We start from the raw sequence: 60,968 nt of genomic DNA, 5'->3' as shown, positions 1-60,968 counted from the left end.
GTGCAGTGTCATTTAGCTGCTCAACCAGCAGAAGTTTAGGCACCTAAAAGGTTAGGGGTGCAGCCGAGCAGTGGTTTTGTAAGCATCAATAGTGTCTAACAGCTGTTAGAGGTATCACATTGCAAAGACTTTCCCATGTGTTTCAACCAAACACCACTGGTTTCTGTGTTCTGATAGGATATTAGAGCAGAAGATTTTTTTTTTTCACCCCCGTAGTGTACAATGAATAGTCTATACAATTTACTAAGCAAAGCTGACATAGAAAACAAGGTTTATGCACCAATCAAGATGTCACTTTTATTAACTGGATTATCCATTTCTGTCATACACCATGAATGTTTATACAATGAGGAAAGCCAAACACTGCTGGAAGCAACCGACAAGATCAGCCGATATTTCTGTACCCTCTTAACACACACATTCTTTCTTGGTGAGAAGTTATTTAATTCTGTTCTATTTTATTTTTACTGCTACTCTTAAAATTCTGTGTCAAGATTGTCACATCTTAAATACAGATAAAGTTGCCAAGGTACATTTATATATACACACAGAAAAATACAAGACTAATTGTTTTTCCACAATATTTAATTTATATGCTACCATAACTATATGCAACTTTTAAAGACAGGTTAAGGGGTACAAGAAACTGTTTACTTGTTCTAAATAGTTTGGTCCAATATTATTTTAATGTAGTGGTTATTCTCTCCCTTCCTTTTACATGACAACATAATATAACATACAACACATGCACAATCATTCACCTATGAACAAATGGATAAAAGGACAACACTCAGACTAACTTTTGTACACCCGGAAGTTCAACCAACCATACACAACTAAGGCTATAATACAGCTATGCAGCATAAATGGTCAACACTGCTGATCTAAAGTGAGCACCATATATACATCTGTATATAAAAACATTGGAAACAAAATACACCTGGGGTTAGTTAAAAGGTGCCATTCCAAGGCTGTACATAGTATCAGGAAAGTATTTACAATATGTGGAAAAAAAAGCTGCAATAGTTTATTGCCAATGCCCTTTATAAATTTTTTCCTACTTTTAATATAGATGTTGTGCTCACTGTCTGTGAACTACACATCTTATTTCTGGCCCTTTATAAGATACCTGCTCAAAAATATCAAGCAAATGTGTTCTATGGCTTCACCCACACATCTCTTCTTGTAGCTTTCAAATTTATAAACATCACACTGACTGAACTGCAACCGTAGCTTAAAAATGAAAAGTTCCATAAAGTAAAATGTTTATCACTTGTTTTGTTTAGGGAGCAGAATATATAATCCCTAGCTAGGTTAGACAGTAAAACTATACTGTGCAATGCAGATTGTCCTAATAAATTGTATTATACTAATTTAAAAAGCCAGTGTTAACTACAGAAATTATGACCAAATGTAATGCAGTTCTTTGGTGCTCTACTCACTCTACGGTGTACATGAAATGCATTGTATTTGACCATTTTGTAAATGTTACAATATGCTAAACAGTGTAAACGCCTCTCAGACATTCAATATCTGGGTGGGGTGCTGCTACATAATAACACCAATTTTTATTAGCATTGCTTTGAAGACCCAGTGCACAGCATGAAAAAATAAAACATTCTTGCCCTTCCCAAAATTAGGAATCTGCAATATATTTTATTCTAGATAAAATTCCACAAAAGTTAGTTCCTCTGGTCAAAAGTAACCTTTTGTATAGAAATATTCTAAAGCATGAATTTGCCATTATTTCAATGGCAATGGGGAAACAAAATGGAAAAGCTAATAGCTTTAAATAATGAGGAAAGGATATTTTCTTATGTGCCAATTTTTAGTTTTTGTAAATATTGGACTTGATTTTAATATAAAACAAGGGTATTGAGGGAAACAGAACAGAGTAAATAAAAGAGACAACACAACATATTAAGTCCTGACAAGAGCCAAAAAGTCCAATGATGAGGAAAATTTTTATCTGACAATAATACTGATCAATTTAAATTTGTATCCAATTATCTCAACATTTTCCATTCTTTATTGCATTTTGAGATCTAAGGGTCACACTTAGAATAAGAAATGTTAAAATATTAAAGATAGTTGTCATGATAAACTACTAACAACAGAAGCAATTTATACAAACTATTTTCAGTTAGAATGTAAAAACTCAGAAGTAGACTTTATAATTTACCTTTGTATATTAAAAAAGAAGATTGTCTGCTTGTAATATTAACATATTTCTATGGGAAAAAGCTGCCTTACAAATCTAGTTGCTTTTTAAAAAATCTTGCCTATAGGAAAACAAGATCTTTGCAGTTTGATTGAGCACAACTTTAACCATATTATAGCTTAAGACAAATAGGTGTGGGTTTAAAATCATAGTTTAAGATCACTAATTTTCAGTGCATCTTTGCTTTGTACAAGCCTTGGAACATCTGAAAGCTCCCTGAGGAGTTTTCAGCATCAAAACATTATTGCTTTGGTTCTGTTTCAGACACACAGAAGTATGCCACATATCACATATTTTAGATATCACAGAAGGTCAGAACAAGAATTAACATTTCACAAGCAAACAAAAGCTTCTCTTTCTTTCTCTCTAGTTTAAGTGCAGAATATGAAACTTCTAAGTGCTACATTTACATTAGAATCCAGATATACATTTTTTAATTTAATCCAGATCTTCCATAGTAAAATTATACGTGTAAAATTACACAATAAAATAGTCTAATCTGTAGGGAAATAAAGATGTTTTGGCTAGCAGCATGCACAAAGACCATGCATTGTCATACCATCAAGCAAACACAAAATTAAAATGTAATAAATAACTGCTCATAAAGCCCACTTTAAAATATTAAGACAAAAAAAAGGATTCATTGAAATAAGGTGTTCACAGCTCTGAACAGGAAGAATGGTATGTTGTCAAGTAGATTGAGCTATTAAGTCTGGTCATTGTCAAATGACATGACAACAACTAGTTTGACTGGAGGTACATAGCAGTCCCTCCTTGGGATTCCGCTGAATATTCACAGATATAGTCTTTTCACAGAGAGGTAGTTGTAGCACATTATTTTTCAAGTTCTTACTCTTTATCCGTTGCAATTCATTTGGTGCATCTGACATTTGGTCAGAAAAAAATTTTATGCTGCCCAAAGATGAAGCCTGGTTTGCACTCCCTGTAGAACTTATGCACATTTTCCACATTGATTTCTCTTGCACTTTCACACTGGAAAATGACAGATTGTTTTGAGGATCAATAATGTATTTAGTGCTGCTATGAATCTGGGAACCTAAGCAAAGGCTCATCAATTTTAGGCTTTCAACCAGGTCCCCTGCACTTCTAGAAGATAACTGCATTGAATTTCCAGATCCAGCACATCTACGAGTAGAACCTGAAGTGTTATTAGTGCTACCACTGGTGCCAGTGGAGGGACTTCCCCCACTTTTGTTGTTATCACTAGGACTTGTTTTGTCTACCCCTCCATTTCCATTGCTTGGTTTGCTTTGTCCACCACCATCTCCTTGGTTGCCAGGTGGCCCTTCACTACTATCCCGTCTATGCCAGGAATATGTAAATCCACTATCTTTATCTAGACGTCTCCTACTTTCTGAGTCGTCATCACTAGTTTCTGAGCTACTGCAACTAGACCCCCGGCCCTGGCTTTTCCTTCTGTGGTAGCGCTTATGCACTGTGCTAGGTGATGCAATATTCATTTTTAACCTGCTAAGCTTTGGGGGTAAGTTTTCATCCATGTCAAACTCATCATCTGACTCCCCCTCCTCAAAGATTTGATTGAGCACTGGTGCACTCTTCCTGGAAGTGAGACGATTTGTAACTGAAGGCTTGCGGCGCAGAACAACTTGACTGGAAAGAGAAATGGGTTTTTTATCTTCTTCATCTTCCTCTTCATCTTCTTCTACTCTGAACAAACACTTCCGGCCACTAGTAGTGGGATTTAAGCTCACTGAAGGAACTACTGAAAGCGCTGGCCCAGCTAATTCAGTGATATCCTCTTTCTTTGCTGAATCACCAAGTGCCTTATTTCTGTGACCATTGAGTACAGTTTCAGCAGTGCGAGCTGGAGACTGAGGAACAGTTGCATGGGAGAGAGGAGAGGCTGTAAGGTCATCCTCCAGGTCCTGGGGTACATCAATTTTTGTTGGCCACGATTGCCTATGTAAGAGATTGTGATGGGGGGAAAAAAAAGGAGTAAAATTAGATTTGGAAGCATAAGAATACATAATGTAAAAATCTTCACAGTATACAGAGATCATAAAGGCCACAGCAATTATTCTACTTACCAATTTGTAAAGAATCTTATTAAAGAAAATAAGAAAAAATGAAAAGTATAATTTAAGCCCGGTGGTTGCTGCCAGTTTAGAGATATCCATGAGAGCTTGCAGAAAACTGGGATAAAAAAAATGTCCAAGTCACAGAAATCTGTTAATCAAATGTTTGTGGGAGGTCCAAAATCAGTAGCAATTAGGCAGGGAAGGTCCTTTCCAGGGGCTTTTAAAGCACAATCTAAGGATGAAGGTACTGCAGACAAGGTTAGTCTGGAGTATCTATTCTTCCCAGTTTTAGTCTTCTCATTCACACATTTTAAACAATTATTTCTGATAAAAAATAAACTTTTCAAATGTCAAAGAGTCTTTTGCTTTTACATATACTTTAAGTGAAGGGAATTTTGAATACAGATCATAGAATTTTTTTAACCATAAAATTGAAACTGTAATACAGTTCATGTACTGCCACTAACTAAATCAATTTCTGTTAGTCACTTCAATAGTCAACTGATAAGTCATGTGAGTCCAGGCATCAAATAAAACATTATACTTTCCAAGACTTTTTATCTGTAAATGAATGGAACTTTAAATGTCAGATTGTTTATTAAGCATGAACCTCAAAACAAAGCAGTAATGAAAGAAGTGACATTTTAAAAAGTTGTAGAAGAGTTTTTCAACTAACAGTTGGGAGAAGCCAACAGGTGCAGAGGAGCACATGGTCAAGACAGACACACCCTTTAGAGAAGTATTCATTAAAAGGGGTTACTCCAAATCACAATAAAGAACAGAGGATAGAAGTTGATAAAGGTAGAACTGAACAGAAACAGTCTAGCAAAAAAAATCCCATTCCAAAAATCCCATTTTTCTGCCATGAAGGCAGAAAAATACAAGCTGAGTGAACTTGAGTGCATGGTATTAAATAAGGTTATTGATACAAGAGGCATCACAGAAACTTTGTGGAACAAAGATAATCAATGAGACACCGTGGTATATACTACATCTAAAACAAAGCAAATAATCAAATATGGTAAAAATCTTAATTTAAACAAGTGGTACCAGAGAACAGTTGCAAGAATTAAATGCCTGCAAACTGCACAGAAACTTTAAAAAGAGGCTCAAACTAAATGTATATTCCAAATTAAAAATAAAAAAAAACACTAAGGCTATCAATAATGCTATGATGACTAAAGAATAAAAGAGATGGTTAGAGACAAAAAGACATCTTGTAAAAATTGGAAGTCAAATCCTACTTAGGAAAATACAAAGGAGCATAAATTCTGGAAAGCCAAGTGTAAAAGTATTGTTAAGTTGGTCAAAAAGAAATTTGAAGCACAACTGTAAGACACAAAAACTAACAGCATTTTGTTAAGTACATCAGAAGTAGGAAGCTTCCCAAAATCAGGGGGGCCACAGAACAACCGAAGTACTTAATGAGCACTCAAGGATGACCAGGTCATTGCAGAGAAGTAATGCACGCTGGAAAACACAATCCCAATTATTCATACAAAATGGTGGGATCTAACTTAGTTGTTACCACTCAACAAAGGTCTTGGGAGTCATCATACACAGTTCTCTGAAAACATATCAGTGTACACTGGCAATCCAAAAACCGAACAGAATATTAGGAACCAATAAGAAAGGGAAAGATAAGACGACAGAAATATCATAATGCCATTCTATAAATCCATTGTATGCCCTCTTCTTGAATACGGCATGCAGTTCTGGTCATTCCATCCCAAAAAAGATAAATCAGAATTGGAAAAAGTATAGAGAACGGCAACAGAAGTGATCAGGATAATAAAACAGTTTCCATGTGAGGAAAGATTAAAAAGACTGGGACTTTTCAGCTTGGAAAAAGAGAGAAAACTGAGGGGTGATGTACAAAATCATGCATAGTGTGGAGCAAATGAATAAGGAAATGTTATTTACCCCTTCACACAACACAAGAACCAGGAGTTACCCAAAGATGTGTATGTTAAACCTTCTGCTTATGAATATAAGGAAGTACTTCACACAACACACAGTCAACCTGTGGGACTCATTACCAGGGGATGCTGTGAAGGCCAAAAGTATAACTGGGTTCAACAGAGAATTAGATAAGCTCATGGAGGAAAAGTCCATCAATAGCTATTAGACAAGATGGTCAAGGGATGGAATCTCATTCGCTGGAGGTCCCTAAACTCTGATTGCATAACCATGGATGCATCACTCAGTAACGTGCAGTTCTATTCAGCCACTTGTGAAAAACAGGCTAGTGGACCAGACTGTCCATTGATCTGACACAGTGTGGCTAATCCTATGTTCTTAAGATGAAGTCAGTTTATAATTAGCTACTGCTCTTTTATCTTCACTATATTGTAATTCTGTATTTGTATTTTTAAAGATATAGCTAGGAAAACTTAATTTTTAACAAACCTAAAAGTGAAGTCTAGACTGCTTCACTCTCTGGAGCCACTACCCGATTTATCCTACTGAGCAAGAAAATTCTACTAGCTCACCAAATTAAAAAATTGCTTTCACAGATAAAACCTTACTGGATTCATCAACCCCGGGATATTTTACATGATGACACCATTCTACATTCTATGAAAAAGTTATTGTCATGGCAGAGTCACTATGATCTTAAGTGCAGAAACTCTCCATTCACACACTGATCACACATAATGGGACTCCCAAGGAGATTCTCAGTATCAGCACAGTGCTTGGTTCATCTGAAGATGGGTTACATACATAGCTTTCTGACACAAACTGGAGCCCAGGAGCTGGGAAAGTAGAGGTGCTCTACCTACATCGGACACTGTTCACAGCTGATTATGCAGTTGTTCAAACTATGATCATATATGCATGCTCTCTGGGCTCAGCCCTCCTTAGTGGGGTACAGATACATCCAAAGGCTATGCTGGGCTCTCCTATGGAAAGCTCAAGTGTCTCACTGTGCTTTTTTGTGCTTAGCTTCTCCTTAAGAAAGGCTCAGATGCTCTACTAGGCTCCTCCTTGATTTGGGCAGAAAAACTGGTGATATCTTCAAAAGCCACTCAGGGTATGTCTACACTACCCTCCTAGTTTGAACTAGGAGGGTAATGTAGGCATACCGCACTTGCAAATGAAGCCCGGGATTTGAATTTCCCGGGCTTCATTTGCATAAGCGGGGAGCCGCCATCTTTAAAACCCACCTGGTTCGAACCCCGTGCAGCGCGGCTACACGGGGCTCGAACAAGGTGGTTCGGACTAGGATTCCTATTCCGAACTACCGGTACACCTCGTTCCACACTGCACGGGGTTCGAACCAGCGGGGTTTTAAAAATGGCGGCTCCCCGCTTATGCAAATGAAGTCCGGGTAATTCAAATCCCGGGCTTCATTTGCAAGTGCGGTATGCCTACATTACCCCGCTAGTTCGAACTAGCGGGGTAGTGTAGACATACCCTCACTGAGAAGAGCCACTATAGCAATGTTCACAACAGAATCCTCTCTTTCCTGATGTACTTTGATGACTCTGGTATTTAAAGAATGATTGGCGAGTTAGCACCCAGTGAGATGAACGGGACAGTTCAGACCTCAGAGATGTTGTTGCAGGCTCTGCAAACTTAAGAAAATGCCACCCACATTAATTGTGTTTTCAAGAACAAGCTGGAAGTATGAAAGGGCCATTACAATGTAATAGTTGAATCTGAGCCCTGAGTAGAGCAGTCATAAAGCCTATGTATGTTGTATCAAGTTGTAAAACCAACTGGGGAGCATGCTGAAGCCTTACATACTCCCAACCCCCATCTTGGCTTCATGCTATTTGGAAAGTTTACCTCAACAGAGCACGATTGGATCTGGCTAAGGATCTGGTCCTCAATATAATCTGCATGTGTTATCAATAGCCCCACTACCAAACTCATGGTCTATTTTGGTCAATTTCATGAGCACAGGTTTGGTTTTTTTTTAATAGTAAATTTCATTATTTCAGCTATTTATATCTGAAATTTCATGATGTTGTAACTGTTGGGGCCTTGACCAAAAAAGAAGTTGTGGGGAAGGTTGCAAGGTTATTGTAGATGGGGCTGCAGTAGCGCTCCTCTTACTTCTGCTCTCCTGCTGAAGGCAGCTCTGCCATCAGAGCTGGGCAGTTGGAGAGCAGCGGCTGCAGGACAGGAGCCCAGCTCTGAAGGCAGAGCTTGCACTAGCAGCAGCACAGAAGTAAGGATGCCATGGTATGATAACACCATCCTTCTGTGCTGCTGGTGGCTGGGGAGCACCTTCAGAGCTGGGCACCTAGCCAACAGCCACTGCTCTCCAGCCACCCAGCTCTGAAAGCAGTGCAGAAAGTAAGGATGGCAATATCTCAATCCTCCCTAAAATAATTTTGTTACCCTGCTCCTTCAACTCCCTTTTGGGACAGGACCTCCCCCATGAAATCTTTATAGTATAGTATAGGGAAAAGCACTCAAAAGACCAGATTTCACAGTCTGATGTGTTTTTCCTGGCTGTGAATTTGATAGGGCCCTAGTTATCATTCTTTTAGCAACTTTTAATTAAAATAAGAACAAGCTAGAGTTCTCATATTTTGCATGCCAAGTATTTAAAGATGCTAGACTATAAACTGAACTAGTTCACAAAACAGTACTTGAGAAATAAACTAGAAACACAATACCTAGCTGAGAAAATTAATATCTAAAAAAATATGCAACACAGTGATTTTAGAATGGACTGTGGTATCAATGATACAGGAGTTTGAGACATTGTGTTTTGTCAGCGATAAAGCTAAAAAGAAGAACAATGCAATCCTGACAGTATCATCATTATAACTTGGCAATATTTTAATTTCATGAATTACAGCAAGAAAATAGCTATTGTATAATTTCTACAATAATTTTTTTATTTATTTTCTGTGATTTCCAATAGATGTGAGATGACAGAAAGACTAACTTGTGAGTCAGATAAGACTTGTTTAGAAACATTTTTAAATGCAAAAATCGAAGTTACACATCAGTCTGTCTTATTACCTATAAAGCCTTTAGTTTGGTAAATCCTTTGGATCCAGGACAATATCTACACAACAAGTAATGCTCTCAAAACTACTCGTAACTGCAAGAGCCAAGTATCAAGAAAAGTATGTAGCTCTGCTTGTCATATGGAGCAAAGCAATACCTGAAGGGTGGACATTAAGTAAACTACTCCATGCATTGCTCTCAACTCACCTCAGTTTTGATATAAAATAACCTTACTTCAGTTCTTGACATCTCCTAAGCAGACACTACCCAGTATAATGAAATATTAATGTAAACCAAAAAAAGTCCAGAATTCCAGAGCTGCATACCTCACCACATTTCAGGTTGGTAAAAACGGGAAGTTTCCTACCCCAATGAGTAGAAAATTGAGTGGTGCCACAGATGGGAGAGGAGAGATTGCACTGCAAGCCCATTCTGCATTCACCATGCAGCAACCCTGTCCCATGGGGCTGACTAGGCTCAATTCTCCTCTCCAGCAGATAGCCAGATTTCACTGATAGGGGAGGAGGAGACTGCCAGGGCAAATCTGAGTGAGGCACTGCAACCCCATGTGCCTAGGCCAGGTTGCCATGCCCGGAGCTGGAAACCAAACACCACCAGACCCAGGAACAGGAGCTTCTTCACCTGGGACAATGGCAGGATTGCTGCCCAAATTTCCCTCACCACATTGATGCCATCAAAGAAAACTACAAGGCTGGGAAATGGGAGGGAAACTCTTCCTCCTCTGAACATTTTAAATATAGCAGTATTTTTCAATTCACCATGTTTTTGCTAAAATCCTCCCTGTTTCTTCAGCAGGAATTTGAACCTAAACCTGAAAATGCAAAAGAATTAAAGGCTTTCAGATTACTTGAAAGTCTGCAGCAAATGGCAGGCTGGTTGAACATACCAACACTAGCTACATAACACAAAAACAGAAGCAGATTTCTCCTATCTTAGCCACATGAGATTCAGCCATCATGGATTTCAGGGGCCTTGCTGAAGGTTACTAAATTTTTAATATGATAATATAGGTCAGTGTTTCTCAATCTTTTTGATACCAGGAACTGGGCTTTGCTGCTAGGGATGTAAAATCCCATTTTAATCAATTAACCAGTTAAGTGTGGTGTGTAACCAGCTAACTTAAATGGGAGTGGGTAAAGGGGGCAGTGCTGCTCCAGCCAGGCCAGGACTGCTGCAGACGGGGACTGCTCCAGCCAGGGCGGAGCGCCCTGCCACCCCAGCAGGCCCCTCTGGGCTGAAGCAGCCAACTGCTTGCATTGTGATGTGAGGGGAGAGGAGGGAGAAGGTGAGGCAACTCCAACCCTTGCCAGTTAACTGGTGAGCATCTCCTGGTAAAGGTGATGCTTACTGGTTAACCAGTCACATCCCTACTTGCTCCCTTCCTAAATTATGTTAGGGAGATCTCGGAGACCAGCTCCAGTCCACGGAAGAGTTGTTGAAAAATGATAAACAAAACTTACTGATCTATGTTGAAAACATATTTATTACTCAAAATCAGTTTAGCAAGACAGAAGTCAAGTAGATGAAGACAGCTATTTCAGGTGTCCTTAATCAACAAGTACGTATAACATTCAAAAAACTTGTCCTTTTTAAAGGCCTCATTTTAAGAAATACTTAAATTAACCTAGATTTACAGAAGCCCAGAACATGACTTAACTAAATCTGTATGTAAACTTCAATTCAACGTTTCCTTTATGACCTATCCCCCTCAGTACTGGAGTGCATTTAGGGCAGGGATGGGGAACCTAAGTCCTGAGGGCCGAATGTAGCGCCCCCCCCCCCCAGCTTTCCTGGATCCAATCCCCAAGGCTCAGAGCTCCCCCCAGCATTGGGAAATCCATGCTGGCACTCTAGTCCTCTCACGCCCCCGACCACAGAGCTGGAGCACAAAATCTACTAGCCTGGGTCCCCTAGGCTCTGGTGTGTAAGGGGAACATGGGGAGTATCTTTCTCCTTCTCAGGGGCCATGTCCAGTTCTGAGAGTCAACAGCCCCGACCCAAGTTCCCCACCTCTGATTTAGGGAATTATACCATTAGGAAAGTTTTTACAAAGTGGAGTTTAATGAAATGTAACTACCATCAATAGAAGAAAATAATACAAAATCATTTCTTTATCAGACATACATATGATTTAGTTATCACCTTCCCATGGCAGATATAAATAAGCTTCAGTATAGATTTTCATATTTCAGCTGCATTTCCCCCAAGACATTTGAAAGAAGCAGCGAAAGACTATTTTTCTGTTTTAAAACACAGTATCTTGGAATTTTAAAACATTCTGATTAAGTTGACTAAATCACTGAAGTGTCTAGATTCTCACCTGAACTGAGCTTTGATGTTGCTGGGGCTTGCAGATCTGGTCTGAATTTCTTTTTCCTGTTTCTCTCTCAAAATTCTCTCAGCTAGTAAGAAGTAAGTAGCAGTGATGTGATTGTACTTGTTAGTTTCCAGGGCCCTAAGGAAAACAAAAATGGAACATCACATACCAATGATGTTCTAAAACTGGACACATAGCTGACAATGTAGAATGCTTTACACAGAAAGTTCCTGAAAACAGAATTTAGTATTTTTAACATCCTGAAACAGGGCTTTTGAGTTATTAAGAAACTGGGCAACCAAATATGGCAAGTTCAATAATTATATAATGATATATTTAGGAAAGCATCCAGAGGCTTAATAATTTTTCCTTTATTACATATATTTAAGCAATAACATCGATAGAAAATGAGACTGTGCTCCAATAATGGCATTTCTCACGGACAAATATGCTGAGGTGAAGTGGAAACGTTTAGTTTTGAAGAAGCTGGAGCAAAATCTTACATTCCCTCGGTATTGGTGTCATAGCAAACTTACAACAAAACTGACCTTTTAAGGTTATTAAAGCAGTTGCCTAGATGCTACAGTCTACCAGAAGATCTAACATAATGGATAAAATAGGGTCTGACATGGCCTTTAAGACATTTTTCCAGAGCTACTACATACATTTAAAATATTTTTAGAAACCAAACATTTAAAACTTCTAGATCCTGAATTTGTTTTTTAATACCCAGAAAGTTAAGACATTTTGTTTTTATAACTCACACTAATAGACTAGAAGAGACCATCATGATCTTCTATTTTGATCTCCTGCATGCTGCGGGCCACAGAACCTCACCCATTCACTCCTCCAATAATAAACCCCTATCCTTTCGCCCAGTTACTGAAATCCTCAAATCACTGTTTAAAGACTTCAAGTTACAAAAAATTCACCATTTACACCAGTTTTACCTGCAACTGGCCTATGCCCCACGCTGCAGATGCAGACAGCTCCAGTCCCCCTAGGTTTCTGCCAATCTGACCTAAGGTAAAATTCCTTCCAGACCTCAATGCAGCGATCAGTTAAACACTGAGCATGTGAGTAAGACCCACCAGCCAGACATCTTGGAAAAAATTCTCTGTAGTAACTTAAAGCCCTCCCCATCTAGTGCCCTATCTCTAGGCCACTGGGGATTTTTGCTACTGGCAATTGCCAACAAGTAACATACTATTATAGGCAGTCTCACCATACCATCCCCTCCATCAACTTAACAAGCTCATTCATGCAGCCATTTAAGCTTTTCTGCTCCCCAATGCTCCCCTTGGAAGGCTGTTAAACATTCATTATTTTAAAAAAAGCTTTACTGGTGCAAACTAGGCAGCCCTCCAGCAATTTCACTGGATGATATGTTATTTGTTACATTATATTAATAACTAGAAATAGACAATTTAAAAAATTCAAATCATTAGATGATTAATCATGTTAGTAATATTGTATAACAAAGCAATGTTTGCAAAAATTACTTAGGAAAAAAATGTAGCTTTCCTTCCATCTCAAAATAAACTATTTGCATTAAAACAGCCTCGCTTTCAAAGGTAACAGATGTAGCACAGATTAGAATAAGCATTTTACATTTTTAAGGGTCCTGAACAAGGGAGATTGCTGGACCAGGTGAGGTCAGGCCTCCAAGCTCTGCCCAGTCTCCACTCCAGCTCTGGCCAGCATGCTCCCCCTAGCCTGTCTGCCTGCCAGGTCTCTGGTACCCCTAGGCTGTGTGACAGATGCTGCTATATAACTTTTATAGACCATTTTACATCTTAAAAACTCCAATTTAAAATTTGATCATGGACCAGAGAGTTTCAACCTTTACTATATTTTAATTTTAAGGTACCTTTCCATTTTAAAGCACAATTCCTAAATTTTATTCCTACTACAGGTTGGACGTCCTTAGTCTGGCACCCGCAGGACCTGAGCTGGCAACATTCTTGGTCCCAAAAGACCATCGATGTTGCTGGACCAGAAAGCCACAGAGGTTGCCAGTGGCTGGAAGCAAAGCCAGTCTGATGGGCCAGTGGCTTAAGGGTAGTGGAGCCCCAGCAAGCAGGCAGGCTGGGGCCAGCATTCTGGTCAGGGCAGATGAGTAGCCCTGGCAGAGCTCAGAAGCCTGACCTCACCTGGTCCAGCAATCTCCCTTGTTCAGGACGGCTCAGGTCCTGATGGTGCCAGACTAGAGACATCCAACCTATAGTAGGAATAACTAATAAAACATAGTATCATAAGCTTTCATATGCAAAACCCACTTCCTCAGATGAGTGAAGGACTACTAGTTTTTAAAGATACAGATTAACACAGCGACCCATCTGAGACTAACAAAACATGTCAATCATCCTTAATCTTTTGATCGGTTGCATGCATAATTTTCACTTGTCAGAAACTGGTTCAAAACACAGCATAATTTTAAAACTTGTCTTTGCTTGGCTGAAAAATGGAAGTAGAACAGATGGTCAGTGCTAGACTGAGGAAATGCACCAGACTCCATCAGATAAGCTGTGCTTCTACTCTGAAAAGTGACCCAGTAGGTTCACCAATGCTTATCAACAGAGCTCGCCAAACCGCGGCGAGCCCCACTCGCCAGCCGCGCTGTCCGGCGATCTGCACATGCACAGATCGCCAGAACCCAGCTCTTCCGGGTTACAATCTACTCGCCATGGGTGAGTAGATTGTATAATTTGTCGAGCCCTGCTATCAAATCCTCTCAGGGTACATCTATACTGCAAGGCTATTTCAAAATAAACTATTCCAGAATAGTTATTCCAAAATAACTTATTTCAAAATAGCACATCTACACTGCAGGGAAGCCTCAAAATTAATCTGAGTCAGGCTTCCCTAGTGCATACATGCTATCTCGATTTAGAGCCCCAGGAAGCACTGGGGAGAAATAACTTAGCCCCTCACCAGGGCCATTCTATTTCAAAATAGCAGCAGTGGAGCATCTACACACACCTTATTTTGAAATAGCTATTTCAGAATAGGCGTTATTCCTTGTGGAAAGAAGTTTACAGATTTCAGAATAAGATGTCCGTTACTTCGAAATAATGGAATGGCTGTGTAGACGCTCACATTTATTTTGAAATAATGCTAGTTATCTCAAAATAGCAGTGCAGTGTAGACGCACCCTCAGAAGGCAAGCAATTTTAACATTTGTATTTTTCTGCCAGCCGTGCAAATATACAGTGTGCTTTGGCAATTAAGTTGTGTTCTTCCTCTCACACACGACCATCATCACCTTTAAAACATTTTGTTGGCCAAGTTTTCTCTTCATCTAACCTTTGTGCAATCCCTATAATCTTCAAAGGTCTCAGTGAATTTAACAGGAGCCTTGTCTTTTGATTAACTTGGATTCAGTCTTTTCCATTGATTTCAGTGGGCATTGGATCACGCTTTAAATGAGGCCTTTAGTCATGGTGGATAAAAAGAGATTGAAAAAATTATAAATTGAATTTTTTATTTAAATAGTTTATATAAATCTGATTTTTAATTTTTTGAATAAATAAGTTTTTCATTTAAATACAATAGTTACAATTAAATCTCATCACAAACATGCTACACCTACACTCACAGGGTCATAAAAATGAACTAATGGCTCTAGTCTGTCCAGCCTAACAACTAACTCTTGCTTCTTGAAAGTTCTGGGCCTCCAGTTTCTGTTTCTTAGCAGACTATAAAGTAACATGTGCACAGAAAGACACAGGCAGGATAGGACTAGTTGTGTTCTGTGCTTATATGGTGGTGGACCGTGGCCAAGCATGACAGAGGAGCTAGTTAAAACATTGCCTTAAAAACAAAGCCTTAAAAACAAAAAGACAATATATAGGAAAAGACAGAGGTAGCATAAAAGAAACAGTGGAGTGGACTGGAAACAGAAAGCAAAGAAATTATTCAGCACACACACAGCTTCCTATATTCCCTCACACTTCTGCCACAGAAAAAACTGTCATGGTTTCTGGGCATAAGAGAGACCCTATCTAGGAATATTTTGAGAAATGTGTTCCTTGGATAAAAAAGAACAACATGCCAAGTGTAAGCAGTGCAAGAAGATGATGTAGGGCCTCGCTGCAAGAATGAAACATTATACGGAAAACTGCTCATTGGGAGAAAATGATGAAGATGTAGGTGTGGCTGAGTGAAACAACTGGTTAGGAACTTAAAAGAATTCACTTCGCAATTTCTTCAAGACTCTCTATGCCTTTTAGTAAAAATGTGATTGGACAAGTAAATTCCCAAGCTGTTTGCTGTGTTAAACGTTGCTACAAAAAAAAATGTTTATCTTAGCTAATCCCTAATGGCTTATTTAATCAGTTCACTAAGTTTAGAATCTATCATTAAAGTATACAAGACAGAAAGTTGCAGTAAGAGAAATCTAGAGTTGCCAGTTGCCACTGAGTGTCATTCTTATTATATATTACACAATACAAAATATTGTTTAGAACATCATGGTCCCAAACAATAATGGTGATGCCATAAATCTATGACCCATTTTACCTCAGCATAACTCATCTTTTCTAAGGGAACCCCCCCATACTTGTTTTCTCAAACACACACCCACCCACCCACCCACACCCACCCAGAAGTGCCAGGGCTATCTCAAAAATTAAGTGCACTCTAAGCACAGTCAGTTTTAGCTTTTTTGCTAACTTGATTTAAATCAATGATTTTTTGTGTGATTTAAATCACCTTGAGTTAAATCAATCCACCTTGCGCAGTGCCAATCTTCAGTGGGGTCTCAAATATAAGAGGACTTCTTTTGGCCTACGGAATATTTTACTGGCAACGAGTGAGAGAGGAAGAACCCAAATTTAACTGGCATTCATGGTAAATTCAAAACTCAATGTCTCCTGTGAGGTTTTGGCTCAGCATTTAGAAAGAAGCAAAGACTTTTTTTTTGTGATTGCATTCAATTTTGTAGTAATTCTCAAGTTAAACAGAATGTTAAATGTGTCAGATTGCTTGCAGAAAATTTGTACTTACTCCACTATTGTATCTCGATCTGCTATATCACCAAGAACCATGCGTTGTATTATACTGTTGTGTTCTTCCTCAGAAAGATTTTTGTATGAAACTAGAGGGATATTGTATTTTGTTGCAGGCGACGGGTCAACTCCTTGGAGCCATGGATGATTTTCAATTTCTTCCAAAGATGCTCTTCGCTTTGGGTCTCTCTGAAGCATCCGTGTAATTAGACTAGGGAAAAAAATCTATAAATACAATGTACTGGTATGTTCAGAAAGTAACCAACACCACAGCAAGACAGAGGACTGTTTTTCTTTTGTTACTATCAGCTCATATTAGCCCCTTGAAGAACTTTCAGTAAAAATAACACAAGTATAGTGTGACTGGAAACTGAATCTGCAAAAATATTCTAAATGACAATGCAAAACTGAAACGAACAAAACAACTGATTTATGAAAACTTCAAGCACAGCAAACTCCATCATTTTCATTTGATTACTTGGGCTCTTCATATCTACACTTTTCTAGCTTTCATTTTCTATTTTGGGACAGCATTTTTCACAGTCATGCCCCGAACAAGATGGCATCTAGCTGCTACTCCAACATAAATATTGTTTAATATTAATATATTTTTGTATTGTTATCAAGAATAAGGGATTACAACAAATGTAAAACAGACAAGAGGGTGGGAAAGGTAACACTTTTATTGGGCCAACTTCTTTGGGTGAAAGATACAAGCTTTTGAGATTACACAGATGTCTTCTTCAGATCTGGGAAATGTACTCAGAACAGCAACTAAATAAATTACAAGCACGGACAAGGTAAGGAGTGAACATGTTGCAAGAGACCATTCAAGGTGAATTGGGCAATTAATATCTCTATAATCATAGGACAAAGGAGGACTAGTGGTTAGAGATTGTTACAATGAGTCAGCAATCTAGTGTTTTCATCGAGTTCATGATTTGTGGAGTCTAGCAGAGTTATGAATTTAAGTTTCCAAGCTTGTCTTCTGAAAGCGTCAAACAAATTGCCTTTGAAGACTGCCTCTGAAGACAAGGACTGAGAAGTCAAATACGAGTGATCACTTGGTGAAGGAAAGTATTCACCCACAGGTAATGGGGTGCAGCACTAGAAAAAAATCACTAGACTACACTGTTCGCATATGAACACAGATATGGCTATTACAGTAAGTACCAGAAGTTTGAAGACTTCACCTGGTCCATGCAAAATATCAGGCTTTGCTTGAATTCCAGTGTGTCATAGGAGGAAACCTCCTCAAATCCTATACAGACACTAGAACAGTGGTCCCCAAACTGTGGAGGATGCAGCAAGCTCCAGCCAGCCCTCACAGGAGAATGGGGAGGTAGCCACACCCTGCCCCATTCTGCACCAGTCCTGCCTCCCAAGCCTCTGTCCCCTACTCTTGGACTAGTCACAATTCTGCTCCTGGCCTGAAGGGCCATGGACACATTGCGTTGCTGGTAAGGGGAGACAAAAGAGCAAAAGTTTGGACACCACTACACCAGGAGATTTAAGACATTTGGAGTGGTGAAATATTCTATCATTTATGGAGGACTAGCTATGCTTGCAAAATGATTCTAACTCAGAAAGAGGGACTCTCACGTTAAAGGAATCTACATTTAAGGGTTGAAGTCTCCAAGCAAGCAAACTGGCTTCAACAAATGGGGAATAGTGAACTATTCAAAACTGTCAGAGTTGCCGTAAATATTTCAAAATGAGTCATGATTCTTAAGTGGCATGTGCTGTTTGCAAAGATATTTTCCCTCAATTCCCAGTAAATTTATTTGGGGGTTATAATTTTAGTGGGAGACAAGCAAAAGCCTGATGCAGTGTTCTTGAGCATAAGAACCAGACACAATATCCTTGAACAACTGTTCAGACAAAGGTTGAAAACGGGTCAGGAGACCAAAAGGGGCAATTGTCCCAGGGACCAGATATTCAAAAGGACCCAGAGCTCCTGGCAGCCTCTGCTGCTACCACAGTGGTAGAAGAAGGGGGGAGGAGGCATGGCATGCTCCCGATGAGTCTGAGGGTTTGCTGCCACCGGCCCTGCGCCTTCCAGGAATGCAGAACTGCAGCCCCACCTTGCCCCCTGGGCTGAAAACATTTACAAGGAACAAATTCAATCAACTTTGATAAAGGGTGAGAGAGGCAGAGACTGAAGACTCTGTAGTAACGGTGTGCAAGAAGCTACCTAATCCATGCAGACAGAAGAATTAACAAGTTAAGGAAATGACTGGTAACACAGCAGGGAATTTTAGCATTGGAAGTTCTGGAAAAACAATAAAAAGTTCCCAGAACCCAACAAACAAGATTCTAGATAATTTGCTGGTAGCATACATTTCTATGAACACTACCAAATTATTTAATATTTTACTTACTCTTTACATTCTTTGGACACATGTGATGGCACTGTGTATTTGCAGTCCATGATCATAGTCAGTGTTTCGCTATCATTTGCTTCTTGGAATGGTGGTTGTCCACATACCAGCATGAATAGGATAACACCCAGGCTCCATATATCTGTAAATTATAAAAGATGTTTTAACATGTGTTGCCAAAAAGACACCAAAATACTGCCAATGTAAATTGTTAGAAACCTTAACTGAAATTCAGCAAACTAATTTAAGTATTATCATTGGGCTATCTTTAGTGGCTTCGACAGTAGAATTTATAATTCCTTTGCAATGAAGTACAAAATATAGCAGGCTCCATATTTTATTAGACAGCTCTATGATTTTGGATGGAAAGTCCAAAATTAGTGATTTCAATTCATGCAGAAAAATTCAGGAGTACATTAAAATCTTAAATACATATCTATTTCATGACACCTCTAGTTTTGGCAGAATTTAATACTGAATTTCAATAAAAGTTTATTTATTTACATTGTAAAAGATTTACAGTTACAATTAATTGTGAGAAAAACTTCTGAATTTGTTAACAGAAACCCATCCCATTTTGTGGCAAATGTTTATTCAGTCAGTGAATATTTTGCTCACTCAAAGACTAGAGTATATTTGGACTACCTTATAACTGGGCATAGACTACTGAAAGCCAAGTTTGTAGCAACTGCATATTCCCCTTTTGGAAGACTAGAATACACAATTCTCAGTATTTTCATGTTACTGAGGCACTGGAATAACCTTCATTTTTAGGATTTTTGGGATAATGATGAATTAGATATTTTATTTTACTGGTAAATCCCATATTTCTTTCATATGACTGTAGATAATTTAATCAACTTCACTGCTTGTAACTGGTATTATCTTCCCCTTTAAGCAGTTACATTTTTCTAAATTATTTTGAAACAGTCAAACATTTAATGCAGTAAACAAATGGATTTCTAGTAAATGCCTTCCCATTACTGCTTGTAGAAAAATAAAGTATTCATTTTCCCAAAAAGATTACAAGTAATCACAGTAGTACATCTGAGTAGTATGTCACGTTTTCCTACACATGCAAGTGCCTGAATCTATTGACTGAATTTTTAAAAGTTAACTCTCAGAAGGAAACCACTACTAAGAAACTTCACGAGACAAATGATAATCAGCAAAGAGATCTGAACTGTTACAGATAGCAGAGAAACATACAGTACTGACTAACAGATAATACCTAGGAGTGAAGGCAATGCAATAAGACTCGAAAATATTTTCCACTTTCTGTGGCTTATTCAGAGCACAACTATATTGCAAACAAACAAAAACATAAACCCACCCATACCATAGCAGCGAATCTCAGTCCAAACCAACTGTTATTGGCTCGCACTATGGGGCTAAAAATTAGGGATGTTAAAATACTTGCATTCAGGTAAACATGTAACCACTGAAAAGTTCAGCAGATACACGTTCATATGTGGGGAGCAGGCAGCCCTGCAGGATTCCATTGTTAATGACAATAAAGGCAGCCCCATGATAAATTAGTTTGCTAAATTTCAGTTAATGTTTTTAACACTTTATACTGGCAGTATTTTTGTGTGTCTGACAATACAAAAGCCTGCCCATCTCCTCCTTCCCCGTTACATGCAGGCCTCCCCACTAGAGATGTAAAGGACTAGTCAACTATCAGATAAGCAAACGCTTATTGTATAGTCAACTAGTCACTTCCTCCCCTGCTGCCTCTATCAGATAGAGGGGTAACAAAGGGGGTGCTTCAAAGCATCAGCACTGCTTGAAGCCTGGGACCAGACCCTGGGCTCCACATGGCGCTGCTACTTTGAAACACTGCGTGCAGCCCAGGGCCCCAGCTGATCCTGGACTCCATGAAGCGCTTTTACCTTTGAAAGGCGGAGGCACCCTATAGACTAATCGAACTGTTGATGCAAAATGCATCAACAATTCGATCAGTCAATTAGTCGATACTTAACATCCTTACTCCCCACCCATCCACGCAGTTACCACTGTATCAGAGGCAGCAGCATGGAAGGGGGGAGGGAGGTGCAGGAAGCTAGCTCCCTATCAGATCATTTAATTCAGGCTCTGAAACTCTCTGCCTTGGAGTGTCATGGGAAGGATGCAATATAGATGTCAGAGTAGTTAACATTCTCAAAGTTAGGGTACTATTACATTTCACTTTGCGGTTTGTAAACCATATACATTTATTCATTTTTAAAATAAATACTCATTTTGCTAATTATACATTATTTATTCTTTATATAGTTCAGCTAAACAATAGGAGTAATTCAGCCTCATTTTCTTTAGAAATCTAACTTACGATAAATACTAGACAAGAAGATTTACCCACCATTTCTTCAGTCCTCAATTTTTGTTTTTTGAAAAATAAAAATGAAAAATGTACATGCTTCATTTAAATCATTGCTCTGGGACGGGGTTGAGGATTAGGGGTTCAGTATGTAGGCTGCCCTGGGGAGAGAGAACTACCCCAGCCCACTCTCACTGTAGCAAATTGGGGCTAGGTGAGAAGCACCTCTCCATGGCCACTGCAGCTCCAGTGAGCAAAGCCAGGAAAGTAGTGCATGTCCCCAGGTGGTGATAGGTCCAGATTCCTCTGACTCCTGTGCTCCCTAGCCGAGGGTCGCATCCCCCGTACTCCACCCAGGCCCCCCCTTCTGATAGTCCGGCATATCTGATAATCCGGCACCCCCTGGGTCCTAAAGGTGCCAGATTATTGGAAGTTTACTGTAACTGTTTCATTAACAGCAATGTACTGTATTAGACAGCACTCTAGTATTTCATAAGTTTTGGGAGACTAAATACCTGATGGAGAGCCATGTCTAAGAACTTAGTCTTTTTTTCCTTTTATGATCATCAACAGGATTTTGAACTTCACATATTTTGCTGCTAGTAATTAATTTGGAAAATATTGGTTTTTAATACCAACACATGAAAAAAATCCAAGACAAACTCTTGATTATATTCAAACTTCAGTAAGTACTGACCTGCCTGCGTAACTTTTTTAGCCTTCCATATTTTTATGTTATTATGGAAGTCATCACTTTCACAGATGTACAAAACAAATAACAGGTTTAACAAAGACCCTAAAACAGTGCTTGAAGGCTTTCTGCATTGCCTAGATACTTTCTTTGAACATGACAGCTTCAATAATTCTGTGCGAAATTCAGAACTATTTATTATTGCAAACTTAATTAACAGTGTTGTGGATTCCAGGCAAACATGGTATTATTTCCTCATAACAATCTGTACTTTTTTACTCTTGAGTTTTGTAACACATTGTGTTCAAATGCAACCAGGAAATCAATGCATGTAGAAACAAAGGTGCAGTTTCCATTCCCACCCTTTCTCTAAAGAAACTGTGGTTAAAGAGACAGAACTTTAAGCTCTCTGCTCGTCACATCAGAAGCTATAGCAAGCAACTGGCAAAATGACTTGGGCAGCAGTCTCAAGGACACAAAATACTTACCTCAATAGCGCTTTAAGAGTTTTCTGAGAACTAGCAACAGTATCTAAGTGGAAATAATACAACTGAAAGAAAATCTAAGCCTAATTTCTAAAAGGAAATAGACTATTAGAGATCATATGAGACCAATGGAAGACTTGGCACGCTCCCTTCCTTTAATGGTATAGAGAACTGAGGTCTGAATTCAGTGTACTACAAGCAAGGGCTTTGTCTAAAACCTTTTGCAGAGAAAGTGGTGTAATCTATTCAGGGAGCAGACCTTTAGGAGGATTATGGCTTTAAAAAGAAGTGTGCCTAAAATTCTTATTGGCCAACTGCAAGGACAAGAGAAGTTGGAAAAAACGAGTTATTAAAAAAAATCCCTAATTGGGGCAATGTTCCCCTCCCAAAAGCCATGAGTCTGAATGCTCCACTCTCATGCAAGGACATTACTATTTTATTAGGAAAAAACTTAAAAAACAACAAATAGTCTAGTAGCACTTTAAAAACTAAAAAAATAGCTTCAGAGGGCTAGCCGAGTTAGTCTAGTAGCACTTTAAAGACTATTTGTTGTTTTTTAAAAGTTTTTCCTATTACAGACTAATAAAACATGTAGATGGTATCATGAGCTACCCTCTGAAGCTATTTTATTAGGGTCTTTTTTTCTTAGGGTCACTGAATGAACTGTGGGCTACATGAAAAGCAGCAGCAAAAAATGTCAAAAAGTATGGACATCTGGACATCAATGTTTTCCTCCTTAGGTGGCTAAACTCTCATCTAAGAACTCAACAAGTGACCATGCCACAGAAAGAATGAAAAGAAGCAGCAAGCTCATCAACCGGTAAACCAGAAGACCTTTTCAGTTCCCCATCTGTTTTCTTTTCTTAGAGAATAGAATTCTTTCCAAGAAAAAGATACCAATTAGTACACTTTAAGGTCAAAAGTTTTGCCTACCAAGAAAAATGAGAGGATAATCTACTAGTTAAAGCATGGACTAGGACTCCGGAAATCAAAGTTCAATTCCCAGCTTAGCCACTGACTTTCTGTGCAGCTTTGGAAAAGTTAATCAATCTACCCTGTCCCTCTGTTCCCCCATTTATAAAGTGATCACTGTGAGGATTAAATCCATTAATAACTATGAGGCACTCAAGTACCATGGTCATGAGAGGCAATTAACTACCTTTAAGATTACCAATATTTAACAGTGACAGACCTCCCTGAACTTCTTCCTCTGTTTGCCTTTGATATATTCTATAAGGCTTCATTAGGAGTGTTTATTTGGCAAAGGGAAATGGTATACGAGCAGAGTATAAATAAAAGTTATGCATTATGATGCCATAATGGTTGAAGACTCCACTCAAATCAGGCTAAAATAATGTGTCACAGAAAACAATTAACTAGATCAAATACATTTACTGCTCACCACAAACACTATGTAAAATAAGATTATCAGAGTGCAAAAGGAAGTGGTAAAAACACCTGAAGAAAGACAGGAAATGTTTAACATCTCTTCGGCGTAATTTCATAGTCAAAGACACTTTAAGATAGCAGAAGATATGTTGTATGAATAGGAATGACCCAACATCGAACAAGATTTTTTGGTTAAAGTGTTATGTTTTAACCCACTCAGCCTAGAAGGATGTCTACAGTTTTCCCCCATATTGTAAGAAATATGGACAAATTAGTACTTTTTAGCTATTCTCATCTAAGACTAAGTGTACTTTTTTAAAAATTAGTGTCAATACAATTTTTAAATCTGTTCTACTGCTAAAATTCCTGAACATTGTAAAATTAAGGGCTGGTGTCTCAACATTTAGAGCCTTTATGTATACTTGGCTTTTTTCTTTCCTTTCCTGTTTGTTTTTTAGCCATTCATACCTTCATATAGGACACACCACTAACACCTTTCTCCAAAAGAGCTGAAACAGACTTTTTCTTACTAGAATTCACAACTCAAAATATTTAACAGCACAGCTTGCCAGCAACTTCAAATTAACAATCTTTTCTGTGCCATGGACAAGATGCACTGCTAGATGTTTTTTGGATTCTTCCTATAGATGCCTACCATTCCTCATAGCATATTAATTTACCACATAATCTTGTCATTTCCTTATATATTTGTTTCTATTATCTTCAAGAGTGACAGTTGGTTATTGTGTGGTCTTAACCTCACAACTAATTTAAGAGCTCTTTGGTGATGCCCTCATTGGGGTTTACACATGGTCTTTCATGTGCGAGAGCATGCTTCCTCTGTCTTGGCAAGGACCACATTAAAGAGAGAGCTGTTTGATCTGCAGATTGTTCAAGACACTCAAGTGGCTTGGGACCTTCACCTGAACAAGTTCAAACAGGCCATTGGTCTGATTTGACACCAAGGCCCTCATCAAGTCAGAGGTTACCCTTCAGTTCCAAGAGTGCTTCACATTCCAGAGCAGGTGCCTCTGAAGAAATGGAGTTGTGCTCCATCATCTGCACTGAGGAAAAGACCAAGATAGACCAGTAAATTCCTTAAAAAGAAGCTTTACTCTCATGTTGTTACACCCCGGGCAAGGGGCCTGCCTGGCAGGTCCAGCAGCAGGGGGGAAGATGGCCTGAAGGCTGGGTCAGGGTTGGGGGTAACTGATAACAGGGGGGCCAGAAATGACCTCCCCTGGTTGAGCAAAATCTTTCATCTGGGACCAGTCAGGTCCTGAAGGTACCAAACTAGAGAGATCCAACCTGTGGTAAAAACCACAGTGCAGATTTCAGGGTAGGATTTGACCTTTAGGACCACTGACCTAATTATTCACTGCTGTAATTACTAGCATAAATATAGATGTGAGGATTTTTAATTATGAATCAACTAGCAGCACCAGAAACACTTCACATACTTCTAACACTCTTTAAAAAGGTCAATTAGGAAAGATATGTCCATTAAAGATTCTCAGAACCATAACGACCAGGACAGTGTGCATTCAACTTCCTTACATAACACAAAGTCACTGTCATGGAAACAAAGCCATGTCACTGGCTGCTCCTGCCATTGCGGTCTCAAATAAAGTGAGCATCAGAGAGAAGCTGAGCACATCTCTTATATTAAAGTGCATGGAATACAGGAAGTATATCCATTTTCATATTGCTTAAGAACCAAACTCCAAGTTAAACATTTATTCCATTCTGAAGGCATGATGTAGTCCTGAGCTCATCAGTGTGGCTCTCAATTTGTGTTTTACAAAGGCTGTCTGTACCTTTTATATCAAGTGAATATCTGCTAGAATTTCTGCCATATTTCAAAAGCTATAGACCATCATCCTGTATTGGTACATTTGTGATTGCAGGTCTCTCTCAAAATAGGCATAGGTTAGCCAAAGCAGGCATATTATTCTATTACTGAATCTGGAGTCTGTTTATTAAAGCAATTTATTCCTGACTCTTGTTGGAACAAGCAATGCTTTTTCAACATCACAGATATACAGTCGATAGATACAATCTTTCAGGTGGGTAAAACAGAGCACCTTGTATAGCATTCAGTAATGTGGAGTAACTGAAAACAGAGTCTAAATAAAGTTCTCATCTATTACAGTAAATCTTTAATTTAATTTTTAAATAAGCAAATTAATACCAGTTTTAATAGTTATTCTTCATTAAAACAAAAAATATCCTTTTACTTTATTCAGATTATGTGAGAAAACTTGAGTTTACACAATATATGTACAACACCAAGAGTTTAATTTAGCAAGGAGACCATAGAAATCCCATGTTATAGAACTCTTTCCACAGACAAGCATCATGGCTGTTTCTGCTCCTTCATACAGCAACTGTACTGCACCAACAAAGTGAAACTAATATTAGTCAGTTTCACCTACTGCTACAGGTACACAATCAATCTGCAACAGCAGCACAAGTACTATTTTCCCCACTGTTCTTTTCTTGGGGGAGCATCTACACTGTAGGGCTTAACTCAAAATAAGCTACGCAAATTGAGCAAAGTCAATTGCATATCTTATTTCGAAATAGCTTATTTCAAAATAGGGAGCATCTACAAAGCACTTATTTCGAAACAGAGCACTCTTCCTCTAACGTCCCTTATTCCTCGTACAACGAGGGTGGCAGAAGTTGGAGTAAGTCCTCCAGCTTGACAGTATTTCGAAATAACTGCCTACTGTGTAGATGCGGACTAAGTTATTTAGAAATAGTGTTGCAGTGTAGACGCACCTTTGGAAAGTGGACAATTATTTTTTTCCCTTCAATCCCCACCACCTTATCTTGCAGTAGGGCTGCAGCAATGGGGTCTGCAGCAGTAGGTTCTCTGTGACTACTATTTTGGAGATTTTTTTTAATAGCAGGTTAAAAAAAAACCACTTATCCCACCTTCCACCGGGGCGTCTGGATGTTGGCTGTCCCGCCCGGTCCCATCCACTGGTGGGATTTGAATCCACCAGTCTGCCCTCCCCAGGCGAATGCCCTATCCCCTAGGCCACACCAGAACCCACTCCACCAACTTAGGGGACTGGTCTTGATGACCTCTCAAGGTTCCGTCCAGGTCTATGCTTCTGTGATTTTATTCCTGAGTAGTGTTTTCCTAGAAAACTGGCTAGGACAGCATCCCTTCACTACTATTATGACAGTAATGGCACTACCATAGATGCAATACTGAGAAAGAAGAGGCCCAAAGAAGAACAAGGAGGAATCAAGACACACAGAAGAGAGACAGTAGTGGAGAAAGAACAAGCTGACTACATGAATGCATGCTACTGAGACAACAGGAAGTAGAACTCTAAAGGTAGTTTAATGATGATTCAAGTTAACCAACTACAATCCCTTCATTCCAGGTTGAGGGGGACAAGAAACATTGTGCAGAAGGCATTTTTTACCTTCAAGGAAGATGGGAAAGGGCTAGTGGAAGAGAAGATATGACTTGGCACGAATCACTAAGCATCTCTGGCTAACTGAAGGAGCATAAGCGACGAGGAGTCCTGTGGCACCTTATAGACTAACAGATTTATTGGAGCATAAGCTTTCATGCATCTGACGAAGTGGGTCTTTGCCCACGAAAGCTCATGCTCCAATAAATCTGTTAGTCTATAAGGTGCCACAGGACTCCTCATCATTTTGCAGATTCAGGCTAACACAGCTACCCTTCTGATACCTGACACCATGAAGGAGCATGTTGTCTGAAAAATGGGAAAGGCAAACAATAGAAATAAAGTAGCCTAACATTTTGAAAGGAAGTGAGATATATGTAATTACTTTGCATATTTTGCTATTGCACTTAGCGTAAAAAATTGAAGCAAATATATTCACATTTTCTAGTCATTTGAAACTGCAGTACATGTACCACTTGTGGTATGTGAGATTATTGGAAGTGGTATGCTATAACAGGTGATCGGTTCCCTTTAACAGATAATGGGACTGTTAAATTATATGACCCTTAGTTCACAAGGTTCCTCAAGATAAACCCAGCTCTTACAGCACTTCAGGTAAGATTAAAAAGGGAGATGGCAGACTGCCTGGTGGGCAGAATTGTAGGGAAGTTTAAAGCCAGGAGAGACAGACAGGAAAGAGGACTGTGGTATGGAAGTCAGAAAGGAAATCTGGGAATAGCTGCCTGAATTAAAATCCAATCCCAGAAATTGAAAGGACAAAATGTGAGTGTCCAAAGACCAAGAGAGGCTCCATGAAATAGTGCTGGAATCTGGATACTGATGAGCAAGGGAAGGCTTGAATGACTGTATGGTTCCAGTAAAGAGGCCCCTAACTAAGAGGAAGGAGCTGTGAGACCAGGATATGAGGAGATGTGGGACACTTTCCAAATGCTTAAAGATATTAAGGCATAAAATAAAATGTGTGCAAAGAAATTTGCATGTGGTACTTCAAACATCCATTTTTTAATAAGGTGCTAAGTAGGCACATGAGCCACTAAAGTTAGGGAACTTAAGCTATTCTGTTCTAAGCTATTTGTATAGTTACAGCTGAAAGTTGTTTATTCTTTATATAAAGCTAAATCAGTTACTATACCAGGCCTTGGCCAATAAAAACTAGAAGTTAGTGCTAGAAAGATCAGCCAAAACTGGACAAAGAGGTTGGAGCTGTTGAAACTTGTCAGAATATGTGGGGACATGGCTGACCATATTTATAAGAAGTGCAAACAAGCAAATCATTTTCACACTAAGGGTTACAAAAGAGAATGAAAAGTTAAGTGACAGATTTTGGTGCAAATTCAAATGCCCTTAAGCTATCTGATCATCCAAAATTTCATGAGCTGTTTTCTTTAAAGGGGCAGGATAAGATCCTAACGTCTCATTCAGCAAAAGTGATAACTTTCTAATGGAACAGATTATTAAAAATACAGAAAATCTAATACTTGGGCAAAAGCTGATTGATTTTGAAAGCTGAATTATATAAATACTGTTTGATATATGGTCTTAGTAGATTTATTCTTCAGTAAAATGAAAACACATTTGCATCATGCTATGCTCAAAGTTGTTCAAAACACATTCCTTAAAAAAAAGAAAATGGCACTCCTGGCAGGAATCTGTTACAGTTTTTGAAGAGCAAGACAATATACTGTAGCCCTTTTGTTACTACTGTACTAAAAACAGCCATTGTATGCATTGGAAATGCTGTTTCTACTATAAGGTACACAGAGATAGGATCTCTGATTAAACTACACATGTGCTGACTTTGGGAAGTGGACTAAATTAGTTCCAATGTAATCCTCCTTAACCAACATAATTTAAACAACTAATACTGCTGTTTTTATAAATACACAGACCTTTGGATTGAATTTTCATTTAAAAATGCTTCAAATGCACACAAAAAAACATCAATATAATTCAGTCTCATGTTTAACTCAGCTGTTTATTTAGCCATTGTAAACAGGCAGGGGCTTTACATTTTGTTCTAGAAGATGGAAAGAGTTAGGTATGTTCTCCATTCTAACACTTTCAAAAGGCATCAACTGCAAGGTTTTCTCCTTTTTAAAAAGCTATAAGTAAAATAATCACTATTAGTTGGATTAGTCACCAAGAAAATTCAGATACAACCCCTTTAAAAAAAGCAGTGAAAGTACACCAGATTAATACTTTTGATGATTAGCGTCTCTGTACCCCAGCAAAAATACTTTTTACTTATTGAAGCACATGACTGAAAATCCAAATAATGTCAGTTCCACCTTTATAAACAGTTCCTGTTTTCTGTACAAACTGACAAACATTACTTTTCTTTGGTAAAAACCACAAACACTAAAATATCCATAGAAGAGTGAATATTAAACTATTAGCTTAAAACAGATGGAAATATAGTTCATGTTTTTATTCAAGTACTTTTGACTCATCATTCAATGACAACTATGGCTCACATTCCATAGGAGGCATGTTTACAGAAGACATCGACAAAAAGAACTTAAAGGGGCTTGCCTACCCTTTTTCCTCATTTAAGTCCCAAGCTTTTTTCATTGCAAGAGTAGGTGGGGGTTTCTGGGTTGTTTATATTCATGATATAGTTCTGCAGTTGAATCTACATTGTTTTCATAGATTTCTACTGCTCAAATACACAATGCTGAATTTATCAATAATTAAATAGTTTGAGAGGAGGTGAAAAAATTCACCTTATGACTTGCCAGTGAGTTATTATTCCAATACACAAATTAATTTTTCTATGAACGTTAATTTTTAAAAGAAGATGGGAGCAGCTTTTCCTTTGAAAAGAGCAGATTCCCAGGAAGGAACATTTCATTTTGACTTTTTTCCTGAGTGTCAAACATATACAGCAGATGTTATTTATTTGGAAGATGTAGATAAACTTGTTCATAGAAATCTCATAAGGCAACTTGCAAATTTGTTTGACTGACAAATGAAAAGTATTCCTTTCCAAAAACATAGCATATGGTACAATAATCTTTTAATGTTTATTTTTGTGAGTCAATTGCACAACTTTAAACATGCTGAAGGATTAAACAAAGAGACGTTTAAGATTTCTAAATATGAGTATCTGAATTATAAGCACTATAATACTATCATCAGATCTATATCTATATATGCAAAATTTTGTCAGCAGTATTACATAAATAACAAGAATGTATGTTTCCAAAAGACAAATTCATCGGGACTTCACAGCAAGGAATCACTGTTCCACTATAACAAGACATATTGTGCTCAAGAGAACTCCTTTTTTGTACAAGATAAGCAAGAGGTAAGGACTGCCTTGGTGTACCGGCTAAATTTAACTTTGGTAATTAAACACTGCACTGAGAAGTTTCCTCTAGCATTTTACTTGAATAAGTTATTCTTCATTTCCTCTGGAGATGATGGCTGAATTAAGATGCATTAATCCCTATGTACATTTTATTGTGATTTAAGTTAAGTAAAAGATACTGAATATATCTAAGACACTATTATCTGTTGCCTTACTGGCTCAAGCTGTTCAAGAGGGTATAAAGATCACTCTAAGAACAATAAAGACGATGCAAATAAGGTAGCATGAAAGAGAAGAGTTGTGTGTATTAAGGGGAAATTTATGTTCCCCTTTCACTCAAGCCAACAATTCCATTACTTGTGTAACAACTGAAACTGGTTAGAGTTAACATCATGACCATAAAAATGCATTTCTATACTGATACTGGACATGACTTTTTAAACCATATTATGTGTAAATGATGCCAAAATTGAGACAAAACAAAGAATGTTTTCAAGACACATAACAGCCACTTTTTCAAACAATCACTAAAAATTTCAAAAATTGAAAATAGTCAAATTATATTCTTATTTTTCATCTGATCGCTTATTACTATTATTGCCTATCAATTTTAGTCAAGCACTGAAATTTACCTTACACTAAACAGTTACTCTATTTACAAAAGTACAAGTCTCCAAAGGTATTGCAATAAAGGAACTTTTAGAGAGGAGGGAGGACACAGATGTGGATTTTCAAGACGTTTAACTGTCCAATTTTCATAGCAAAGATTAGTATCCACGATAGTTTTTATTTTGACAAGGTATAATTTTAATCTCATTCTGAGTATGTTAAAATCCCAAATGCTAGGTGCCAAGTACTCAACATAGCAGAATTTATAAGTATTCTATAAGTACATATTTAAAAACTGAATGTTAATAAAACGTCTTTATAAAACTTATAACAGCTGCCATGTCAAGATGTATCCATTATTAATTTACAAGGGACCATTAACAGTACCCAATCTAAATTTCATGAAACAAGAGATAGATATGTTTCCACGTTGAAAACTTTATAGAACAGCAGTTATAAAGCCAAATTTGTATACAGATATACTGTAGCAAGAAATACAGAATAGTATCATAAGCAAAAGTTACCACAGTCAATGCAGTGCTTAGCAACCACATATTTTTAACTTTGTTATAAAAACAGGACTTGGCCATCAGTAAGAACTACCTAAAAATGGTTAGTAAACTATTCAGTAATTGTTGCCCTTAGAGATATGCTGCACATCCATTCCACTTCAGGTGTGTGTATGCCCACTCCTTGGAAGCAGAAGATGTTTTTCCCCACAGCAGTACCCACTAGGGCCAGCACATGCGTCTTCTGCACACTCCTGCTGTCTTACTAGAGACCAGTAAATTTGATTCTAATATGGAGTGGAAGAAAGATGAGTCATGGAATGGATATGTGCAACATCTTGAAAAACAACAGTGACAGAACAGGTTAACAATTTTTTTCCTTCCGGTGATTGCAAATCCAATTCAGGTGACTCACAAAAAGTTTGGCAAGGAGGCTTTCAGAGTCTACCTGAATAATATAACACAATCCACCCAAACCTGGCATAATTTCTTAATGCTTGGGAAATAACGTCTGACCTTCATCCAAACATTTTAGACAAGAGTAAGGGTCATGACTGGCATTGGCTTGTTTAAAGCCTAGAAACTTGGGCATGCCCCAGTACCAAGCATTAACAACACTAAGTACAAATCCAAAATCAAACAAAAATCAAAGTAACAAGTACCACTAACAGTAAACAACTAATGTAACTATTTATAAGGTTTGATAGATTTCACTCTAAGAGAAAATCTGGAAAATTTGAACAAGGAAGCATACATGCTTCCTCAAACTATCAACCACATGCAGTGAGAAGGACCTTTGGAAGGATCAGGGTGGTTCCACCCCTTTATGTCACCAGCTAACATCATCAGCTTGCAATAGTCACATGGACTGCTACAACAGGCACCACTGGGTGCATACGTATCTGAAATGAAAAACACATGCAATCACTCCAAGAAAAGCTTAAAAAAATGTAACAAACTCCATCACTTGAATTAGTTGAGAAATGGTCTTACTCTTTATATGCAATGGCAGAGAACTCTCTTTTACCTTTCCATGACTCAATGGCTGCACAGATTTTGCTTAAGTTTCAATAAAATAAGTGAGCCAAGAATACACCTGAAATTTAGCCCTGAGATAAGTTTTCAGAAAATCCTGAGCAAGCAAAAATCCTGATGTAACCCTGCAGAAGGCATGACGAGTGTGTAGTATTCTTTTAGCTATTTGCCACCTCAGATACCAATGGGAATGTTACTGGGTTCGCGGAATCAATACCTTAACCTTATCGACACCTTTTCAAGCTATTGCTAGAGATCAGTGTATGTGCTTTAAAAGAAAAAAAAAAAAGCTATTAGTCAAACTGAGTGTTCCAATTAAATTATAATAATTATCCGTAGTTTATTCTCCACTGGGCTGGTTGATTCAGTTTACTTATACACACAAAAATTACTTTTGCACTATTAAATATATAGTGAACATTTTATGTACTGAATTGTATTTGACATATAAAGACAACCTCTTTCTACTTTCAAGAAAAAAAACATTGTACTTGGCAGTGGGAAACTGCACCAAATATATAATTTTTCTTGTATTTACTAATGAGTCCCGGCATTGTTTATAAAGTTCAGTCAACCTCCTTACAATATTCTGCAGCAAAGAACACATAAATTAGTGCTAATTTGACAGCAACTTCAAGTAAATTCAAAGAGGAAGGATTTATACTGAATAAGGTCTGAAGACAAATACAACATTCATTTCAGTTTCCCTTCTATTTTATTCACATCAAGTCTCAACGGGGGTAGCCATGCCAGTCTGTAACTGACAGCAACAAGCAGTCCTGTGTAACTGACAGCAACAAGCAGTCCTGTGACACCTTAGAGACTAACAAATATATAAGGATTATCTGCTTTCGTGGGTAAAACCCACTTCATTATCAGATGAGTACTCAGATGAAGTGGGTTTTACCGACAAAAGCTTATGATCCTATATATCTGTGTTAGTCTCTAAGGTGCCACAGGACTACTCGTTAACATTAAATTCATTTATACTGTTCCTCCCGCCATTTTACTGTAGATTTCTGTAATAAGCGCTCAGCACTGTATTAACTGGAAGGGTGAAGGGAATTAGAAGTTTTGGCATTTAAGTAGGCAACAATTTAAACTTCTGACATCCAGGAAGGCAAGAAATGATGTTTGGATTTTTAGTACCAAGAAAACAGTTTAGGTTTTTGGCAATGGGCTAGTTAGAGTGCAGCTCCTCTTGCAACGTCATCATGGACAGTGGCAACCTGAAATCCAAGGAAGGGTCTGAGCTATCAGTACTCCACTACCTTTTGTCATCACTGTATCCAATATTTGAACTTTGTGTTCACTAATTAGCAGTGAAATAATTAGTGCGCAGCGTGGGAGAGGGCGGTGCTGCAGGACCAACCCAGCAGCATCCCAGCTGCTCTACCCCCAGCTTCCCCAAGTTAGCCACTGCTGAAACTGACCAGCGGCTGACTTGGGGAAGCCAGGAGCAGAGCAGCTCCAATTGTCCGGCTGGCTGGAGCACTTCCGGGTTCCAGTTGGTGCTGGACTATCAGGAGTGCCAGACCACTGGATGCCGGACAACTGGAGTTTTACTGTATTTTATTGGATTCCTGCTCAGGATCAGTTTGACTGCATCTCATACAGTCCTGTAGGAAGAGTGTATATAGCTAATTATAGAGGCACTTTTTTACAAGTATAGGAGTTAACTGGTACAGTGGCATTTACAAGATAAAAGTTGAGAAGTCAGTTTTCATTTGAATGTGATCATTCCATGCACCTAACATTTTTATGTGCAGGTCACATCTGACCACTAATAAGAATTTTTTAAAGACTGTATTTTAAAAAGGTTTATATTATGCTTTTAAGAAAAGAAAAAATATTTTCTAACAAACACTGGAACATGTTTTCTTCCCCAACAATCAACTTGGAAATACAGGTTGCTCTCGGATACCTTACAGACAACCTAGACAGTCTCCTGCATAAAATTTTGAGCAGAGAATGTTAATATAATGATTTTATAATACCTGTGCTTAAACGGACAATGGCCAGAAATTTAAACCTAATCTGATCGCCCAGTTATTCCATGATATTGATCTAGTACAAAATACATTTCAATAACCCTTCTGAGTCACTTTCTCCTATTAAGTGATCTTTAAGCCAGACATACAAACCACACTGAACCATAACTGAAAACTGTTTAATGCTTCTCTTCCAGTGCACAGTAAAAATGCAGTAGCCCACACATGGTAATGAAACATGAAAGCATACAGAAAAGTAAAAACAGCACATGCACCCATGTTTTGATTCTGTTCTCTTAAAGCTTTGAGTTTCTTGATATGAATGGACAAACTCTTCCTCTTGATGTCAGACTTGCACCCTCAACTACTTGTCTTTCATCCCCTAGCTTCTCTCCTTTCTTCTTCTCTGTTGTCTCCATTAACAGTTTTCTTTCCCTCTGAATTTAAGCATGCTGTTATTTCTAAGTCCTCCTCACATCTGACAACATTTCTTTCTTTCATGTTATCTCCCAAACACCTTGAACAGGCTGTATTCCCAGGGCCGCTCTTCTTATAACTATTGCCTCAATCATCTGCAGTCTGGCTTTTGTCGTCTCCATTCCATTTAAGAAAAAAAAAAACCTAGTTTCAGATAAGCTATCTTGCAATGGACTTTGCACAAAAGTTACAATTTTTCCCTTCTATTTTCACAGGCTACTCTGCCTACCTACTTACTTTCTTGAAGTACAGGTTGCAAGATAATTAAAGAGGTGATTTATTCAATGAAGGACTTAATTGGACATTAGCTTTTAGGTGTAACTACCAAAACTGGAAACAGGATTTGTAACTTGAGCAACTGGAGTCCAACTCTAAGGTGGAAATTAATAACTACACTACCTTTAAATCTGAATACAGATATGCTAAATAATCAATAAAATCAGTCCAAAGAACTATGTTACTCTTCAATAACACCCCCATTACACTACAGTCACTGCCCCTTTCCCTAAGATAATATGCAAGTTTAACTACTTGTTCCAACTTCCTCTTAGATCAGCAATGAGCAACCTAGACTAATAAGTGGGACACATGAATGGCCCTGTGTCATCTCAGTGCAAGACTGTGGTAATCAAGACAGTCTCCCAGGACAGTGTAGTTTTACTAACTGTGCCAATGTATCTAGAATTCGCAGGGTGTGAACAATATCAGCACTTCGATGGGAAGCAGAGAGTGCATGGCTTACAGTCAATGTTGTGTGTGATCAGACACACCACACTTCACATGCCCTTGCTCTAGGTGCATGTCACTTTAGTAATACTGAAAGGAAACAAGTTACACGGAAGGAAACCAGCAGAATCTGGCAACTCGTCTCCTGGGCAATGGTAAACAAAACATCTCACGGGCTGTGCACAGAACCCCTTAGGTGTAAATCTGTGGGCAAGTTAATGACAAAAGGTAAAGGAAGTGTCAGCTAAATCATAAAAATTGAACAATTTCAATTTGCAGCATGGTGGGCAGAGGAACTTGCTCCCCTTCACCCTCAAATACAGGATCTCCAATTGGAAGAAATGTTGATATTACAATGCCACTGGAAATTAGCTGAGCTGGGTACCATTCAAAAACCCATTCTCCCACAATCACAATGGTACCAAACAAGACAAAACTATAACAATTATGTAGATATATGTAAACACTTTTCTCAAATATATCAACTTACGTTAACAGAGTCATGTCAAATTTGCAGCTTTCACAACATTAAATTGTGGTCCTCAATTGATAGTACTGTATTATCAATTAATGCTCAGAATGTGATCCATGAACTTTTAAATGCTACAGATTACTATAAATGGAAGGTGTGCTTCAAGTTGATTTGCCATTATCAGCACACACAAAAAGCAGTTTGATTATCAGCTTTATTATGCAAAAAGAGTTGTAAAGGATTTAGTGATATCCAAATGCAAATGGTATAGTTACATAACATACATTGTATACCAATTAAAATCACAATTAATTTATTATAAAATTCTTCGTTCTTTTTGTTTTCAATCATTTTTAGGCATCAGTGAGGAGATTAACAGTAGCAACTAGTTACTGAATCTTTAGAGAATACTATCATGGAAGACCAGGTTAAATACAACACTCAGTGGCCCCTTACATGATACAAGGGGTGCACCCATACACTGCATTTGGCAAAGTTTGAGAGGAAATACATAAAGCATCAGGAAAAAGTTTAAAGTGCTAGGCCAAGTACTATCAGTTGTGAGACCTACCTTATATAACATGTGTGTATTTCTAGAAGAATCGTACCTCTTCTGCAGTAAATCAGAAACCCAAAAGTATCCAATAAACACAGTTTCAGCTGAAATAATATATGAAGCAGTCAGTCTTAGCAAGAGCAGGCCTGCCAACAGGGGGAAGAGAGAACGAAGGGGACAAAAAGGCTTGGAGCTCTTGACCACTGCTGCTCCTGTGGAAGTGGCCAGCACTCCAGGCCCTTTAAATTGCTGCCAAAGTACCACATGGCACACTCCGGGCAGCACTGAGGACTGTCTGAGGAGGTACAGTGATCTCCGGGCAATGCTGAGGGCTGCCTAGCCCTGGACTGGTCCCTTCCTAGGGGTCTGGAGAGGCTGTCAGCTCTGCTGAGCAAGAGCATTGCCTGGAAAGTAAAGTAGGAGCAACTGACCCAAAAGACACTTATATATACCATATTGCATATCGCTTTGAGTGTTACTCCATGAACGTCTAAACATGTTGTGGCAAAAGGTAGAAGCAACAGAAACAGATACTGACTATACTACTGCGAACTGTGACTAAGCTAGAGGTCACTTTCACTTTCAGAGGCTCTAAAGTTGTGGCAATGATGGGTGTAAAGGCTAACTACAGAGAAATATGTTCTTTGATTGGGATTAAAGAGGAATAAATGCTTAGCAGAAAGGTTCTCAAAGCACTTGTTGAAAATGAACTCTGTGATGTGGATGTAGTTTATACAATTTCTTCACAAGTAACTAAACATCAGCTAGATTCATTGAATGTTAAATGTCAGAGGAAGGAGGGCAGAAATTTTAAAGATACATGATGAGCTTACTTGCACAGGCAATCCATTTGCTTACGACAGACTGGAGCTCATTAATATAATCTGGGCTCGACAATTAAGGTAATCTACTTGCCACGGGCGAGTAGATTATAGCCTGGCACGGCGCCACAGCGCGATCAGCGCATGCGCGGCGTGCTGAACTGCGCGGCTGGCGAGCGGGGCTCACCGTAGCTCAGTGAGCCCTGAATATCACGATGAGAGTAATCTTCAATGAAGAGATAGCTAAAGATGTCAGTCAAATGAATTATCTGAGCCAGTATCCACATGAAGCTGTCAAAACCCAAACAATTATCCAAGGCTCCATCATTCTATGGGCTCCAATTTAGGGATGTGAAAGGTTTACTGATTCCGGTTAACCAGAGGGGGCTGGAGCAGCTTCCTGTCTGCTGCATGCAGGGGGCTGCTCTAGCCCCGCAGGATCTGCCGAACACAGGGTCTGCTCTGGCCATGATGCTGGGCTGGAGTGGTGCCTCTGCCTGCCCTCCATTTAATAAGTTAAACATCACATTTAATCAGTTAATCAATTAAACAGGATTTTACATCCCTACTCCACTTAAGGACAAAAGCTGTGCTAGAAATGCGAAGAAGAAAGTCAGAGTAAAGGTGGAAGGAACCATTACGGGGCTGACCACAGACAAAAATGAGACCTTAGATGATGCCTATCAGTTAACTGGTTAAACACTTAGGGTATGTCTAGACTACATGGCTCTGTTAACAGAGCCATGTAAACTAGTTTACCTGACATAGTCAATGAAGCGGGGATTTAAATAATCCCCGCTTCATTAAAATTAAAATGGCCACCACGCTGTGCCGACAATCAGCTGATCCGACACAGCGTGGGAGTCTAGATGCAGATAGGTCGACAAAGAAAGCCTGTGTCAACCGCTCCCTTATGCCTCGTGAAACGAGGTTTACAGGAGCGGTTGACAAAGGCTTCCCTTGTCAACCGATCCGCGTCTAGACTCCCGTGCTGTGCTGGATCAGCTGATTGTCAGCACAGCGTGACTGGCCATTTTTATTTTAATGAAGCAGGGATTATTTAAATCCCCACTTCATTGACTATGTTGGGTAAACTAGTTTACATGGCTTTGTCAACAAAGCCATGCAGTCTAGACATACCCTAACATCCCTATCTCAAAGGGACATGAGGAAAGAAGGAACTGAATGGCACAAGATCCCATGCTACCTTTTATGTCATTGGTATGGGAGCACAAGGGAGGAATCAGACACTGCTGACCAAAAACCTCTGATTTCAGGCAAAAGAATGGAACAAACATGGGCAACAACTCAAAAGAACTGCTTGTTCTCAATTTTTCCTTTTGTTTGTGATGCGATTCTTGGATGTTTAGATTTGGAGTTTGTTGTTTTATTTTTAATTTTATCTTTCTGTTCCCTATGAAAGGAGATGGATTTTGTTTGAAACACTATTTTCCAGAAGGCATACTGCACATGCTTTACTATTGATAGTTTATTTTAATCCAATGCACATATTACACGAGCTTTACAATAAAAATAAAGGATTTAACAAGTAGTATCAAAGTTCTTAAACTGGCTAAATATTGTTTAATTCAAATAAAGCTATTATAACTTTGACTCAGTGATCTTACCTTTACTATAATACTTCTTGTCTTTTAGATGGCATTATACTGGATGGGAAAATATCTAACTGGTAAAATACTGAATTATGCAAATTAATATTACTGTCAAATTTATGAAGTGTGACTTACCCACTGCTGGTGCGTCATACTCATCCCCAAGTAGAATTTCAGGAGCAGAATATGCTAGAGACCCACAACTGGTAGTAAGCTTCTTTCCAGGCTGAAATTTGTTGCTGAAGCCAAAGTCAGTCAATTTCACAAGTCCTTGCTTTTCAAAGAAGACAACATTTTCTGGTTTTAAGTCTCTATGAACTACATGTAGTTTATGGCAGTAAGATATAGCATGAACTATCTGAGCAAAGTATTTCTTAGCCAGGTCCTCATTAAGTCCTTCTTCATGTTTCATGATGTAATCAAACATATCTCCTCCATCACCAAGCTCCAAGATAAGGTAAAGTTTGGTCTGAGTGTCAATCACTTCATACAGACGAACAATATTAGGATGCTGCACCAGTTTCATGCATCTAACTTCTTGGAAAAGATGCCCGGTGGCTAGAGTGTCTAGTTTGGTCTTGTCAATTACTTTCACCGCTACCTTTTCACCTGTGAAGACATGCCGGGCAAGTTTGACCACAGCAAAGTGGCCTCTTCCCAAGGTTTTATCCAAATCATACAGTCCAGCAATTTTTCCATCATACCCTCGTTTGAAACCTGCCATACTGTTCCTGAAGGAAAAATGTTTAAACTTTTTTGAATTGGGATCTTCTCATAGAAGAATATTTGTTCCAAATACATAATCCATTTTCACTGTCAAACATACCTAGAACACAAAAAGAGAAATAAGATTATTTATATTCACCTACTCCTTAAATGTAAGCCATTCAAAAATAATTGCAACATGGGCTTTACAGAATACAGTAAAACTCCACTGGTCCGGCATCCAATGCTCCAGCACTCCTGATGGTCCGGCACTATCGGGAACCTGGAAGTGCTCGGGGCAGCCGGACAATTGGAGATGCTCTGCGCCCGGCTGCCCCAATTCAGCCGCTGCTGAAACTGACCAGCAGCTGAATCGGAGAAGCAGGGGGCAGAGCAGCTGGGGTGCTGCTGGGTTGGTCCCGTAGCACTGCCCTTTGGGGCTGCAGGACCAACCCGGCAGCACCCCAGCTGCTCTGTCCCAGGCATCCCCAAGAGCAGCTGGGTGCTTCCAGGTTGGTCTCGCAGAGCCGAGGGGCAGCGCTATGGGACCAACCCAGCAGCACCCCAGCTTCTCTGCCGCAGTCATCCCCGATTCAGCTGCTGCTGAAACTGCCTGGGGCAGAGCCGGACTATCAGAAGGGGGGACTATGAGGGGTCTGGGGTGGCATCCCCCACACCCCTCATAGCCCCCCCCTTCCGATAGTCCGGCATATCTGATAATCCGGCACCCCTGGGTCCTAAAGGTGCTGGATTATCAGAAGTTTACTGTACTTCTAAAGTTATTCAGCAAACAGAATGTTTCACTAAGTCCCTAACTACATCAATGCACTGATGACCAGCACCTGTCAGAAAACCATGCTGTCAACCTGTTTGAAGAAAGTGAGTTTTAAAGGCACAATGGGATGAAAAGTAATAGGATTTCAAGATAAATTTACTCAAAAGAGCATTAGAGGAACTTCAACACCTCAAATCTTCTCTCAAAAATTGCTTACCCTTGATGTGCCCTAGAAAATACAATGTTGTGATTAACACTTCAAGGAATCTTGGATAAATTTGTTCTTCCACATGATTACAGTATTAAAACCGTCAATTACAGAAGCCCTTAAAGCTTAAGTCTACATGTTCTTGTACAAACAGGAAAGAACTCAAAGTAACGCTAACAGAACTTTGAATCACAGAGTAACTTGTGCTGCAACAAGAGTTAAAATATGCCTTCCCAAAGATAGGAAGAAACATACTACGGATGTTAGCGAGTAGTCGACTACAGTATTGACTACTCGCTTCCCCCCCACCTTTGCTGCCTCTATTAACTGCCGCTTAAAAGCCAGTTCTCCTCAGTACCAACTCTGCAGCGCCAGCTGCCCCTCCCCCACTGCCTCTACCAGCTGCGAGGGGGAAGGAACAGGGGTGGCTCTGCCTGCAGTGGGCCAAGGCTCGTCTTGAGTAGAGGCTGCTGCTACCAAGCAGCCCCTATCTGCGACGGCCCAGGTTAGCCACATGCAGGGGCTGCTCCGGCAACAGCACCTGGGCGCCGCCAGCCCCGGCCGCCATGAACAGGGACAAGTGCCAAAGCAGCCTCTGTTCATGGCAGCCAAGGGTGGCCGCCGGCAGGAGCTGCTGCCAGACTAATCAGATAACAGCAATTTAACGTCCCTAAAACATACACATTTCTTCGATCAATGTTCTACTGTAGTGACTTTAAAATATGCTGCGTAACAACTTCCCATTCTCAACACATCAGAATGAGATACAAGATTTCACTTTCTACCTCAATTTTAGTGATTGCTATAGTTTACAAGTTGCTGTTATTGATAAGCAATTAAAATTAAAAGGTTGTGATTAAATGTTTGATATGTTTATCCACATAAAATGATAGTTTTTAAAAATGATTTTTAATCTGACACCATGACTGTTTCATTTGCAGGTTTCAATTGATAGGAAACTACTGGATTACCTTGAAGTGCAAAAGTAGATGTGGCGACTCCGTAAGTTTAAACAAAACAAAACAAATCTGCTCTCCTCTGATGGCTCTCCTTTAGCCACAGGATTTCAAACACTTCACATCAAATGCAATCCCAACAACCGATTCATTTTACTTTTAAAACCCAAGTGCCAAACTTTAGCATTTAAGTCAATTCCTTTTTATTTAAATACATGTAAAAAGTTAGTTAGAATTTAAGCCAATGGATCTGGCTGTAAAAAGGGACTACAGAAACATAGCAATTGTATAAGAAACAGGGCAAATCTCAAAAGGACAAAGTCAATAAGGGGACAATGAACTTTCTAACCCAGAAAGTCTCCACCCAATTTCAAACCCAAAACTCCCACTTCAAAGAACAATTAGCCTACTTCTCAGAGAAAGTCATTCACAGGAGATCTGTTCAACAAACTGGAATCAAGTACCATAAGAGACCCACTACAGGCAGTGCCCGGGTTACGTACAAGATAGGGACTGTAGGTTTGTTCTTAAGTTGAATTTGTATGTAAGTCGGAACTGGCTCCAGATTCAGCCGCTGCTGAAACTGATCAGCGGCTGACTACAGGAAGCCCTAGGCAGAGTTGCTCTGCCCCCAGCTTCCTGGAATCAGCCGCTGATCAGTTTTAACAGCGGCTGAATCTGGACTCCTGGGACAGAACAGCTGGGGCACTGCCGGGTAGGTCCCCGCAGGACCAACCCGGCAGCACCCCAGCTGCTCTACCCCAGGCGTCCCGCAACAAAAGCCTGGTCTGCTGGGGGGGGGGGAGCGCGCACTAGTTGCGCCCCCCACCTTCCCCAGCAGACCAGGGAGACCCGAGCAAAGCCGCGGAGGCGCAGAGGTCCCGCCGCCTCTGCTGCTTTGCTCCTGTCTCCCTGCTGTGCTGGGGGAGTCCCCGCCAGCACAGCAGGGAGACCCGAGCAAAGCCGCACAGGCGGCGGGACCCCGCTACCCGTGCGGCTTTGCTCCTTTGCCCCGGAGCAAAGCTGCACAGCCGGCGGGGTCCCCCGCCCTGCTGTGCTGGAGCAAAGCCGCAGAGGCGGGGGACCCCGCCGCCTGTGCGGCTTCGCTCGGATCTCCCTGCTGTGCTGGGGAGTCCCCCCCAGCACATCAGGGAGACCCGGAGCAGCTTTTCTCACCCTGGAGGACGCAGTGGCAGGACCGCTGCGCTCTGGGCGGTCCCACCGCCCGCGAGCTCCGGGGCGAAAAAAGCCCCGTTCATAAGTGCGGATCCGACATAAGTCGGACCCGCGTAAGTCGGGGACTGCCTGTATATTCAAATTCTGCCTATGTTCACAGACAAACAGGAAGTACTGAAAGGCAACAAAGCCATGAGAGAGGCTGCAACCCTAAACCATGCCCTTATTAGCTACAAAAATGCCTCCTCTAAAAAAAGACCTAATTGTCTCACTGAACCACATTTAATCTGACCATTAGCTAAAAAATTACTATCTTGTATCTAGACTTCTATTCTTGAGGAAGATAACAGAAGCTTGTAAAGGTCACCTTCAACTCCACCTAGATTCTGCCAATATTCTTGCCCCAATCCAATGAAGCTTCAGGGCTATACAGGAAGCAAAGCGATTGTGGCACTGATGAATGAGCTTTTTTTGGCAAAGAAAAAGAAACATCTTTACCCCATCAGCAATCTTGCTCCCCATCTCATGGATGGCCATGGTTATCCGAACTGGATCTGAGATGGCTTCAACTGCTTGTTTCACATCAAACTATAAATTGCAATGGGCACATGCTCCTCCCTCAACTGCCTTCAGATATGGATTCCCACAAAAATCTATTCTCTCCCTTCAAGTGTTCAATATTTACATGAAGCTAGTAAGTGGGATTGTGAAACATCACAACCAGCAACTGGATGAAGAGAAGCTATAAAAAGCTAAATCCTAGAAAGACTAACGGTATTCTTAAAAGAAGAATGAAGCATGTTATAGACCTCACCACCATTGCTTCTGTATTATAAAAAATTGTCATTTCTTTAAATACACTTGACAAGAACTCTGTGCCTCCTGTCTAATTTGGATTTACCCACAGTGAACTTTACACTTGTGAACTCCCTGCTCAGTTATTTTAATCCTTCATGCCTAAGACTGAAACTGATTATCTTAAATGGAGGGGAGAGGGAACTAGGTTCAGGATATGGCAGCCCATCTGCTCAGCAACAGGCTGCCAAAGTACATCACTCCACTACTCCACACTTTTTGCTGGCTTCCTGCGCAACAGTTAGTCAAACTCAAGGTTTTGGTCATCCTCCCCTAATGCCTAAATGGGATTGACTTGAGTCATGTGACCATTTCATGTAACGATCATTGCCTAAGCTACATTCCACTAATAGTGGCAAATTCTGGAATGAGCCTCCTGTGCATGGGAAATACCCTTCTTGGCAACAGGACCATAAAACTAGATCTTAGTACTGCATGAGATAAAGGTAATCTTGAGGTCAAACTACAAAATCTATCTTGTCATAATGTTCCTCCAACAAGAAAAACCCCAATCAAGTCCATTCTCTGCACACAGGAAGAGAAAGAAATGTGTGTGTGTACTTTAAACCATATACACACACTTTAATTGTTTGACATGCTCAGATCGCAAAGATGGTGAATAGTAAAAATCTAGACAGACAAGACAAGAATGAGATTTAAGTCTAATATTACTACTACCCTTAAGATTACTGTAACTGAAAACTAGAAGAAAATAGGGTAACTATATTCCAAGATGAGGTATGTTTAGATTGCAGGCTTCTTTCAAAAGAAGTTTTTTTGAAAAAGCTTCTTTTGAAAGAGAGCATCTACACCTCAAAACCGGATCAAAAAAGCAATCTGCTTTTTCAAAAGAGAGCATCCAGACTGCATGGATGCTCTCTCAAAAGAAAGCCCTGGTTGCTATTCACAGAATGGCCACCAGGGCACCAGTGCTTTTTTGATTGCCTCTTCTTTTGAAAAATGTCCCTGTTCTGCGCCTACACATGCCTTTTTTCAAAAGAGCTCTTTTGAAAAAGGATTTCTCTCATATAACTTGAAGTTTACCAATATCGAAAAAACCTCTGCGTTCTTTTGATTTAATTTCGAAAGAATGTGATTGCAGTGTGGATGCAGGTGAAGCTTTTTCAAAAAATGGCAGTTTAAAAAAAAAAAAACACAATGTAGTCTAGACATACCCATACTGAAAATGTATAAAGTGAACAAATTAGGGATAACAACATTTTTATTAACTACTTGATTACTTGATAGGGAAAGGCAGCTAGCTCAGTCGTGGCTCGCATCAGGACCAAACCCTGCTGCAGCTCTGCAATTTAAAACACAGTAGGAGCTGGGCAGAGGGTCCCAGCCATCAGAGGAGAGGGGCCCTCCCACAGACAAGGGCTGCTGCCAGAGCGCCTTCTCCTGCCACTCCCCACCCTCCATGCTACTGCCTCTACAGCAGAGGGGGCAAGAAGCACCACGGAGACAGTGCTGGGGGAACTGACTTTTAAGCCAGTTTCCTCCCAGCACTGGTTCCCGCTTCCCTCTTCCCCCTTCATCCCCCCCACTGCCCCGATAAGCCTAAACTTGGTAGTTGACTAGTCACTTACACCCATAGAACAAATAGGAAGAGAGATTTTCCCCTAATGTCTGTGCATTTCATTAACAGCAACAGAGAAAGAAAGGAGAATGATTTCCAGTACCACAAAACCATTGCCAGGAGAGCTCAAGACCAAGTGTAGTACCTGCAATTATTCACTTTTGTAAAATACAAGACGACAGTGTCCCTTTAAACTTCAACCTGCCACAAACACCTTTTGATCAAAAGTCTTAATGCATCAAAATGCCTTAGCTATTGAGAAATATTCAGAGGATAGCACAATCAATGGGACAGATGTTCACAAAAGGGGAAGGAAAAAATAGGGCCAAAGCAAAAGGAAGATAACAAAAGCTTTCCATAGTAATGCTGCATTGTTTGCCATTTTTACACAGCAGGTGAGCTAGAACTAAGCTCCAAGTCTGGCAATACATTCCCCCAACATTATAAATTTAATCTAAGCCAGTGGTTCTCAAACTGCAGATCAAGACTCCATTGTGGGTTTGGACTATGGATGTGAAAGTAACCATGTAGACTTGCCCTGGCCCATCACTTAATGTTCACGGTTACACTTAGGCTCCCCCTGCACACCGGCTCCTAGGGAGCTGAGGGCCACCCCGCATGTAACTGTGTAATGATTGAAATTTTCAGCGATTACAGAGTTACTTAAACATATATTAACATCTTTAGTCTGGACCACATTTTAACAGGGTGGCTTATTGCGTCCCAGAGCCAAAGCTCAAGCCCCTCCACCTGGGGCCAAAGCCTAAGGGTTTCCACCCTGTGGAACAGAGCTCAGGTTACAGGCTCCCTGCCTGAGGCTGAAGACCTTGGGCTTCGGCTTTGCCTTCTCCGCCAGCCCAGGGCAGTGGAGCTTGGGCTTTGCCTCTCCATCCACGATGGTGGGGCTCAGGTGTGCTTAGGCTTTGGTCCTCCCCACTGGGGATTGTATAATCATTTTTGTTGTCAGAATGGAGTCCCAGTGCAATGAAGTTGAGAACCCCAATCTAAGCCATGTTCATAACTGATAGCAACCTTTTTAAACTAAGACTTGGAGTTTTGAAGCACAGGATATCAACTGTAAACTTAACAAGGTCTGAGATGAAAAGGAAGGTATTCATTAGCAGCCAACAGGCATACATTATAATACACAAATATCACTGTATGCGTATGCTACCAAAATGTCAAATATCCTAAGCTTGAAAAATTGTTCTTTCATTAATGCTTTTAAGAGCACTGGAATGGGACTCAGGGGATCTCAAGTTCTATTCTCAGCTCTACCACTTGCCTGTGGGTTAACTGGCCAAGTCATTTTACCACTGTATGCCTCAGTTTCCCCATCTGTAAAATGTGGCTAATAAGACTTATCTCCTTTGCCTGGCACTTTGACATCTGCTAATGGAAAGCATTATCCATTTCCATTAAGTCTGTTTTCTATACTTAACTGGGATGCAAAAAATACACTTTGTAAGACGATCACTGCCAAAGAAAATATTATTTATGTTTATTTGGCTCAAGTGGTATGAATGCAAAGCCAATGTTTAATTATGAGGGGTTTTTTTGCTAAACAAAAGCAAGTTCTGACTGGAAATACAGAGGACTGTCAAACATACATGGAGCCCTTGCTCAACAGATATTTGTGATTTCAAGTTTGCCTGAAAAACTGAAGAATCATTGTGCAGAAGAAACATTGTTGGGTCTTATTATCTATCTAGCTTTTATTTCAACCTAAAAGTAACACTATTAGAATATACTTTTATTTCTATCCCTCCCCCTCCCACCCCAAACCCAAAAAGTATCTCCAGTACAGACTTCAGGAAGCCCACTATATGTAGTCCAACATTTATCAATGGGTCACAAAGATGCAATTTCAAACAGATTTTTTGAAACATTAATCCTTCACCTCTGGCCATTGAAATGGCCCACTTCACACAAACAGTGAGTTCTTACAGTTCCTGAGGAAAACAACAGGTGAAATTTGATTCAAAAGTCAATCACATGAAATTAAATCAGATTAGATGTAACAAGGGAAGTGTCCAACTCTTCATGATCTCACTGATCCACAATATGTTTTGAATAGAACTTGGAATCAAGAAAGGGAGGAGCATATCAAGTAATCTCATTCGTACCCAGACCTTTTTATAAAAGGGGTTTGAGAAAAGAATTCCAAGTTCCAAAGCTATGAATATGAACTGTTCTTATATTTAAACAGCAAAGAATGAAAATTCTGCTAGTCTCAGACTTGCTATGTTCTTTGCTCAATCTAGAAAAGATTAAGGTTTGATATCTTATGGATCATTACAGCTAAAAACAAATGTCATACTACCACTGGAAAGCTAGGAACCACAATTTCCACCAGTTTACATCCTTTATTTATAGTTGTTGTGTAAGAAAGTTAACCAGAAAATACCCACAATTCTGACCATTTGATTCTCCAACCACAGTAAAATTAGCAGATTTTACCAGACTTTTATAGTTAAAGGTTGGAAATCTTTCCAAAATAATAAAGTATTAATGGTGTAAAATGCTGACATCTAATGTTACCGCTTAAGACAGTAAATGCAAAAGTAAGGAAGCAGGGGAGAAAGCAAGATGGTAGCCAGGATGACGTAATTGTAAAAGGTGAAGACACAGAAATTCTTAAAGTTTCTTCAGTTACATCAAATCTTCCTGGCATCAAAAGAAATCCATTTTGACAGTTCACATACCAAAACATTTATTTTGCAGCACGCCATGATACTCGCTAGAGCAGCAAGCAGCATCTCCCCTAGCATAACAAACTCATTATAGACTCCAACTACCCACAACCCAACCAATAATTGACTACAGTTTATCTGCAAACAAAAAAGCAAATCTAAGAAAAAGCTCAGAAACCAATGATTTTGATCAGTCTTTAATGAATCAAGAAATTAGGGATGTGAATGGGTAACCGACCCACTTAGTCGGTTAACCTAATGTTTAACCGGTTAACTGATTCATAGGGATTTTGCATCCCTATCAGAAATAAAGCTATACAATCCCCTCAATCTTCAAAACAAGTCTTTGCTTAAGTGGCATTATCCAAATATTTTTCCCTAAACTTCAGAATGATCAATCCCTCAACACCTTCCCTCTTCAACCTCCCCAGCCATCATTTTGTAACAACTGTTTGGAAGCTTGAAATAATGTATTACTCTGAAGAAAGTCTACCCTTCTACATCTTGCATATACTTTATTATTGTAGGTCTATTCATGAATGGCAATACTGATTTTTTTTTAAATGGGAAAAAACACATTTATTTTGAGAAAATTAATTCCAAGGATTTTGTAACAGAAGGGTAGCAGAAGGGTAAGACTGATCAAATATAGGTTCCACCCACCTTGACAGTGCTCTTTCCAGAGGTATCATCTGGATTTATTTTCATTCATGAGGTCTTAGACTTTCTTCATCCTTTCCAAATTTCTAATGATGTTTCCATCTCAAGCCCTGATGCCAGTTTTGCATTCTTCTTTCCTTCACTCCTAGGTAAGCAGAGATTTTTTTAAAATTTTCCACCACTGAAAGGCTAGTACATATATGGAGAATATACAAAAACACTAATATTTGAACTTCAAAACATGATCAGCTAGTAATTCTATGTGGATTGCCATTTAAAAAAAAATCAAATTAAAATCAATCCATTATTGCAAGCAAGCTCAAAGAGAATATTAATAAACCAGAAACACAAAGCAAGGGTTTTTTTATCCACATGAACTGAATTAGGCGCAAACACTGCCCTATAGCTGAATATTTAGAGATCTATATATTTTAGAGTGAGCATCTTGGTCTGTGTCAGTCTGTGTGTTTCTTTTTTTCCCCAAGAACTTCTTCTAAACAGTATGAGCTAAGACCTCCAAATTTGGTATGCAGATTCCTCTTCTCCTAACTTAAAGCAAGGTCAGTACAACTGGAAATCCCAGGAAAAGTACTGTTTCCATCACATGCAAAGGGAAGGGCTGCTGTTCAGAGGGACGATACAAGAGTGGATAGTCAAGATAGCGAGTCCACAGGGGAGAGCTATTCTGCGGAGTATCCCCTATGGGTTGCAATATCACCAAGGGAGTGGTCAGAATAGCTGAGCTCCACTATCTGGTCTGCTAGCTGTATCAGAGACAGCAAGGGAGGGGGGAGGCAGGAGCTGGGGGGAGTCAGCTTAAAAGCCAATTCCCCCCAGCACTGTGGTGCTGTCCCCTCCCCCCCCCCATCAGAGGCAACAGTGGGGGAAGGAGGCAGAGGAGGCTACTGCGAAGCAGTCTCTGTCTGCAGAGGGCCTTGGAGGCAGCAGGGCGGGGTGAAAGGGGGCTCCCTGGGAGTGGGACCTTAGCACACTGGCTGCCAGCCCCACTCCTGGGGACTATCGAATAGTTGTGTAACCACAAAGATTTCATTCAATTACTTCATAGCTAACAACCCTAATGGCTAGCGTGTTGGACACCATGGTCCAAGAACATCACCACCTTAATAAAACCTTCTACTACAAATGTTCATATTTATTTGCAATACTGGAACTTTTCCATTGAGATCTGTAGACACAAACTGCTTTTCCTTAAATTCAACAATACCTTTCTTCCCCACTATAGTACAGAAGTTCCCAGCTTCTATACTATACCTTCATTACTAATATGTAACATTACTTAACAATTGGCAGAAAACTGAAATTTATCATGTCTTTATATGAACTGCAACCATAAAATCCTGAGCCGCAATCTTGTATCTCAAAATAAGCTGGGTTATGCCTGGATCCCTAACAGGATCTAAGACTGCTGAAGAAAACACAGAATGATACCAAAGACATGTCAGTAAATCAAACAGAAAACGTTTCCATACAACTTTGTATAACAACAGTTGTCATCAGGGCAGTAGCATTTACTGTGCAGTTTAGAGTTGCAATGTAAGATGAAAGAGAAATCTTGTTTTTTAGTGATTAGTAATAAAGATTGGATGCCACCTTCTTTTTCCAACAGAATTCTTATCCATACAGAAATCTGTCCAGGACAATGAGGTTGTCTACATACTGACTGGTTATATTTTCCCTGAATTTTCAACTGAATATACAAATTTTCACATCCAGTCTTGAGATGCTATGTACTACTGTCATGTGCTGTTAAAAGAGCATCTACTTTACATTACAGATGTGGTTGCAATCAATTACGTTTCAGAAGTAATTTGGAAAGGCTCTATAAATGTAACATCCTAATGTACCACCACTTAAATTGTTAATTTATCTGACAGTATTTATTTGCTGCACATAGTAAGTTCAGCTCTGACAGATCATACAGAAGGACAAGTCCTTGCCCCCAGGAACTTACACAATTTTTTGCTGTACTACTGTGTGCATCCAGTTAGCAGGTGCCTTGTGTTATTTTCGAGAGTATCAATCATAATAATACTTCAAGGATTTCTTGGAGCAAGGGGCAATAGGGGGTACTACTGGTGTCATGAAAGCAGTGTGTTCTAAGGACATATACGAAAGGGGAAAGGAAGGAAGCTTGCTGCCCCAAAACAGGCGCAAGGGACAGCATGGAAAAGGAAACAAGAAAATGAGAAGGATAAAAAAAGTGGTTAAAAGCGCCCAAGGTGTTAGCAGAGTGAAAGGAGCAAAATTAAAATTAAGATGTACACAGGAGAAGAGCTGTTTAAACCTGATTCACAAAGCAGACAGTTAGAGGCATTTGAATAGAGGATGAAGTGGCCAGAGCACTGTGTGAGGAAGATTTTCTTTGTAACATTATGAATAGACCAAAGCAGAGAAAGATGAGGATTAGAGGTTTTAATATAACAAATGCATATGTCCACTTTAAAAAAAGATATACCAATATGTCTTCCTATTGCATTCATTTAATATCAGAATTTAAAACTCTTGATCTATTGCATAAGTAGAAAAGAGAAAAAACACTGTCGTCTATATGAGACACACTTAAAAAGTTAACTTCAGTTATAATAGGATTTAACTATAGGGACTATCACTAGGACTGAAATGTAATTTAAATCACCCCTGTCCTGTGCAAATAAATGCCTCTCTTTTTTCTCTTTTTTGGCTTCTTTATGTCAAGTAAAGACTACAGAAAAGGTGTAGAGGTTTCTGTTTGGTTTTGATTTTCTGCTTATTACCTTGGCTACATCTGAAATATCAAATATGGTCTTCAATTTTGTTGGAGGCTCTGAGGATTCATATGGACTCACATGTTACTGTATAGTATTTTAATGTTTGTTCTGTTTCAAGTCCTACATTGTTTCATTGCTATTCATTACAATTGACTCCACAGTCCCAGTAGTTAACAACTGGAGCACATTATGTAAAATGAAAATTCAGCTGATTTCAATAACATTTCAATACTAATCAATTCCTTGCTGGCACATTTCTTACAAGATGTGCTTAACCCTTTAATAATCTATAAAGCAGCCTCTATGCACATTTTAAAATTCCACTTTACTGAGACTCTTATTTTCTTCCTCTCCCTAGAGAAGGGGGAAAAAAATCTCTCTGGAGGTCAAAAAGTGTTCCTTATAAAAATGCTCAAAAAAAAAAAAGTGTTGCAGCCTATACAACTAAGTAGCAGGCACACCAGAGAGAGAGGCAAGCACAAGCAGATCTGTATTCACAGCATTTAGACGCAATTTATCCACTCTAGTAGATGGCTATAATTATTAGATCACACTTCTATTGTTTCAGGAACTGCTCTGGTACCATTGAGAAAGTCACTTGTTTGCAATTTGCATTCTAACAGACTGCAAGGAGGGGGAGGATGGATGTAAAATTGTCCAGTAATAAGCAAACATTTTTATACCTCAATTTAAACCTTCAGTAACCTTTGTGTGTGCAGAAAGGGCCGTTCCATAGATGATCCAGTTATAATATGTACCAATAAAAAAATCCATTTGGAGATAAGTTAAGTTTGTCTCTATCCTCCCTCAGGTCACTACAGAGTTTTCCCCTAGCTCTCATTCTGTGGTTCTCTATCTAGTCTAGTTATGAAAATTATGCATAAATATAGCCATAGTGGGTCATCCAAAGGTTCACCTAGCCCAGTTTCTTCTCTTTCACCAACAACCAGTGCCAGATGTTACAGAGAGAATTAACAGAACAGGAATATTCCAGGGATCCAACCCTGCAATCCAGTTCCAATTTTTGGCAGTCAGAAGTTTAGGGAACCCTACACATAGGTTGCATCCCTGATCATCTTGGCCAATAGCCTTTGATGGACTTATCCACCATGCATTTACCTAATTTGTTTTTTGAACCTACATATACTTCTGGCCTTCACAACCACATCTAGCAATGAGTTCCACAGGTTGACTGTGCCTTTTTTAAAAGGTACTTCCTTATGCTTGTTTTAAACTTCCTGTCTATTAATTTCATTTGGTGGCTTCTGAGCAAAGTAAGTATTGGCAGAATAAACATTTGTGTACAAAGTTCTATGTCGACAGAAGATGCTTGTTGAGCTGGTTTTATGTTAATAGGAGAGCTCTCTCCTCTCATATCATTGTAACACAACTACATGAGGAATCTTACAGCAGCACAGCTGTATCCATACAACTATGCCACTATAAACTTGTAAGTATGGACATGGCCCTAAACATCTCTTTTCTATCCTAAATAGTCCTAGTCTTTTTAAACTCCTCTCATATAGAAGTTGTTCCATACCCATAATCATTTTGTACACAAGACAGACAACATTTGCCAATGATAATATGCTTGTTTGAGATGGGACAATTAGAACTGTACACAGTATTCCAGGATACCACAGGTTTTTACCATATTTACCCTATTAATACTTGAAATCAATAAGAGAGGATTTTAAGAGAGACATTTCATTGAGGTAGTTATTGGGTGGCTTTTGGGTGTCAGAACCCCACCACTAAGGTCTATAAAAGCCATTCTCTAGGACAGGGCTACTTGCCAAATGAATTTCTATAGTAACCTAGAAACAGCAGTTCAATGAAATAATGTTACTGACATGACTATACAATGGTTACCAAAGGATATGAGACACCTACAGTTTGTATGTCTGTCAGAGGTGCTCCCTCTAAGCAAAGGAAGAATGCCAGCTTGCTCTCCGATCAAACCTGTTAACTATGCTTCTGATTTGGAAGAAGCATCATCCCCCCAAAATGTGTCTCGGGTTATGCTTTAAGGATTCCTCTAGCTAGTGTTTCACCCTTTTAACACAAAACAGGCAAACAAGATGAGGTGTGTCTGCCCTCCACAGGTTGTGGGGGTGAGAATGAACTCCGCCTCACTTTCTTCCCTTAGATCCTGCTTGGCTCTTGTTTGGATTTTGATACTACCACGAATGACACACCAGAGGGAGGGTGCGGGGGGAGGAATCGTCGTGTCACACACACGCGTGCGCGGGGCGGGGGGAGAGGGGTCGTGTGTGTCACACGCCCGCCCAGGCGCTTCCAGCCCCGCACCAACTCTCCCACCGGCTCCCCGCAGCCCGGGGCAGCACCGACCTTCAGGCGCAGGCAACTGCCCCGCCGCTGGGCCCCGCCACCTCCCCGGGGCGAGGCCGCCATTGCCCGGCCGGGAGGGAGCCAGGGCCCCGGCGGGCAGGCCGGACCCGGGGAGCGAGCTCCTACCCTCCCGCCAGCCGCGCCGGGCCGGCAGCTCCGGGACACCCAGCCCCGCTCGGGTCACTTACCCCGCAGCAGCGGCTCCTCCGGCCGCCACCCCCCACATGGGCAGCGGCGTCCGCCCCGTCCCCGGCCGCCCCCCGCTGGCAGCTGGCGGCGCCCCGAGATGCGCGGGAGCGGCTGGCCCAGCGCCCGCGTGCGGCTCTGCCTGTCCCGCGCCCGGCGTCACCCGCCCGCTCCGGCCCCGGCTCCTGCCGCTGCGGCGACTCCGCTCGCGACGCACTGACAACAACGGCCGGCGGCTCCCGAGACCTGGGGGCGGGGCCAGGGAGGGGCAACCGGCACAGAGAATGGGTCCCCGCAGCGCATGCGCCGGAGGGAGGGGCCACTTTCTTGCCGTCACACCCCGGCCGAGGGAGGGTAGCGGGTTGGGGAGGGTTCGGGACAGGAAGCGGCGGGGGGGAGGCAGAGCTTGGGTGAGGGAAGGATCAGCTGGGGACGGGCAGGGTGGGTGTGTGGAGGGGGGAGGGGTGGGCTGGAGAGGAGGCGGGTTTCAGGGAGTGGGGAGGATGCGGGAGGACTTAAGGGAGACGGGTGGGGGTGGGGGAGAGGAAGGGGAGCGGGTTTGGGGGCGGGGGAAGGGGAGGGTGGGGAGGGGAGGGTTTAGATGTAGGTTGGGTTCGAGGGAGGGGAAGAGTGCGGGGTGAGGGTGAGTTAGAGGGGGGTGGAGGTGGGGTGGGTTTGAGGGAATAAGTGAGAGAGTTTCAGAGGGGAGAGTTTGTGGGGCGAGTAGGTGAATGTAAAGGCTTGGGGGGGATGGTTGAGAAGGACTAAGTGGGGGGATGAGAATGTGAAAAGGACGGGTCAGGGATCGTAGGTGTTGATTGAGGGCAGCAGCCGAATGCATCCAACTCATGGGTTTTCATTGAGCCAGTGTTTCTTTCCTGGAAGCTGCCACCTTGGATTCTGAAATCAGATCTTTCAAAATGTTAAGCACCTAACCATGGAGATTGTGGAAAAAAAATCCTTGAAAACTATGATCCCAGCATAAACCAATGCAGCCCTGTCTACCTAAAGCAACGGCTCTGTCATATGTGATCTGCCATTATTCCTCTGGGTGATGTATTACATCTGAAGACTAATTAAGATTATTTAAATGTCAACTTTGTTAAATATTCCCATGCTGATCAAATCACACAAGAAGGTAGTAAAAATAAATATTTATATTAATGCAACACTTGAAAGTCCCCATCAGAATTGGAACTGCATTGTTTTGGGCTCTGACTAAACTCAGAAAAGAAAAGGGGAGGAGGTTCACTTTGGCATTTCCAATGGGTTGAGATTGGTTTGTGGAAGAGCTTGGCAGAGTGTAATTTGACTCCTTGCATGAGGGGCTGAAGGAGGTGACTGAGTGTTGAAGCTGGGGTGGATAAGTGTGGAGATGAGGTTACCGGTGAGTAAGACAATATGAGAAGGAATGAAGGATATTTGAGAGAGAAATAATTGTGTGTATAATATAACAAAGGAGAAAAACAGATTTTCTTCTGTAACATCCAAAGGCTCAGTTCTTCCACTGAAAACAGAAACAAAATTCTCTTTGATAATTTGATAGTTGGGATTGGTCCTGCCTTGGGCAGAGGGCTGGACTTGATGATCTTCCGAGGTCTCTTCCAGCTCTGTGATTCTATAATAGTGGGAACAGTTAGGCTCCTAGGGTACATCTACACTTGCTCCCTAGTCCAATCTAGGGATGCAAATGTAGGAGACTGAAATTGATAATGAAGCTGGGATTTAAATATCCCACGCTTCATTAGCATGATCTCGCCGGCACGTTACTCTGCCTCAACAGCTGTTTCAAAAGTAAAAGTGCGCGCCGGGACGGGTTAGTTCGAACCAAACCCCTTGGTTCAAACTTACGTTACTCCTCAAAAAATGGGATAATGTTCACTTCCAAAACATCTGTTGAGTGGAGTAATGCACTGGTGAGATCATGCTAATGAAGCGCAGAATATTTAAATCCACGCTTCATTAGCAATTTTGGTCGCCTACGTTTGCATCCCTAGTTCGAATTAGGGAGCAAGTGTAGACGTACCCTAGCTAGATACTAAGGAGAGTGATAAAGACACTTGTTTAAACTATCAGCAATTATAAGACTTTCCATCAAAAAGCAACAGAGGTAAACTTCAAAACTTTGACAGAAAGTAAACAGAAAGCAGAGATAGTGGCAGATTGGATAGCAGCACCCTGCCTCTCAATTGGAAATGGCCAATCAAGAAAAATGGTGAGAGAAGATAAACTCCCAACTACAGTGAAGACCACTTCCAGGCAGAAACATGTACAGACAGGCCCGCTGATGGGAGGGTGGGAACAGCAAATAGTGTAAGTGCCCTGGGGCCTAACAATTCTAAAGGGACTGGAGTTCCAGGCCCTTTAAACCACCACCAGGGCACACTGGGCAGTTCTAAGGACTTGGAGGAGGGAAGATACTGCACACCAACCAGTGTTGAGGACTGGGGGGCTAACATGATGTGCTTGCTGCCCTGGATCCTTCTGCCTCATTCCCGCCCCTTCCAGGAGCATAGAGCAGGGGCCACACAAACACCTTGCCCAGGGACTCAGCATGGTCTCTTTTATGTTATGACAAAAGTGATGTAGCCTGTGTTGCTAATAAAATACTATCAATTCATAAATTTTTCTTTTTTAAGCCCAGAATGCACCATTATGATCAGCTAAACTGACCTTCTGGATACTATTGGCCACTGAATTTCATCCAGAAGCTCCTGGATTGAGTCCAATTATGTGATTAAACTAGCATACAGCTTTCTGAAAGAGTTACTAAATTAAAACTTTGTAAATGGGGAGATAACAAAAAAGGAGCATCTAGTTTTACTGTCATAGAAATATAATTACAGGCACAAAAATAAATGCTCCAGATTCTTCATAAACTCAGCTTTGGTTATAGTAATCTTAATGTATCATACATTCCAGACAACAGAACTGAGAATGTCACCTGTTTCCATCAGCATTTATTACAGATAATAGGCCTTATTCTCTGCTGTTTATAGTGACCATATAGGAAATTGGGATGCTTGGGGGGTGTGGGGAAGTACAGTTGCATATGTAAGACAAATAAAGCCCCTAATATCAGTACAGTCCAAATAATATTAGAACATCTGGTTAACCTGTGACACCAGCTTTATACCAAGGAGTTACACTTGTGTAAATCTGTTGTAACCAAGTGACCAGGTCCATTGCCCACTGGGCTCTCAGTTTTGGGCTCACACTTGGGGTATGTCTATACTATATGGCTCCGTCGATGGAGCCATGTAGATTTGTTTTTTTGGCAAAGGCAAATGAAGCCATGATTTAAATGATCGCGGCTTCATTTAAGTTTACATGGCTGCCGCGCTGAGCCGACAAACAGCTGATCAGCTGTTTGTCCGCTCAGCGCAGTAGTCTGGACGCTCCCCTGCCAACATCAAAGCCCTTTGTTGGCAGCCCCGGTAAACCTCATCCCACGAGGAATAATGGGGCTGCCAACAAAGGGCTTTGATGTCGGCAAGGGAGCGTCCAGACTAGCGCGCTGAGCGGACTAACAGCTGATCAGCTGTTTGTCGGCTCAGCGTGGCAGCCATGTAAACTTAAATGAAGCCGCGATCATTTAAATCGCGGCTTCATTTGCCTTTGCCTACAACCCTAATCTACATGGCTCCATCGATGGAGCCATGTAGTCTAGATACAGCCTTGGAGAAAGGCATTTCCCAGCATGCTATACTCTGATAGTTAGTTCTAAGAGAGACAACCAGCTGGAGGTTACTGTTTGTTAGTGTTCTGTAGCAGATTGTTGTAGATTGTGCTTATCACCTTTCTAATACATATTCTAATTCCATTTTATTTTCTCTTGAGGTATATCTACACTACTGTTTTTTCAGAAAAACTGATATTTTTCCAAAAAAACTGCACTTACATCTACACTGCAATCGCGTTCTTTCAAAAGAAAAATCGAAAGAAGAGAGGGTTTTTTCCGACATTGGTAAATCTTTTTCTATGAGGAAGAAGCCTTTCAGAAAATGGCATGTGTGGATGGGGAAGAGAGAGTTCATTTGCAAAGAGGAAAGAGGAAAAAGCACAGATGCCCTAGTATTCCACCCATAGTAATCACACCTTACATGCACGATAGCGTCCAGACTGAATGCATGCTATCTGTCGAAAAAGAAGATCGCTTTTTCAATGTGCTTTGGCAGTGTGGACGCTCTCTTTAGGAAGAAGTTTTTTTTTAGAAGACCTCTTCCAGAAAAGCTTCTTCCAAAAGAAGTCTTCAGTCTAAACATAGCTTTGGGTTTTACTTCCTCACATTCTTACAGAGAGTACCTATGTATGACCATTGTAATAATCCAACAACACAGAGAGACTAGTATCTTCTCTTTCTGAAGAACAATCCAATCAAACGAAGAACTTTTGTAGCTTCTAGGGTAATAGTAACTTTATCCTTCCTATGGGCCAGCCATGAGTAAGTGGAACAGCCAAATATACATACCCATATAGTGCACAGTATAGCCATTCCTGTGTTCTTATGAGAAACTCAGGGTGTGTACAAAACTGAGAGTGATAGTTAACACTCTATGGGTACGTCTAAACTACATGGCTCCATTGACAGAGCCATGTAGATTAGTTTACTCAGCAAAGGGAAATGAAGCGGCAATTTAAATAATCGCCGCTTCATTTAAATCAAAACGGCCACCACGCTGTGCCGATCAGCTGATTGTCGGCACAGTGCGGCAGTCTAGATGGGGATCTGCCGACCCCAGAATCCTTCGTCAGCAGATCCTTTATCCCTCATGAAATGAGGATTACAGGATCTGCCGACGAAGGGTTTTGGGGTTGGCAGATCCCCGTCTAGACTGCCGCGCTGCGCCGACAAACAGCTGTCGATGGAGCCATGTAGTTTAGACAAACCCTTAGTGATGTTTTGTCTATATTGACAAAGCTATTTTTCTTTGTTTTTAGCAGCAAGGTAGATAATAAAATCCTAAAATAATTGATGGAGACAAGTCACTGATGTACACTGAAATGTAGGTAAGGGAAATCAGCACTCCATTGCTGTCCATGAATGATCTCACCTAATTTATTTTGCATTAAAACTAAAATGCCTTGTCTGGTCTATGGTTTTGCAGCAAGATATTTAATGGTGTTAGTTATCCCATGATAAAATCACACTTCTGTATCAGTGAAGATATAGCCAGAATGTATTAGCCTAAGAAAGGCTGTAGCAGTATCCCATGGATGAATTTGAGAGCTGCTAGATGTGTGTATACAAGTCAGCCCAGGTAGCGATGCTTCCCGGTAACCAGCTAACCAGCAGCCCTGCGGGACCGGCAGCTGGAAGCCAGCAGCCCTATGGGTTGGGAGCTGCTCCAGCAAGGCCGGGGAGTGGGGGGCACTTCAGCCTGGCTGGAGCAGCCCTCCACCTGTGGGATCTTGCGTATAGGTTAACTGGTTAAACATAATGTTTAACTGGTTTACTGATTAAATGGGATTTTACATCCATAGTAGTGATTCTTTTTGATGAAGTTGTGCTACTATAGAAAGAAAATAGCAGATGATATTTCAGTTTATTAAGATCTTATTGTTTTACATTAGAAATAATCTAATAGTTATATAGGGCCTTTCACCCTGAAGGATCTCCAAGTGCTTTACAACTATTTCTTGTCTCCAAGATTTTAGTTAGTGATTTTGGGTCTCCCACTCGAGACATTTTAAAGGATTCTGGTATTCAGAAAATGCTTCACATCCATTCTTTTAAATCAGGCCCCTCTAACATGTCTCTAATTTGGAACCCAAACACTGATATACCAAAAGCATTATGTATTCTTAAAAATCTTGAACAGTATATATGTGCACCCACAGATGCCTAGTTAATATTTGGAGGAAGATATGTTTTTGGCCAAATGTTATTTTATTACTTTTACGGTTTCAAACAGAAAGTTGCATATATTCAAAAAAAAGTATGCTCCATTGTACAGTCACAAGACAACACAATACAAGTGATCAATACGTGATAACTTCAGAAAATTCCTAGAGACTAACCTAAGTGCGCTGGTGCATTTAGTGAGCTGCATCAGAGCAGTTTCAAAGATAGGTTAAATTTTGAACAAAGAACTTAAAATAGTAAAGAAAGGAGGAAATTCACAGTATGTCCTGTAATAAATACAAAGTCACCCTTAGCAGTTTATTTTGCCAAGTGATTCAGCGGGTTGTTAGTGAGGGAAGAAGCATGTGGTGGTAGTTAAAGTTGTGGAGTGGGAGTCAGAAGAGATTCTATGCCGCATATCTAAGAGGAACAGTACAGAACACATGTGAGAGGGACGGGGACATGGTGTCTTTAAGCCACCTTTGCATCTTCCCAATCCTTGGTTGCTCTAGGGGCTGGAGATGCTCCCAGTATAATTTAGATAGTCCCAGGACCTAAGAAGTGGAAGCCTCCTGGGGCTATCCTATGGAGCAGCATTCTGTGTTGGGGCCCCACCAAGCTTGCCCCTACATCAGGGATTGCAAGCAAGTTCTTTTACTTGGTATAAAGGAGTTGGTATAAAGGAGTTGGAGTACGGGTGAGGTTTTCACCCCTAGCTTCTATTCTCCACTTTACCATTGATGAACTGTGTTCAAGCTTTAACCTTCTGCCAGA

The 60,968-nt window shown here is 40.3% G+C and overlaps 1 protein-coding gene across 1 annotated transcript; it reads right to left on the bottom strand.

Annotated features, from left to right (window-relative positions):
• Positions 1 to 283: 283 nt before the first annotated feature.
• On the bottom strand, positions 284 to 54,598 carry SNRK (SNF related kinase). The gene is made up of 7 exons (XM_075921959.2): positions 54,352 to 54,598; positions 49,047 to 49,188; positions 39,572 to 40,262; positions 18,981 to 19,122; positions 16,598 to 16,810; positions 11,594 to 11,728; positions 284 to 4,162 (listed from the first exon to the last, which is right to left on the bottom strand). The coding sequence occupies exons 3-7, from the start codon at positions 40,158 to 40,160 to the stop codon at positions 2,944 to 2,946; spliced, it is 2,298 nt and encodes a 765-aa protein (XP_075778074.1). The 5' UTR covers positions 40,161 to 40,262; positions 49,047 to 49,188; positions 54,352 to 54,598; the 3' UTR covers positions 284 to 2,943.
• Positions 54,599 to 60,968: the final 6,370 nt, after the last annotated feature.

Source organism: Pelodiscus sinensis, chromosome 2 (genome assembly GCF_052426305.1).
Source record: "Pelodiscus sinensis isolate ZL-2025 chromosome 2, ASM5242630v1, whole genome shotgun sequence".
NCBI lineage: Eukaryota > Metazoa > Chordata > Testudines > Trionychidae > Pelodiscus > Pelodiscus sinensis.
The sequence above is the reverse complement of the archived record's forward strand: the minus strand, read 5'-3'. Positions and strand labels throughout refer to the sequence as shown.

Bases quoted from the DNA above. Each gene is read 5' to 3' on its own strand.
- SNRK (XM_075921959.2), bottom strand. From the start codon at position 40,160: ATGGCAGGTTTCAAACGAGGGTATGATGGAAAAATTGCTGGACTGTAT. The intron at 19,123-39,571 runs GTAAGTCACACT...TATAATTTACAG, and splicing joins GTATGACGCACCAGCAGTGG to ATATATGGAGCCTGGGTGTT. The intron at 4,163-11,593 runs GTGAGAATCTAG...TCTCTTACATAG, and splicing joins AACATCAAAGCTCAGTTCAG to GCAATCGTGGCCAACAAAAA.